Raw genomic sequence first — 72,089 nt, 5'->3', positions numbered from 1 at the left:
CATAGTTTGAACAGTCCATAAAGGTGTTTTCTGTACTAAAATATTACCCCCAAAGATCAGCAACTGATACACTTGTACTGCCCACTAAACAGAGAATGACTGATTAGATATTTGGGATAAATACTAAATGTTGGTGCACCATAAAATATACTGGAAAGCATGTATCCGCTGTGAACAGGACCTGCCTAAGTCATAGTATATCATCATACTTTATATACTTTGGAAAAAGACACATCCATCAAGTCCAACCTTTCCCCTTTACCTGTGATATTTTTGCTATCCAGGCCTCTCTTGAACATGTACATAGAGTCCGCCATAACAACCTCCTGCAGCAGAGAGTTCCATAGTCTCACTGCTCGTACAGTAAAGAATCTCCATCTATGGCGGTGGTAGAACCTCCACAGGCCTAGGTGGAAATAAATCTTTGGAGAGATCCTTGTACTGTCCGTTCAGGTATTTGTACATTGTAATGAGGTCTCCCCTCAGTCGTCTTTTTTCTAAACTGAATAATCCCAAATTTTGTAATATGTCATTGTATTCCACCCCCACCTCCCCCATTCCCCTAATAATTTTGGTTGCTCTCCTCTGCACCCGTTCCAGTTCTACTACTTTTTATACACTGGTGCCCAGACCTGTACACAATATTCCATGTGTGGTCTGACCAGTGATTTGTATAAAGGAACAAATATGTCCTCATCATGAGAATCTATTTCTTTCTTGAAACATCCCATAATTGTATTTGCTTTATTAGCAGATGCCTGGCTCTGGTCACTAAAATTAAGTTTACCATTCACCACTTTATTACAGTTTCAGGATCCATTTAAATCTCACCTTTCCTAAAATAACCTTACAGTTTGAATATAAAATATCTATCCTTATATACAGATTAAAAAATAGGAAACATATTCTTTGTCTTTCACAAAGAAAGATTTTGTAAGCTTAATATTGGTTTGCCAAACCACTGAGCTTATCAAAGGTTTATAATAACCAAGGTAAAGTCATGTAAATAGAAGCAAGTTCTTGATGGATGAATGCTTATATGACGTCAGCAGTGGCCTACTTTCCTAAACTGCCAAGGGTGAACTGACTTAGAAAAAATCATCTTACATAACAGCCTTGATAACCGCTCAGCCTCGTTTTCCAATAATAGAAAGGCCAAAAAGATTTAACTCACATAAAATAAGGAACTGCTGTATCACAGCACTAGAATCTTACTAGATGTACAGCTTATTCAATTCGCCCTGTTCTTAGCAATTTATCTTTAGCTACGAGTTGCATCACACGTAGTTGTCTATAGAATTAGTTAGTAAGTAAAGCTATACAATACAAAATTGTGTAACCAGAGGATTTGAGGATCAGGTTGCCAAACCGTCTCTAATTGGTAATATTATCAAATAAATTCCTCTGTCTAGTGATGTTGACCTTACAATCAAAACACCTCAAAGAGGAGCTAGTAAGTATGTAAGGGCTCATTGAAGTCTAGGAGCTCGTATTCAGATAGCCCTGCCTTGTCTAGAGATACTCAATATCAGTTAAAGGGGCACAGTACACAGTAATCAATGGGGGTTTTCACCAGCTGGATACCCACCACTCAAAACTTCTGGAATGTTGGCAGCCATTAGGAATGAAGAGTGTTCTGCGCATGTGCGGCATCTCTTCATTCAACTCTCTGGCAACACTGAGCATATAGGTCCAGATTTATTAAAACCTGTGTGCCAGTTTTCTCTATGGCTTTTAGTGCAAACTACCTGCACATGTATTTATAAAGTGTCTGAGACACATTTGTGGCGCAAGCGACACACTTGTCACAGCTGACCTATACCATACGCAACACACAATTCTGCACATAAAGTGGCATTCCTATGCAATCAGTCAGGCAGACCATGTGACACATTAATCAAGCAGAGTCCGACAAAATTGTGTTGCACGCCCTATATTAAAGGTGCTCCTAAACAAGTTGGTGCATTTTGATGCAGCAGAAGGCGCCAGATTCATGAAGAACATACGACACAATTCATGAATCTGTCGCACACTAAACATGCAAATTGCAACCCTACAGGCAAGCGGCACATAGTGCCGTTTGTAATGTTTTTGTAAATCTGGGACATCGTTTTACGACACTCCCATAGAGTTGAATGGCCACTCTCCAATGAACCTAGCAGCCGGAAGGGGGTCATGGGAACCCTGTTCCTGATATAGTGTCTGTCTCAGAGGTATCCTCTCAAGTGGATATGTCATAAATAGTGTAGATGGGATAAATGTATAATTTATACATATGCGTAGATAGTTTTAGCATATTTAGTATGAACTATACTTTGATTATAGAATGTTTTTAGTGTCCTAAACTCCCAAATTTATAGTAACTGTAGGTACAAAATAAAAAACAAAATCATGAGCATAGTGATTTTATTCAGTTGTGATGTGTTTAGTTTAGGTTTGTGCCATTGCTCTCTATTATACAATTTGTTAGCATGAGTGCTTTTTTATTTTATTTCTCATATTGCTTTATACTGTACATTGGGCTCTTAAACAGACTATGGACTTGGCGTTACTGTTCAATAAATAAATTAAAAGCTTCAAGTCAACACAACATTTTGTTTGACATAACTAAAGTGATTAAACTAAGGTGATTGCCCTACAGCTTTTGGGCTTGTGTCTTGCGTTGTCACCTTGTTCTTTCAATAAAATCTATTGAGACACCTAATTGTTTCATGTTCATCCCTAAACCCAGAGGCAGCGCCCCTGGGAACACCCAGCTTTCCCAGACAAATAGTCTAATATGTGGCAAAGTATACTTTGGAGCCCAACAGGAACAAGAAGGGGCAACTGTTACATCTTCACCCCCTTGTTCCCCAGTCAGCAATCTAATAGTATCACACACAATTCATATGTTTTCCAGGCTCTCAAGAAGCAAAATGCTAAGATTCTTGTTAGAAACATCTGGTTTAATTAGGACAAAAAAAAGTGAAATACAAAAAAATGAAACCTAAAGGCTTGACATCTACTTAAGGTTTGTAAATTTGTATAGACTCATTTTGCTGATCCCTTTTAGCTACTATAGCTCAATATAAAATGAAATGAATTATTAAAGCTGTGCAAATGCCGGCTTCATATGACAGCATTATGTGGGGCGCCTAGTTTATTGTCTATTTAGAGGGCTGTAGGCAAAAGAAAATAATGTTTTGATATGAACTTTAAATGAGAAAAGTCACCACATCAATATACTTACTGACCTGGAAATGTGACAGCACATTAGCAGATTGCCTCAGTACATGTAATTGTTTCATTTACTGTCATGTATGAGGAGCAGACTTAAAGCAGCAGTTGGCCACAGGCTCTGAGAAAAGAAATGAGAACAGAGAATCTCATTCTGTTGGCATTAAAGTATCTGGGCTGATTTGTATCCATTGGAAAAACAGAGCGTGCGTATGTGTATTAAATGGTCAAGGAAGCTTGTCTCATCCCCCTGAGCTAAACACATGCATTATTTCGGATTTTATTGAAGTACCTTGTGTGGGCTGCACAGAAAATTGCATTAGAGTTTCTCTGAGTTTTACAAACTCATGAATTAGTTGTTGAAATAAGGTAATGAAAGGTTTGTGGTAAGTATCTGTTCTGAGAATTGGAGGCATCGATAGGCGTTATTCTTCGAATGGACAAATTTAGACAAATGTAAGATTCGAATATCCATTTTCATTTCCTGGATAAATTTTATTTATACAGTAAATAAATGTATACATTTAGCTGATCTGCCTCTGTGTACACTGTGGTGTGTTCCTTACTAACAAGAAAATGCTATGTAATCTGCATGTATCATGTTATAGAGGAAAAGTAGCTAATGTATAGATTTTGGGGGAGAATATTCAATACTACCTGTTTTATAGACCTAATTCTGTTTTTTCCCATGCTGTGTAGTCTGGGGTGGTGGCCCTGTCAGTGATCTCTGTACATGGAGGGCTGTCAGTCAGTGATAGGACCACTTCCAGGATTTCCCACCATAGAAAAAGTAAGAATCTTTTTAATGTTATGTTATTATTTCAGGTACTTTTCCTAGCCAATTGTTGCTGCCCTGATATTCTTACCTTTTTCATCCCTCTAGCCCTTACCAGACCCATTTTACATCCATTTTTGGGTGCTAAAATTCAGGTCCCCATTGACTTCAATGGGGTTCATGTTCTGGTCAGAGTTTGGCCCGAAGTCCAAGCTTCAAACAGAATTTTGTAGCAAGATTCAGACGAACCTGTCGTACCCAAATTTTGACCGACTTGCTTCTCTCTACACTAATGCATTTGTGTACATGGGTGTATATATGTATGTAGTTATAAGCATGTATGTGCTTATATGTCTATGTATAAAGTAGGAATGTGTCTGTATTTATGCATGTACAGCTTTAATGATAGCAAAAACATGTCCTATCCCCATCCCAATCATGCCTTGTTATCTACCATCAAAATAAAACATAATAAACCAGAGCACTTACTCATATATATACACAATAGAGCGGGGGCTAAATGATATTCATATGTATATGTTTCTTCCACACATCTGGGAAAATTTAATCCAGAATTTAGAAAGAAAAACACTTGAGTATAAATAGAAAATGCTTTATTTGTTACAACATCATGAAAGAAAAACATTTTAAAACAATTCAGAACCAATTACTCATACCCATCCAGTGTAAAATTACCTACATTTATGGCATAACATCAACTTCTAAAATCAGCTTTAAAATTATGCAAATGAGCCCAAAGGAGTCTGGGGGGCATTACCAGAGCCCCTCCGTGCTGCAGCTTTACAGGCTGTTACACTGTGCAGGAGCACTTCACCCATCCCATTGTGTGAGGTTAAACAGGCAGAAGGAGGAACTGTAGAGGGATCAGGGAGGATGAGACATGCTTATGCCCATGGTAATAGCCTGTGAAAACATAATTGTTGATTTTAGAAGGAAGAAGGCCATGAATAACAAATAAAGGAGATTACCACAGTCATGCTACGTGGATCTATAATAAGTGTCCCATGTTCATCATGCTTCATTTTGATAGTAGATTTCCTTTAAAAAAATGTATATTATAATAATGTGTAAATCTAAAGAAGGTTGAAGACAATCCAACACTGTGTTAAAAAATTCTTCAAGCTTTATTTCTCCAACATGAATTAATGCTTAACACGCAGCACGAATGACTGAAGCGTTTCGAGACCTTAACCCCTTACATTCCTGAACGCCCTGTAGCAGAAGGGGGAGGATGAAGGGGGCTCACAGGTTGAGCCCTCTTCATACTCACCGGGTGTTTGCTGCACAATGCAAGCTGGCGCACTTGGGTGCCGCTATCTTAGCTCGGATCGCCACTCCCCGTGACGTCATCTGTTTCCAAAGTCTCAAGGCTGTCATGTTTTAGGCTATCTATTGCAATGTGCGATTTGTACATTGTAATAGATATTGTGCAAAATCTGTAGTATGGCAGTATGTCGTAGGATCAATCAGACGACCTAGGAGTTGTGAAAAATAGTAAATAAATAAATAAATTTAAAACAAAGTAATACAAATTAAATTGAATTAAAAAAAACCTAAAAATTCAAATCACCCCCTTTGCCTAGAACTGATATAAATGAACTGTAAAAATCATAAACATGTTAGCTATCGCTGCATCCAAAAATGTCCGATCTGTTAAATGCTCAACGCTTATTCCCAGCGCTTAACCCTGTAACGGAAAATAGCACCCAAAGTCTAAAATGCCCCTTTTTTGCCATTTTGCTGAATAAAAGACCAACCCAAAATAGAAGACGAACCCAAAGAATAAAGTAGACTTTTAGTCATTTATGATGCACAGTGAAAGCCATAAAATCCAAGCCCACAACAAAATGGTGCAAATGCATTTTTTCATCATTTTCACTGCATTTGGAATTTTTTCCTGCTTCCCAGTACATGGCATGGAATATTAAACACCATCACTATAAAACAAGCCCTCATACTGCTCTTCACATGGAAAAATAAAAAAGTTATAGATTTTTGAAGCTGGGTAGTGAAAATAAAAACGAAAAAGGGCCTGGTCATTAAGGAGTTAAACATTTAACACGTCAGTCTTGCGTGCTACATGTGCTACATGTTAAGCATTTCTTATACAAAGGGTTGTGTTCACACACTACAGAGTACACTCAAGATGTACACCACCTATAGGAATTAGTCACTTGTTTGGAAAAAAGATAAGGGAAGGGAAAAGTTTTGAGTGTATAAACCAAAATGTAACTTTTATTAATTCATAGAAAATAGTCTCATATTTATTCGTGAGATATGAATGTTGGACAAATAAAACTTTAAGATTTGTTTAACACAGTGCTGGATTGTCTTTGCCCTTCTTTGGATTTACATGTGAATACCCTGGAGTGTTTTATCCCTGCACTGTGTAGTGTTATCTCCTACAAGCACGTGGATTGTAACAATGGGGGAGAGGGGTAAGCTATAGCGTTTTTTTTGTTTTTGAATGGATTACAAATTATAATAATGTCCGTGCTGTAATAGTGACAGCAACTGGAGTGTCCATTTGTTACATATGTCCAATGACTGTTGCCCTGAGTCCAGTGAAGCTCTGTAAATCTCTGTGGCTGTTTTGACATTATAGTCATACATGCAGTAGGCTCAGAACAAGCAGAGCCCACAGTTGTTCCAGAAACTAAAGTGCAGTTGGTCATGGAAATGTTAGAAATGACACCACCCTTTAATAGACATTTCAGTCGAGGGTCACGTGTGCTGGAATTGGCACAGAGCGTTGTGCAGTGATTCTAACCATGGGAGAAGATAGCTTAATATCAGGGTGGACTTTTAACGGACAAGGGGTTTTACTGCATCATAAAGCAGAAAATGTCTATTCACATTAAAGCCCCATTTAGATGGCTGCATTTCAAATGTTAAAGCCTGTGCACCAAGCATATTCAGATGCAGAACAGATGCTTGTATACTGGTATTATGGATCGGGTTCCACCCAAAATAATTCAGAAAAGCAAATCCATGCACATAAGTTGATTCTGGTTGCATGTGCTGTGTGATATTTTATTGGTGGCTTTAGCAGTGTGATGTTTCTGCCACCTATTGCCTTTTGCAAACACCAATTCCACCAGAAGAGAGGATATGTCAATTTGCAAGTCAAGACTGGATAGATACCTAAGTACTCCAGGAAGTGGAGCCCGTCCACCAAAACAAAGTAATAATTGACTTGCATGATTACAGTTCTGTGCTGCTGTTAAAGGGGTTGTCCACTTTCAGCAAAAAATTGATATGGTTTGTGTAAGGAAAAGTTATACAATTTTCCAATCTACTTTCTGTATCAATTCTTCACTGTTTTCTAGATCTCTGTGTGCTGTCATCCTATAGAAAGCTTCTTTGTTTACTTCCAGTGGATAGAAATCTGTCCATGTGGACACGCAGGTGCACAAACCATTATTATCCCAGAGAGTAATAGGAGTTGTGTGATAATAAAGTCTTATGCACCTGCATCACATCACATGGACAGATTTCTATCCACTGGAAGTAAAAATAGAAACTTTTATAGCAGGACAGCAAGCAGAGATGTAGAAAACATTGAGGAATTGATACAAAAAGTATATTGGAAAAGTGTAAGCTTTTATCCAGGTATTTTACTCCAGATTCTGCCTAATATCAACATTTTTAGAAATCACAAACATTTCCATACATGGCCTACGTGGACATGGACATTGACCTTTTATGGGCTCATACACACAGCCGTGGACTCAGTGACCTCGTGTGTGAGCCAACCGCCTGGGCAGGTCCCATTATTGCCGGTATTGAAGCCCGGGCAGCCTTCTTCTGTTGTCATCGGCATGTGACCACTGCTCACCCACTGATGACACACACAGTCACAGGACTTTTGTTGCTTCCCACATAACTGCATGGGACATGTGCATATAGCTTAAACTGTGACCTACTTACAGAGTGAATTGGTAAAATTGGGTTTGTACAAACAATTTGGGTGTCTGCCTAACTGTGCAGTGATAAAGTAAGCAGGACTTGTAGATAATCATCCCCCTTATATGATAACAGTAGCTTTTTTTTTTTTTACATCTGATCTGTTTAATATATTGAAGCGTTTTTTCCACTTGACTCAGACTTATCTGTCTCAACAGACTCATTCCAGAACAAATGCTCAATTGCAAACACATGCTTGAAACTGTGACTTTTTTCACTTACTTTGTCTCACTTTTTCTTTTTCATCTCTTACTCAGGTCCCCTGGAGACTGCACTGAGCTCAGATCATTCCATTGCTTAATTCACACTTCCTGTTACTTATTTACGCTCCCATATAAAGTGTCATAGAAACAGCTGGATTTCTCTGTGTTTTCAAAACTGCAAAACAAAACTTGACATGTCCAGCTAGAACAGGCCTTTTATTATGGTACAAATATTATTATTGCACATAATCTGTTTTATCACTCGGTAAATATACTGCACCTGGCATAACTCAGAGGCAGAAACACCCGCTCATAGTCAAGTCCCTGTTTTACGCAATCAATGGACTATACAGACCTTTAAAATAAACTACTATGCCAGCTCCAGGACATAAAGGCAGCTCTTGTCTCGCTTTCCCTTAAGTCAACTTTACATTAAAGAGTAAGCTTCACCACAGATGTGAATTATCCTTCAAGTTTCCTCCAAAACATACAAACTCACAAATAGATTTTGAAATACTTAAGGTTGCCAGGAAATAAGACCCAACATAAAGAAATGACACACTGCCTATGAAGCAAGTTAACGTGGGTGCAGCTTCCTGTCAGGGTTTCTCTAGGAAGGAACTGAAGCGATATAAAACAGCTTGACTTCAGCAAACGTATATGGAAGCTGCAGTGATACACTGAATTTAAGGTGTTACAGTCTTGATCAAAGGGCCCGTCTTCTCATAGCTTACAATATTGTTCTTTCAGGGTTTATTCTTCAGCCTTCTGTCATCTTACAGGTTAATTTTACTGGACTGATCATGAAATAATTTCCTCCTTTAGTGTGACAGTCTGGATGCTTTCCTTTGCTCCATGCAGCTTTATGGGATTTGATTTGGAAACTTAATGAAAGGAAAACGGAATGGAAACTCCAGCATCATCGTTACAGCAGATGCCTAGATCACTGTATATCTCTTGTTCTCCAAAAACTGTACATTGGTGTAGTTAGTAAATAAATACTTATATATGCAACAGGCTTACAAATATCCAAACTTACAGTCTGTACCTGTACTTTTATAAAGTCTACCAGCTCCCAAATAATCTCACTTATAAAACTTTGTGTGGGGAACTTTATAAGATTCCAACATACATTTTCTGTTACCTAATAATCTGTGGTTTTAGAGAAAATGAATACATGCCAGGTAAGTATACAAGCCAGAGTATCATAAGGGCAACAAGGAAGGTACCTGGAACCTTATGACATACTGAGATTATGCCTTGTAAATCTTATTTCTATTTGCCCTGTTACATGGTTTCGAAGAATATAGACCAATTAAATATTTAACAGTGTGTTTATTATTGTAAATGGCTCGTCTTCTTACAGTAATTGTAGTGAACAGATGGGTATTGCAACTAATTATCTGGACTATCTATCTATATTCTTCATTGCTTTGGCATTGTGAACTATAAGAACGTTTAGTAAGAATAGGAGTTTTGGAAGTTCAGGTCCCATCTCATGTATTAAGTACTAAGAAAAATAACAGTCTGCATATATTTACAACGTAGTATTTTTTTTCTTCTACATTTTTTATGTGTATTAGACCTATCCTGCACTATAAGCATTGACTTAAAAGCACTGAACAGTAAGATCCATGTATACAGAATGCACATTTGGTGTAAGAGAGGTAAGTATACGTTGTTTGTTATTTGCACAACACATGGTTGTGCCCATAAAAATGTTTTCCTCTTCTCCAACGACCTTTTTTAGAATACAAATTCTCTAAGTAAATGTGCATTCCTGTTTACATCTATATCGGTGGGATGTTTCATTAGGTAGATATCTTGCAACCGCTTGTAGACTATCCTAGGAGCTCATTGCATGACACGTTTATCATAGTAGCTTAAACAGCTTGATTATTCTGGCATATAAGGAGTTAATGTTTGCAGTGGAATTGCAACTTTTTAAGTGTGAAGTCGCAAAAATGTTGGCACCACTAAGGGATCAGGGGGGAGGATGAGACAGTGTAAGAGTCTGTAAAGCCATATCACAGAGGGGCTAGGGTAGCCCCTCAGGCTCATTAGTATTGTTTTAAAAGTTGATTTTAGAAGCAGGCCATGGATAACAAATATAAGTGACTGCGTATGGAGTAAACCAGTGTCCCTGGTTTACCATACTTGTTTTTGATGGTAGATTTCCTTTTAGGCATTACATAAATACACATAAAATGTGTTATGTTCTATTTATCACCAGTAGAGACTCAGCGTGTTTGTTTCTCAAATCCATCTGGAGCAGGTTAGCTGTACGCCAATAGATCCAATGGGCATGAGTATTATTAGCCTTGCCTTTGGCTTCACTCTGATCATTTTAATTCTATGTTTCACAACCTGTGAATGTGCTGTAAACGGAGAATCCTTAATATATTCCAATTGTAAAAAGAGGCTCAAATTTAACCTTAAGAGCATTCATCACATCTCTGGAACCGTGTCCCTTTCCAAACGGTGGTGCATTGAAAGAACTGTGCATAAAAAGGGAATCGTAGAATAATATTTCCATTGTATAGAATAAAGCATCTCTCTAAAATGTGATAAGCAGCTGTTGGTTTCATATGCAAAAATCTAAGCATTACTCATAGCAAAATGAGATTTATGTTAAACAGACATGTTTATGTCCCAAAGATTCCTAATATTAGTGCTATTAGTGTCAATTTATTCTCTAATTGTTCCAGTAGACATTATCAGATGTTGTGAAAAATCCCCTCTTCAGTCCACTGGAAAATTAATGGAGCGAGTGATATATTCCCCAGACCTCCTGGGCATTAACATTCTGCTTCATAGTGAGCAGAAATGCCACCAGCATATGCAATATAGAATCCAAATCAGACATTTTACATGCTGAATGTAGAAAGTAAAGTATCTATGAAAACAGCAGTGCAAGTTGCACAATATTTTTATTGGAACAGTGTGACCAAGGAACAAAAAATATTGCCTAGTGTAGAGGTGCATGTAGAATTTGGTAGTTAGCAGTTGCTTGATGATTGCCCCATCATAGACATACAGGAAGCCTGTCCAGATGATAGGTGGATCTTTGCTATGGTTAATATATTCTGCACATGCATCCCTTTCTCCACAATCAGTACAGAATTCTGCTATTCTGAAAAAATACATAAAATGCATAAGTTTTTCACAGTTGTCAGAACTACACAATCAGTTCTTCCTCAAAAGTGTTTTCTAGCCTTCTTTAATACAAAAGACTTATCCATAGAGAGGTCAATAGTAGTTTATTGGGGGAGTAAGACACCTAGTACTCCTGCTGCTCAGCTGCCAGAAGTGATGCCTCTGCACTTCAATCAGGACAGGAAGCAGAAAGCTCTGTCACTGGGATGTGGCCAGATAGTCAACAAGTTACAGGCAGAGCTGTCTACTTGTGGCTTTGGCATCACTGCACATCGCTGTTCCTAGTGTTGCCCCCTCATGATCTCTATAGGTCAACCCAGAAACCCCATAGGTATTATAATACAGTATGTACTTTACTTATTTCACAAGGATTAACCAAGGGTAGGCACCTGCCTGGGGAGCTACTTTGCCCCTAAAGGTAGGGGAAGAGACAGACTTTTTTTGCCACATATCACTGCAAAAATGCAATGTCATCTGCTAGAAGGAACCGTTATGACACTATTTATTTAATCACTGGTCCTTCAACCCAAGATAATATATTATCTTAATATAGAAACAATTTATTCGTTAATCTACATAACCAGAGATTATGTCAGGACCAGAGGAAAACATTGAGATGCAGCCTGCTAAAGAGGGGGTTAAAGGGGTATTCCCGTCTGGGCATTCACATTCTGTTTCATTTATCTGCCATATATAAACATTTCTTCAATTAGATGCTATTAATAAAAAATTACCTGTTAAGACAATTTCTCATAAATGTAGTCATATGGTCCCTAAGAAACAAGGCTCTGTCCCTGGATACGGCCACCTCTGCTGGAGGGATTGCACAAAGACACAAAAGGTTTTTGTATATGAAATGTCCGGGAGTTACTGCACGTCATACAGCTGTCCTGTGCTAATGATTGCAGAATCCTGGTGCTCAGGCAGGGCTCAATAGCGCATGTCTGGCCACTGCTGCCAAAATGTGAGGTGGTCGTATCCGAGGAAGATATCTTGTTTCTAAGGGACAACATGGCTACATTTATAAGAAATTATCTTTACACAGGAACATTTTTTTAATAACATCCAATTGAATAAATGTTTACATATGGCAAATGAATTCAAATAAATGTAAATGCCCAGATGGGAATACCCCTTTAAGGAAGTGAAGACTGGTTAAAAAATGAAACTTGTAAGTGCAGCCTTGACCCAGGAATAAAGGGTGTAGTGTTTGTACTCCCTCCACATCTTTTGTATGACCCACCTACCTGTTTGCTATAAGGTAGTTCCTGCGTAATGGAAAACCTGAACTAATTCTCACTATCCTGTAGTAAACAGGATTCTACTAAGCAGAGCTGGGCTTTAATTTTTTTTTTTAATCTTTTTTATTTTCAAGTTATGATACATATAGTCAAGAGAAAATAAAATAAGATACAAAAAATAGCTTGTATTTCAATATTCCTTAATCATCTAATTAGACCTATTTACTTCCATACTGTTTACTAGTCTACATTTCTTACATTTATCAGTGGAGCCTTTGTAGATGAGGTTCGGTTCCACCATATTTGCCATCGGAATATACTAATTGGCTTTATCATCTGTAATGACCATTCCTATTTCCATTGCTATTATTTTCCTCATCTTTTTTAAACATCCAATAAAGATAACATATTCACCTATGAATAAACTCTTAATTATTCAGCTATGATAATAATTAGCATTTTGATAAGAAATCATCTGTGGGCAACATCACAGATTGAGTCTGTTTTAAATATGTTCTATCTATCTACAGTATTTACATATAGAAAAAATGTCAGCACTCCAACCAACTCAAAGTGAAAAACTAAAGGTGCCCTTATTGCTACATGTCAAGCCACGAGCCGGCTCCTAAGGACTGAAGCCTTTCTCCAGTGCAATTGCTACATTTCATATACAGTATGTGTATATAAAACAATACAGGAAAGCAGCACTCTGTCTCTTTCACATATTTATTCACATATGGATATAACGCAACGTTTCAGCTAACTCCATGAAGCCATTCTCAATCAAGCATTGCTTTATTCCAGAACAAGAACACAGAAAAGACAACAGAACGAGGTAGAAGTCCAATCTGTCCAGGGCCAAGGTAGCTGGTTGGAAAATGTCTGGCAAAGGACGCTTACAGCTCAGTTTCAGTAGCTTTAGGCTGGAGAGGTTTGGAGCTGTTTTAGCAGTAATCGTAGACAGGCCCGGTATATGCAGGCCGCGTCCTGTAGCAAGGACTCTCTGGAAGATCTCATCTTAATCTGGAAGCTTTCAGTCAAATCTGGAACTTTCCAACCACAGGGAATGTCCATACTGAGGAATTAATATATCATTAAAGGCAATGGATATATTATTAAAGGTAATTTCATATAGTAACCACTTACTATTAGGCCATTCTTCACCTACATCTAATAGATGTGTATAGAAGTGTATAAGGTTCATAAGGGAACCGTCCATTACACATCATTAAAATTCATATACAGGATGAATAAAATACATAAGTGGTAACAAATATTATGAAAATACATTAGAATCTCAATGATAATTAGTAGAAGTGAAATGTACATATACACTCACTGGCCACTTTATTAGGTACACCATGCTAGTAACGGGTTGGACCCCTTTTGCCTTCAGAACTGCCTCAATTCTTTGTGGCATAGATTCAACAAGGTGCTGGAAGCATTCCTCAGAGATTTTGGTCCATATTGACATGATGGCATCACACAGTTGCCGCAGATTTGTCGGCTGCACATCCATGATGCGAATCTCCCGTTCCACCACATCCCAAAGATGCTCTATTGGATTGAGATCTGGTGACTGTGGAGGCCATTTGAGTACAGTGAACTCATTGTCATGTTCAAGAAACCAGTCTGAGATGATTCCAGCTTTATGACATGGCGCATTATCCTGCTGAAAGTAGCCATCAGATGTTGGGTACATTGTGGTCATAAAGGGATGGACATGGTCAGCAACAATACTCAGGTAGGCTGTGGCGTTGCAACGATGCTCAATTGATACCATGGGGCCCAAAGAGTGCCAAGAAAATATTCCCCACACCATGACACCACCACCACCAGCCTGAACCGTTGATACAAGGCAGGATGGATCCATGCTTTCATGTTGTTGGCGCCAAATTCTGACCCTACGAATGTCGCAGCAGAAATCGAGACTCATCAGACCAGGCAATGTTTTTCCAATCTTCTACTGTCCAATTTCGATTAGCTGAAAGGAGTGGCACCCGGTGTGGTCTTCTGCTGCTGTAGCCCATCTGCCTCAAAGTTCGATGTACAGTGCGTTCAGAGATGCTGTTCTGCCTACCTTGGTTGTAACGGGTGGCGATTTGAGTCACTGTTGCCTTTCTATCAGCTCAAACCAGTCTGCCCATTCTCCTCTGACCTCTGGCATCAACAAGGCATTTCCGCCCACAGAACTGCCACTCACTGGATGTTTTTTCTTTTTCGGACCATTCTCTGTAAACCCTAGAGATGGTTGTGCGTGAAAATTCCAGTAGATCAGCAGTTTCTGAAATACTCAGACCAGCCCTTCTGGCACCAACAACCATGCCACGTTCAAAGGCACTCAAATCACCTTTCTTCCCCATACTGATGCTCGGTTTGAACTGCAGGAGATTGTCTTGACCCTGTCTACATGCCTAAATACACTGAGTTGCCGCCATGTGATTGGCTGATTAGAAATTAAGTGTTAACGAGCAGTTGGACAGGTGTACCTAATAAAGTGGCCGGTGAGTGTATATACATATTAATCATGTACAAGTACATGATAGTTTCAACAAGTGAATAACATCATTAAGTGCATACAATAAAGTGTTTACTATCTTGGATCAGGCATGCCAATAAACACAATGTGCATGTCCAGAAATATATCCAAACTCACGACCCACAGCATGTCAGAAAAGTAGTGTAGATTAAAATATTGGAAAAAAATCTAACATACTGTTTAGTACTGTTTGCCAGTGTTAGGATGTGTGAAACTATTTCCCCTTCACAATTAACTTACAGTTATTGCCACCCCTTCCTCGCAGTTGCTAAAAAGGACTAGGTATGTTTCTTTTCTGACCCTAGGTTATAAGGGACATGATGCTCCTTCAAATTGGTCTATGATAAGAAAAAATTGGTAAATCCTTAACAGTCTGAATCTTCCTTAGACCTTGTGTCAAAGTGGCCCAGTGTTTGCGGTTTGATATTGGAAATCACATTACTGAAATCGCTATATGTTGAGACAAACGGAATAGGTTTAAAAGAAATACTTCCTCTTGACTGTGTCAAAATAGTTTCCCTATTCTTATCATTGACCTTATCCCTATGTTTTTTAATTTTATGGATAGGGTATCCTCTTTTACAAATTTTATCCTCCATGTCATCTAATTTGGATCCTAGGTTTTCAGTATTGTCCACAATGCTCTTAACCTATTGGTTTTCCATATTCATCTATTTGATGACATGCTGCCCACTCACATAAATGTTGATAATAATGTTGATCAACTAGTACAAATAATAATGTACTGTGTTTTTATGGTGATCTGATATTTCTTTAGGGTACATTAGCATGGAAAATGCATTGGATTTTGTACATTATCTGGATTTGTATTGTATGAACCCAAATCTTCATGGTATTGGGAACATAGAAATGTAACCTTTCCTTCAGGGCACCAGCCGCAGGATGATGATGGCTATACTCTTCCACCTCTACATAACAATCTGCTGTGTGTTATGGAAGGTCTGTTCTATAGCCTATGCAATTACTCCCATACTAATATAGGTTGCTAATGTCTGTAATGATCTCTCAGTGAATAATGCTTGTTCTTGTTCATTGTCACCTTTCTTGTCACTCATATTGCTATATGCATTAGACATTATCTATGATCCTTCCAGTAAGTGAAGCATAATCATCAGATTTCTATTGTTTCACAGAATACTTCAGAAAAGAGAAAAATGAAAAGAAGGGGTATACAATTATTTCAATCATTTCACTTATTTAATGCACTTGAAGAAATAGCAATTCTGTAATGTTATTAGCCAACAAAAAGAATCTTCAAACATAGGAGCTATTTATGTTTTAACATTATGGTGATACACATTGATGCTGCACTTTGTGAAGCTGATAGAGTTGTCAGCTCCTTCTTTTTGAGGGGAACTGAATTATAGGTGTTGCAGATGACATCAGATTTGTTCAAACCTTAGCCGTTACCTTGTCTATTTAGTTGTAGCTTGTACTACACCTCTTTTCTCTGATTGCTTATAGTAATGAGCTCAGCCATATTCCGTTCTTGACCATGACTCTGTTGTCTACATATTTTGCATGTATCCTGTTTAATATCATTCTGATAAACTCATTATCATGGAGCAGGGCCGGCTCCAACGTTGGGCATACCCGGGCAAGTGCCGGGGCCCAGGGCTGCTTGGGGGGGCTCACATAAGGCTGTACATAAGGAACCCATGGGGGTGATGGGGGCTGTGTATAAAATAATGATAAGAGGTGTCATGGGAGCCCCTGCCATCCACGTATCAGATTGCAGGCACACTTGTGCCCCTCTCTGTGGCGGCGCCCCGTCCCTAGCTCACTCACCTCTCCACGTCTCTGCTCCCGTCCCAGCTGGCTAGCGCGCACGTCCCTGCCCTAGGGCGCACATGCATGGGCATTTGCAGATTTAAATGGCCAGCACGCAGCTGAATGGCACTGGTCACTTCCGGGATTCTTGAAAAGCCAGTTGCTCCCAGCAACACCTGCCGGATCTTAGTGGTACAAGCCTATGAGAAAGCTTCCAATTTGCGATTCCTGTACTCTGACCTCCTGTTGTGACCCTGGACCTGACCTTGACTTTGATCCTTCACTGCCAGCCCTGACCTCCTGCTCTGTTCCCGACCTTGCATCCTTGCCGCCTGTATAGAACATCTGCCTGTTCCTGACCATGAGATTGCCCACTGATTCTGTACCTCAACCTTGGCTGCCACCCCGGACAAGTCACGCCTGTGGAACGACCTGGTTGCACCACATCGCAGCAAGACAATCCTGCTTTGTGGCGGGCTCTGGTAAAGACCGGGTGCCACTTACATTCCGGTCCGAGTTGTCAGCTTGTGTTATCATCCGCGGTGGTCCAGGGGTTCACTATCCCAGAAGCCCGACAAGGGGACTGTTTAGGATGATAAACTAGGAAATATTTTAGAGAACAGATGACTGTTTTAGTTTCTGAATTTTTGATGCTTCCACCTCAGTTCACTGCAAAGGGGCCCACTGAGGCTCTGTCGCCCAGGGGCCTACTAAAACCTGGAGCCAACCCTGTCCTGTAGTCTGATGATTCCTAGGTTAGGGTTTCTGAGGCATTTTCACAGTAGGCACTTGAAATCTTGACTTGGTTATTAAACACTTTTTTTTTATCTAAGGCAAAAAATGTTCAGGTACAGTATAACCAGTTATTTCCATCTGTGGCCATTCACATAGCTAAACGCTATTCCTCATTGGTGTGGCGAGAGATAGAAGAGAAATAGCGCTCATAGGATCACAGGGTAGTATCGTTTTGAAAGTGAAAGGCAATTTTTTTTTTTTAAATAGTAGTAATACTTGTTCACCTCCTTAAGTTGTGCCTAATCAGGCACAACTCTAAGTCGAGCAGTTTTCAGTGATCTGGTGCTGCTTGCCTCCTCTTGTATAGGATTGCAGTATCCTCACTGCTTCTGATCAGTGGAATTGTAGGGTAAAATATAGGGAGCAATGGGCGCACACCTCAAATAGTTATTTTAAAAGGGCTTGATCTTATTTAGTTGCCTCTCTATACAACGCATTTTGGGACTCAAGGGTCCCTTTCTCGGAACATGATACCTACCACATGCACATTTAACTCCCTAACTGCTTAATCTTTCTAGCATTTTTGTAAATCATATATATCACAATGGTGGAACTCCGGAGGTCCTGAAAAATTGTCAATTTTAAAGGGGTTTTTACCATAATAGCTAGTTATTATCTATCCAGAGGATAGGTGAATAGATTCTGAACACTGGAGGCTCCACCATTATGACCTCCCCAATCACAAAAACAGGTAATCCATTTCACATTTTTGAACATGAACACAAGATTAAATCTAACTCTTTAATCTCTTCATGATGATTGAAATAGTCAAATATGTCATCTCCCTATGCAGGAAATTGAGTTGGATAAATAATACATTGTTATTGTTGTTATTAAAAGGAACCTGTCAGACACATCTCTGCTCCTAAACTGAAGGTCTTACCTCTTTTATTGTAGTGAGTTGCTCTTCATGATATTGAAATGAGTCAGCGGCTCCTGTGAAATATAAAAGGCCCCCACTCTGCATTGTAATTTTGTGAATTGAGTCAGCCGGGTGTTCCTGAGCTGTCCTGAGTCAGGCTGCAACATCCCCTCCTCCTCTGTCCTCTGGTATACACACCCCCTGCACACTTTTTGTACATACCTTCTGCTAAGCTGCAGTGGGCGTGCAGGAGGCGTGCATAGAACAGAGGACAGAGAACGGGTTACAATGCAGAGTACGGATTTTGTTTTATAAATCACAGTATCTGCTGACTTATTTCAATATCATCATGTAAAGCAACTCATTACAGTAAATGAGGCCGGTCCTTTGGTTCTGGAGTTGTTTGATAGGTTCTCTTTAACCCCTTACCAACATGTGACGTAATACAACATCACATGCCTGGTGCGGGTGCATGGAAAGGGCTCAGCCGGTAAGTCTTTGCTGCATATTGCTGGCACCGGGTGTTTTCCTGCTGATCGTCGCTGGCAGCTTCAAAAAGATGGCGCCCATCTTTCCAACAATCGTTGCTCCCTGTGAAGTCTTCCCAAGACCCGTGGCTACTTCGGGTTAACCTATTCATTACAATGTGCTATCAGCACATTGTAATGAATGGGAGTAAAATCCACATATGCTGCCATACTGTACCCAACCTAGGGTTAAAGTACCCTAGGGAGTCTGAAAAATAGTAAAAATAAAAAAATAATAATAAAAAAAACCTAAAAACTAAAATCACCCCTCCTTTCCCTAGAACTGATATAAATAAACATTAAAAATCATAAACACATTAGGTATCGCTGCATCCGAAAATGCCTGATCTATCAAAATATAATGGCTGTTTTTCACTGCGTTTAACCCCGTAACGTAAAATCGCACCCAAAGTCGAAAATGGCACTTTTTCCCATTTAAAAAAAATAAGAAATTCTATCAAAAGGTTGCACAGTCCTAAAAATGATAACATTGTAAACATCATAAAAATCCGCAAAAAATGGCACCTCCCAAAGCTCCTTATACCAAATTATAAAAAAGTTATTAGTGCCAGAAGATGGCAAAATCACCCCCAATTTTTTTGTACAGGAGGTTTTAATTTTTGTAAATGTATGAAAACATTATAAAACCTATACAAATTTGGTATCCCCGTAACTGTACCGACCCAAAGAATAAAGAAGACATGTCATTTGGGGCATACAGTGAAATGCGTTTTTTTTACCAATTTCACTGCATTTGGAATTTTTTTCCATCTTCCCAGTACACAGCATGGAATATTAAATGCCACCATTTTGAAGTGTAATTTGTTATGCAGAAAATACGCCATAACACAGCTCTGTATATGGAAAAATAAAAAAGTTATAGATTTTTGAAGGTGGGGAATGAAAAATGAAAATGCAAAAACAAAAAAGGGCTGTGGCATTAAGGGGTTAAACCAGATTTACTGGTGGTAGACTGTCCCCCTGTCATATTCGTTACCTTATGCATTATGCATGGTGTCTTATGCATTGGTTTTCTGCTCCTTTGTAAGGTCCGTTTGTCCAAGAAAAGAGTTTTATAAAAATATGGTAATGAGCCGGAGGCACTCGGGCATATGTCAGCCGAGCATCTCCTGGCTCCAGCCGCTAATAAATTATGCAAGCCCCTGTAATAAAAATTCATATAATGTCCCTCTTGCAAGCGCAGCAGACAGCCAGTGAAGTCACCCGGCTGCCTGCAAGTCTTGCGCATGCGTAGTAGCACTTTTCTTGCACAGCCACCTGGAGACCAGCCGGGTTTCCCTGCGCAGCCGCATTGGTGGTCTGGTGGTAAATGTCCTTTAATATCTTATTTTGTTAATTGAAATGACCTTTAAGAGTCTCCAGATAGTGGAACCTTTATTTCTAATTAAGAGTGCTTATGTTTCACTACCTGTAGGTTACCCAGGTGTTAGACTACAGTTACACCTTACAGTTACAAGTTTTGGTACCTTTCACTGGTTATATCAGATACTGGATTCAATGTAGATCAATACTTCCTTTAGAGTACGGTAATATCAGTAAGTTCACAGCTGCATTCAGAAGTTTCCCATCTATGGAAAAATAGTGCAGCTAAATTAGGTGATCTTGTGTAAATTCAAGTCTATGGGGGATGGAATTTACATTTTACATTTTTAGAAAGCCCTGACCCAAGTGTGAACTTGGTGTCGGACTGACCCAATAATGGATTAGCAACCTAGCAAGTGTAGCGGCCCAACTAGAAGATTACTAAGGCCATTTTACTAAGACTAAGACTATATGGAGCATGGGCCCCACATTCATTTCATCTGATGGGACAAAGAGAACATTGTCCGGCACTCCGGCACTGTGTGAACTGGCACTAATCTTATAGACACTACAATCTGTTTAGCCTTATCATGACACAGAGGATTTACTAGTTGATAGGAGTTTATTTACCTACTGTAAATTATTTCTTAAAATTCTGTCATTTAATATATAGATTTACCTTTTATAAAGCAACTTGGCAGATTGTCGTGATTGTTGAGACTCAATTACAACATAAATGCTCAGAACTGTGTGACCTTTGAAAAGAAATAACAATAACTTTGATAATAGAGAAGACTGAATCATCTAGCACGACTTTGGGATACTGGACAATATTACAAAAGACACATTCAGAAAATATAAGAACAACAATAGCAGCAATTACAATCCACTTATTTTTGATTTGTCACGCCAGACTCCCAGAATCCTCAATCTTAATGTATCTATGCTTTAAAAAATAGACTAAGAAAAATATTTTAGGATTATATATTCAGCGTGATATAGTAAATATCAGTATAATGAAAATCGTATAGAAGGACTTTACAGAAATAGCAAGTGCCTTATCAAAAGGTATGCGTAAGGCAGGCCTTGGAAAGAGACAGATGATATAGACAGTGGACCCTGATGATTGGCGCAATTATTCTCCGGACTGGGACTCTGATATCTCAAGAGGATTGTCTGCCCACTTCCCAGTGCTTAACATAAGTCTACCTTGGAGCATTTCTAGACTTTTGTATTTTTTTACCTTTTGAATATTGCTAGTTTTCTGACCATCAATTTGTCCCTTGATTCTGTACTGCATTATTCTCCTGGTCTGTATTTATATGAATATTCTTCTGTGTTTGTTTTGTCCTGTTTTTCATCTCTGGGTTTTCACATTGGTGCAGGAAATAAACTTTGACTAGTTGTCACCTACAATTCAGGGTAAGATGTGTTATAAGGTAGGGACAGCTGGGGGTCTAACTTTAGGGCTCACTGTCAGAGTCTCTCTTACCTTTCTATCTTATTATCTGTTCCCTAATAGCAGCATTACAGTAATCCATTGTTTTGGAGTAAGATCTTAAGAAAGCTAATTTAGTTGTGATGTCAGGTACCCAACTATTACTTGCTGTATAATGTCCTTAGTTTAGATGAATACAATTTCTCAATTTCTTTTATTATTTATGTTTATGTGTTAAGTAAGATTTAAAGACAAATAACCTGAAGCCTTCTACAGCTAAACTTCTGTATTATGCCACATGAAAAATAGAAATGCGCTATGATTGTAGGTCAATGTTGTGTTCTGTGTGCTTGGCCCATTAGCATATTATTTACTGCATGACAAGGCACCAAGTGGCAAAGAAATGACAAGTAGATGCTAAAATGTAATCAAGATAGAAATCATGATCCATTACTTTGATGGAACCTTTTATCCGGTTAGAGGTGAGGAATGATAAATTGCTTCACACAATCCTCCAACTGAAAAGGTCTAGTGCAATGTGCTAGAGATGAGGGCATCAACATAGATCAAGCTTAGGTTCAAAAATCTGCCCCCGCAAGATTAATATCTTCTTCATCCCAACTGATTTTCCATTTGTTATTTATTTTCATGCAGAAGTGAATGCAGAAAAGACTAATTGTATGTTTTTGGCCATAAAACAATATGAAAAGATAAAGGATGTATTCCCTTACTGTAGCAGGTCTTACTGAATAGTAATATTCATGTATTATTTTAAGAATAGGCCATTGATTGCAAATTCCTCACATCTTGACAATCTGACAAGGGGTAACAACATTTTTCATTTTTTTTTTAACTTTCTCTGGACTGTTTTCCACTTCTAACTAAAAAACTAAAAGACGTGTTCCCAGTTCAGCTTTTATTGCAAGTGGTGTTAAGGCTCTGGCCGCTTAATATATCCGGACGTAATCTCCATCATCAGGCCTGTTTAGACTAGGTCTAACCTGTTGGAGATTTCAGCTATAATAAATACTGTGGGTTGAGGCATTCCCGCTCTGTCTGCCCCTCAGCTCGCCCGGCTCTTCACCACTTTGGCCATGACAGAGCAGAAAAACCAGAAGACCTGCAGAGAGGAGGCTTTTTACATGCTGGCAAAGAAGGTATTGTTAATCTCCCTCAATGTGTTAGCTCTGAGAGATTGGGAGAATTCACTAACTTTATGACTCCTAAAGAATACAAGAGAGAAGTGTTGCACATCAGCTTAATCTCCCATTATAAGACCTCTGCAGTCACAGTTCAATAGACCCAAAGTTATGTTACACATCTGTTTTTTCTTACCTTTCCTCATGCCTTATAGAGGACCTGTCACCCCAAAAAAAGAACGCACTAGGAGCTGCATACTAAAGTAGGAACACCGGACCGACGTATTCATGTGGGGAGGGGCTAGGAGGCAGTGACTGCCACATGAAGCCTGACAGTCATCCCGGTCATACGCAGGACCGCTAGGAGCTTGGTTCTGACAAAGCTAGCAGTTTATCACTGCTAAAAATAGGGAAGCGCTAGGAGCGGCTTACTTTAGTAAGCAGCTTCTAGTGCTTTTTTTGGGGGGGGGGAGGGGGGGTTACAGATCCTCTTTAAAGACATTCCAGTAGACAATTTATATTGTTTGTGTAATGAAAAGTTATACAATTTTCCAATATGCTTTCTGTATCAATTCTTCATGTTTTTCTATATCTCTGCTTGCTGTAATGCAACAGGAAGCGTCATCATTTACTTCCTGTAGATAAACACCGGTCCATGGTCATGTGATGTCACACAGGTTCACAACACGTTAAAACACACAGTGTAATTAGAGCTGTGTGGTGGACCCGTGTTTATCTACAGGAAGTAAACAATGAAGCTCCCTGTTGCATTGCAGAAAGAAGACAGCAAGCAGAGATGTAGAAAACCATGAAGAATTGATACAGAAAGTATATCGTAAAATTGTATAACTTTTCATTACACAAACAGTATCAATTATTTGCTAGAATGTACTTAAAGTGCACAACCCCTTTAAGGTATTCTAAAATGATTGGCATAAGATGACCTGCATAGAATAATATTTTGTTTATGGAGTACAAGATTATGTTGATTCTACAAATGTGTATAATATTGATCATACAATAGATGCATGTTTAGTATGTTAACTCACCTATCTAAATGTCACAATTTACACAGGACAGGAATAGTGTAGACTATACAGTGCTTTTCATGCCTATGCATGTCCAATGCCACCATATATATCACACTAGGGTGAAGAAGTTCTCAGGTTGTGGGTGACTCACATTTCTTTGTTTCTGCCCTGGTGAAAGTCAAGAATTCATGAATTACAAAGTGACTAGTAAATATTTAAAAATGTGAATTGTTTAGGAAAGGATAAGCCGCAGAGGCACATCAATTATTAATATCTTTGAAAGGCTTACATGAACAGATTCAGTCTGAGAAGCAATGTCTAGCCAGAAGCCTTGTGTTATCAGCATTCTCAAATACAATTTCATATATGAAGATGTTAAAATGCTGAAATGCAATGTAACTTTACATTAAACCTTTGGCAGAGTTCTAAAAGTTCCAGAACCATGCCTGAAATATCAGCTTTGTATTGTTCCTATTGGAATTAATAATGATGTACTTTCTCCCTGAACAATACAACCAAAAATGTGTGTCTGACATTGCCCATACTATACAGCATATTGGGATAAGTACATCTCTGATCTCACACTTTTCTTCTAGGGCTTCTATTTCATTCTTGGACCCATCCAAAAACAATTTTGTTACAACTCTCTGAATGTGGCTAAAATTTGGATACTTCAGGATTGTAGGTGAAAAGGCCTACAGAACTTTCTTTATTGTGAGGAGGTTGAAGAGAATGTCAAAATATATAGACTAGAAAAACATGCTAGTTGGGAAGTAACAAAGCATACTGTATGAGGAACCTTGCACACTGTTAGTTTTATTGCCCGGCTCCTGTAACAAATTAAACTCAGCTATACAGGCTAAAAACATTCCTTTCTTTTGGTTTTAGGTTACTTGATAGATTGCATACTATTGCTATTTGCTTATTTATTTATGTTTGTTTCTTACATTTTATACACAATTTAGATGAACAGAGTTTTCCAGTGTTGTGCCTAATTTATGTTTGGAATCCAGATGTTAATGTTCGCAAAAGAAATGCCATATGCCACATTTAATGCCCTCTGAGATAAATCAAACAGGGCACCCCCCCCCTCCAAAAAAAAGACAGGCGCAAATTTTCTGGCAAAAGATAAATGACCCCCAAGGCCTTTAGTTATGGCTATACACACACAGGGCAAAGTTTTTTCAACCCCATCCAAGAAATTGCATCACATAATGATAATATTTATTATGCTGTTAATCTCTAAGGTATTTACTGCTGTACAACCTCAAAGGCCAAGTGCTTTCTATATACAATAGGACCTTATAAGATTAAGTATAATATTGGCTATAAACAAGATAGTACCTCGAGTTAGTAAACACAATAAAAATGAATTGTAGGGTGAGCCTTGGTAATACAAAGGAGAACCTAGGTTTGTGTTAAATAAAATATATAAATACAGCATATTTTATGAGCAGCAACAAACTGAAATGTGTACAGGACACAAGAAGAATATCATATTTTCTCTCATTGGCATCTTACTGAATGTCTCTTTCTACATCAACTGTGAGCAGTTGAATAATTATGTTACTTCTAAACCTTTGGATCTGAGAAATTCAGTTAAAATTACTTTTGTAACTTTCCTACCTCCCAACTTTTGGGTTTTTCATAAACCACACCCCTTGTCCCATCCCCAAACATAGTTCATGTCCCTGTCCCCATGGGGCTCACAATCTAATCAACCTACCAGTATGTTTTGGAGTGTGGGAGGAAACCAGAGGAAACCCACACAAATAGTATAATATAGTCCCCTTCCTGTAGCCAACCACACTCCCAAAGGACCCATATAATACTCCCTAATGCAGCTCAGCAACATATAATACTTATAAGATAAGATAAGATAAGATAGTCCTTTATTAGTCCCACAGTGGGGAAATTCACAGCGTTACAGCAGCAGAGAGGGTACAGAGAGTGAAGTACAAACTATGACAACAATAATATTAGGGATAAATGAACATAAAGAAAAGGGGGATAAAAAGACAAAAAAGAGACAAGCAATGATCGGCAGTTTGATGTTTAGTCTGTGGATGGGACCTGCAGGGACTGGTTAGGTGGGGGGCGCAGGTTACTTCTGTTTGGGCCTTGTTTGTTGAACAGCCTTTATATATTTATATATCTTTAATATCTTTAATTTTATCCTCCCTTTACTATTAGTACCCTGTCTTCCATCCTTCCTCAAATTGTGTCCTCCTGTTGTTCACCTCCTTTCATTTTGTGGTCTCCTGCCCTCCATCTCCTTTCATATTGTGGCCTCCTGCCCTCCATCTTTCTTCATATTCGGCCTCCTGTTCTCCATCTCCCCTCATATTGTGGCATCTTATCCTCCATGATCCATGATATTTTGGCCTCCCATCCTCCATCTCTTCATATAGTGGACTTGTGTCTTCCATCCCTCTTATATACTGGCCTCCTGTCCTCCATCCCTCTCATATAGTGGCCTCCTGTCATCCATCCCTCTTATATAGTGACATCCTGTTGTCCATCCTTCTCATATAGTGGCTAATTCTCCTCCATCCCTCTCATATAGTAGGAGGAGGGGCAGAGCCAGGTAGGGGAGGAGCTGTCTCCATACATCTCTTCTATAGAGCACTGTAGAGATGTGTGGTGGCAGCAGGATTTGGTGCCGCTTACTGGTATGGGCTCTGCACCTCTTGTGTGTCGGGGCAATGCAGGACTCCATGGGACATTCTCCCAACCTCCCGTGATGGCGGGACAGTACCCAAAAAATGTAACTGTCCCAGGACAATTTGTTGCTATGTCTACCACATATACTCCGGCCTCCAGAAGCGATCCACCAAGTTAGACCAGTTTAGCCCAATCCTGACCTGGAAGAGATTTCAGCTATAGACTAGCTATCGGTTTTCTGTATAGTAAATGCAGCAGGCCAGGGCAATCGCACCTTCTCTCAAAAAACTGCCAATCCTCCCTCTCAAAAAACTGTCAGAAAGGGGGCTTGTTAAATGCCTTCAGAAAACTGTCAGAGAATGCATTGTAGACCCCCCCCCTAATAAGTTTTACATATGCTTCCTACCAAAGTATGAAGACAAGAATTTAGATGATCCACCCTAACCCATGTTCCAAGTCCCCTCTGCAATGTAGGAGGACACCAGTAACAAGGGTGGCAAATAATAGGTGGGGACTATTACAGATTTATTCCAGGGTTACGTCTCTGATACCAGCCCTCCTATACACATCATATTCTCACATTTCAGGCATCGACTTATTTAAAATAATGAGAAAAAGGTTTTTGTCTGAATTGTACAATAGAATGTCTCATATAGTTTGATAGTTTGGCATTATAATGTTATATAATGTTACACTTGACATTCTAGTCTTATTAATGTAATATTTCCTTTCCTCCAGGGATTGTATTGAATACTGAGAAAAATCAAAATGAATTGTTTTGAGAAGAGGACAATGCCATGGTCATTACACAACTGTGCAGAACTGCAGACACTTAAGGGAACACATGTTTGAAGAGTTTATTATTTTATTCTACCCTTTTAGTTGCTTCTTCCCTCTGACAGTGACATTTCAGAGAGAATACTCTGCCCTAGAAAAACAGGTAGATTTACATAATTTCTTGCTTTAACAAGTTTTTTTTAAGGCCAATCTAGTGATGAATTATGAAATTACTTGAGAGACCATAAGAGAACTAAAAGGTCATTTCAATCCCCATGCCCATGTGTACATACACTACTAAATAAAGTGGTGAATGTTTAACTATCGTCTCTATTATGCACTTGTCCTTGTCCTTCATAACATGATTAAAATGATGACCTTACAAATCCTAAGGTAACCCTATTGTTAGTGGTTATAAATAAGACTCCAACAAGTGAGACTGCAATTTATTAACATGCTCTAACTTATTTTATGCATTTATGCCCAACGCTTGATGTTAACCCCTGTAGTTCGCGCCAGATATACCAAAAAGCCTTTTTGTATATCTAACACATGAATGTGGCCGGATCAAACCTACCCAAACCCTGTCTGACATTTTAATTGTGCTATACCTGTGTCAGAAAGTGGTGTAGGCTATCACGCACTGGCCTGGTCTGGCATAGCCTACTCCACACCCTTCCCCGCCCACTTGGCATGGAGATGGCTTTAGGGATAAATAGAACCAGCAATTGAGACCGTTTCAAGGCTTGTAGGCCAGTACATATGAAGGTTACACTTTATTGAATATAAATTTAAAGTATACGGCTTTGGTCTTTTAACGTCTCTAGTTATAAATTGGTTTGGTTCCCTCAAAACATTGGGGCAAATTTATCTAAAGTGTCATAAGGTAAGATGGTGGAGAGTAAAACTAGACAGCCTTATGCTGCACCAGGATTTTCCCTGTGTCTGATGCTAGATGATAGCAGGTGTAGTGGAACTTTGCACCTGCTATTAGCTTAGTTAACGCCAGAAAAGTGTGCCAAAATTTAGGAGCACATGCTTAATTTTTGGTGCACAGTCTTTATCCAGGAAACCCACACATAGTTCTTAGGAGACCACGCCTGTTTTGTTGCAATAGTAGTAAAAGTGTCTAAATCTGTCTTAAACCAGCATTTATTTTTTTCTGCTACAAAATACAACAGAATACATCTCTGCCTCATTACCTATTAGTCTTCTGTGATTCATTTAAAGTCAAGCATGCTTAACTAGGGGCACTTACTTATAGTTCCAGGCACTTTGATTGTGGTAATCTTCTTATATTTGTTATCTCTAACCTCCTTCATTCTAAGAGCAACTGTTAAACTTATGCTAATGAGGTATGAGGAGCTATACAGTTACACGGTTTCACCCCCCTCCCCACCCCTTGCTCCTTCAGCACTTGTGTAGTGTTCACTCAACTCACAGCACAAACAGGGGAAGGGGTTAAGAAACTGTAACAGTCTGTAAAGCCAGATCACAGAGTTGCTAGGGTAGCCTCTCTGGCTCATGATAGTCACTGTGCCTGGATCTATGAGCAAGTGTTCCTGGCTTATCACGCTTGATTTTTTTTCCAAAAGATTTTATTGAAATAATAACAGGAAATTACAATGTCAATAAAGTTGCAAAACATAAAACATTACATTGTATAACTGTATAACTGACAGTATAACTATAACTGTCATGGGTACAATGACATAACCAACACTCGGTGGTGCCAGAAAAGCTCCACAGTAATTGAAGGGCCTAGAATCAGGTAATTTAAAGTAGTGCAATTTTTTGACATGAGTAGGGTGTTAAAACATTGAACAGAAGTGGGCTAGGGTGATGTTTGATTTTGGTTTTTCAACCTGCCACCCATTTTTATTTTTGTATTTATAACAGCATAAAAATGTGGTCGTGCTTTTAATACATTAATTGATTCCACTAGAGGCAAGACTAAACTCCTGGTCTATTCAGTCAGGTAAATTCTGCTAAATAGGTAAACTCTAATGTCAAATGAAATATGTAATCAGAAGAGATCCTATTGTTATAATCAAGTTTGAAGTCTCAAGTCAACTGTATTTTTTTAAAGAATTTCAGCCTACAAATAACTAAAGGTGACCTGACCCGACAATAATATTCTATTATTTTCCAGAGAATATTGGGGCAGATTTACTTACCCGGTCCATTCGCGATCCAGCGGCGCGTTCTCTGCGGTGGATTCGGGTCCGGCCGGGATTCACTAAGGTAGTTCCTGCGCTGAAGTCCGCCGAGGCATGCCAGAATGCACTGAAGTTCACCGGCCTATTCCTGGTGAAAGTAAGCGCGAGTCCCGCGACCCTTTTTTTTTTTTTTAAATGCGGCGGTTTTTCCGAATCCGTCGGGTTTTCGGTCGGCCACGCCCCCAGATTTCTGTCGCCTGCATGCCAGCGCCGATGCGCCACAATCCGATCGCTTGCGCCTAAATCCCGGGGCAATACAGGGAAAATCGGTACAAATCGGAAATATTCGGGAAACACGTCGGGAAAACGCAAATTGGGCCCTTAGTAAATGACCCCCATTGTGTATTAAACATTGTTCTCCAATAACAATAATTGGATAATAGGAATAGGAAGATTAGTGTGAAGATGATCGCAAGAGATGGAGATATCTAATAAGGCATCCTAATAAGATGTATATAAGATGTAGTTATGTATTCCCCTTAGCTGCACAACAATCTCTGCTCAGCTCACAGAGGACACCTAGACATCTAAACTCTTCAACAGACCTCAATGAATATATATATGTGTCTTTAGTGCCTGTGGCTCATGTGAATGCATAAGCCTATTGCAACGGTCACACAGACGACAGAAGGTACTTGGGAGTACCTGGGAGGAAAGTCTCTATGGGAAGAGTCCGGAAGGAGAAGTCTGTAGCCAGTGGACCCTCTGGACTACCACGGGAGATGGAGAGAGTTCTATCCGGATCCCAGGTGGTCTTCACCAGAGCCCGCCGCAAAGCTGGATGGTCTTGCTGCTGCTGGGTGCCGCCAGGTTGTTCCACGGGATGTAGGACACAGCAGGAGTGCAGCTTGGAAGGATGAGCTGGAACTCACGGCAGGCAAACAAACAGCAGCTGGCACAGGACCCAGGCGGGAAGGAACGGAGAGGTCCTTGGAGGAGAGTTGGTGGCTTGGAGGCGTCAGGGAATGCTTTAACACGGGAGCCACCAGGAGCGTATGGGAACACTGGAGACAGGAAACACGGAGGAGTCTGGAAACGCTGGAGGACAGGAAACACGGAGGCGTCTGGAAACGCTGGAGGACAGGAAAGCGTCTGGAAACGCTAACGGGCTTTCTTCTTTCTTCAGCAGGAACCGCTGTGGGAAGCAAAGTTTGGAAACCTCGGAAGTTCCATGAAGAATGCTGAAGATCTGGCGGGGAGAGAAGGGAGGTGCCGGATTATAAGTGCTGAGCCGGATTAGCCAGCGCCAATCAGGAGGACGGTTTCTGCAATTCCAGCATTGCATACCTTTGGCATTCTAACTGTTAATTGCGCCAAAAACCCAGGGGATTACAGGGAAAATCGGCGCAAATCGGAAATATTCGGGTAACACGTCGGGAAAACGCGAATCGGGCGCTTAGTAAATGACCCCCAATGGGGCTTATTTACTGAGGGTTGTGCTGCTCACTTTCGTCGGACTGTTTGCAATTTCCAGGATATGCGTAGCTTTGACAGGTATTAAACAGGGGTTTGTGCTGGGATTGTGTCGCAGCTGCATTGGCTTTCATGTGACAGAAATCAGGGGGGGGGGGGGCGTAGGATGATCCAACTGATTCAGACTCAGTGTTGCAAGACCATGCACTTACATGCCCCAGGAAGAAGAAGGTGAACTCTGGCGGACCTGAGCGGGGAAGCGCCACATGCAGGATATCAGGCGCACAATCTTAGTGAATCACGGCAGAGTGCATGATCGTTGGACAATGCACTTTCTGTAAACTCCGCGGAGCGGGTAAGTAAATGTGCCCCAATGTACCATTAAACCACTGGAGCGGTGGTTGTTGGAAATGGGCTTATTTACACCTATGTAAATATTGCATTAAAAAAACCAGACGTTTGCAGCTAGACTAGTCATTTACCACATTATCAATATTAATTTTTGATACATTTTATGTTAGCTTCATTGAAAGAGAATGTGCTTTTTTTTTCAAAAATAAGGACATTTATAAGTGACCCCAAACTTTGAGCTTTAGTGTATGACCTGAAAGCAGATAATTTTTGTTTGGGTTTGCTTACTTTTAATTATAGATTACCTTTAAATTAAGCAAATTAGCACTTCTGCTCATTTTCTATGTCTTTATTTCTGTGTTAGGCCTCATGCACATGACTGTGTGTTTTGGCCATGAGCTAGCCGCACAAATGACATCTAACCAACGGCTCCTTTACTTTCTACTGGGCAAGTTCACAGAGCATGCCCCATGCATCATCGTGGCGTGAATCCTATGCACTTTTGCAGGGTAACTGGCAACAATGTCAAATGGGCCACAAGGAGATCCCTGCTTGTGAATGAGGCCTTAGAATCAATTGATCGATCTTGTCTTTAGTGTCCCAACATATGGCTATGTCATCAGTATTACCATGTTAATAACTGATAAAACTCTTTTGGAGTATCAGCTCTTATGTAGACCTCTAAGTAGTCTATGCTGTGCATGAGTTTCTGCAATTTGTTTGCTATGCTATGCTAGGTTTTTCTAGACATAAGTATAGCTTTGTCATTTTATTCTAAAACCCTTTTCCTGTAATAAGACGTGCAGGAACAACATGTAATTACACAGAAAAAGAACATGTGTGATTGTCACACCAATTTCTCGACTGGCTGGAAAGCTGTAAATTAACCGAAATGGACAGTACTCTATCAGTGACCAGCCATGGGGTCAGCAGTAACCTTAGCCTGTGCAAGTCTGCAAATTCACACCCAACAGCTGTTCTCTACCTGACATGTTGATCTGTGATGTGCAGCAGGTGTCCACTCCAGGAACTTTTGTTGGCTTCATGTTTAGTGCCTTGATAATCTGAAAAGCTTTATATTCTCCCAGCTGTGTGCAATATATCAACAGCAATGAAATCCTAATCATTATCAAGCCTGTTGGGGGCCAAACCTCTACGACAAATGTCTTCTCCTTTTTTTCATTTGTTATACTTTGCCTCATACTGGAAATAATAATAAGTCATTTCACAACATCTCCGGCTGCAGGATTGAAAGAATAATACATAAAAATAATTAGTAGTGTGATATTTAATTATACTGCTTTGTATTGCACTGCTTCTGAAGAATGTGGTGGTTATATATGCAGATCAAGCAGATCAAGCATAAAAATGACAATAATACAAAAGAGCGTAAAGGAGGTGATAAGTGAGGTAAGCTTCAAATATACAACAGAAGCTTTACTAACATATCTAAAGGTAGGATTGCAAATGTGAATGATTTGGATATACAGGGGCACATTTACTTACCCACTCCATCGCGATCCCCGAGTTGCATTGTCCGACAAGGATTCGGAGCTGCCGCGATTCACTAAGATTGTGCATCCAATTTCCTGCATGTGTCGCTTCCCCGCTGAAGTCCGCCGGAGTTCACCTTCTTCTTCCCGGTGCATGTAAGTGCATGGCTTGTGACCCAATTTTGAATGTTAAATCCTGTGTGTTGTCCAAATCCATTGGATTGTCCATCGGCCCGCCCCCCGATTTCTGTTGCATGAAAGTCGGCGTTTGTGCCAAAATCCGAACGTGTGCACCACAATCTGCTTTTAAATGCGGTGCAAAACAGTAATCGTTTGAATATCTGTCGTTTGTGCGGTCTGCAGACTCTTAGTAAATGAGCCCCACAGTGTTTTTACTTGGTGTAGTCTACTACCACATGACCGTGGCTGGTCCAACAGATTTCTTGGACTGGCCACAATTTAGCGCTGATGTCTTGTAGGGAAGAAGAGACACCTAGCATTATATATTATTATAATCCAATGTGTGGTTGGTCCGCAGATGCGTGCCTTTGGCGTTAAGCTGGGTTCTCATCTCACCAGGAAAGCTCCTAATGTACATGCTAAGTTTGTTCGTAAAATTACGGAAACACTGGACTAAAAAAGTGTTAAAACGTGGGGGAAATACAACCCACACTTTAAACAGTGTGGTGCACATTAATCTGAAGTTTCCAATAGCATGATATGTCGCATGAATTAAGAGGCACATACATTCATATGCTAGAAAGTCAATTTAAAGGATATCAACCAGTTAAAAAACACCCCCGCTAGTCTTTATGTTTGTCCCGGCCATGTCTGTCTCTAAGCTTGACATTCTGGGATCACCTTGAAAAGAAATTTATAATTAGCAGCACGAAGTACTTGGACAAGATGTCCGACCCTCCAGGCTGCTAATTATGCATGCCCCCGCACCTCCCTCTTCTAAGCCTCTCACATGAGGTCACCTCCAACTTCCAGCTAGGGAGAGGGAGGTGGTAAAGGGTATGCATAATTAGGAGCCCAGAGCAGCAGATATTTTGACCCTGTGCTCCGTGCTGCTAATTATAACTTTCTTTTCTAGGTGATCAAGACTAGGGACAGACAGCGTCATGATCAACATCAAGAGAAGCGGGGGTGAGTATTTGTAGTTTTTAACTGGTTGATTTTCTTTAAGGACAAATGCACTGTGGAATTTGTTTTAATAATAATAATTCCTTTATTTATATAATGCCAGCATATTCCACAGCGCTGCACAGGGCTTGGCAAATCAGTCTGTTTTTCATCATTTTTAGTATGTATGAACCCTGACTTGTGTTTTACTTCATACTTATAGGCTAATTAAATGCAAATCAGCTCTGTCTGGATCAGTATTTCTGAGTGCTTTAGGAATGCTTGCTTAACTTTCATCTGTTGTAGCTTGTAAGACTAAGTTTGCATGCTTTACCATGCATAAATAATGTTGGCCTTTAGTTATGCTCAAAGCTAGTGTGGGCTCATGGTAAAATATAGAAGAGAAATGCAAAAATAATTTATAAGAACAGACCTAGAAAAAAAGGAAGATTTAGGACAAATTATCCTGTATGTTCCAGATGCAGCAGCCTTCTTTATTGTGAAAAACATAATGTGGTATAAAAAAGTGCCTTCTGAGCTTTCCATGTATTTATTATGTCCGTGTAAACCAATTGTATCGCAGTTGCAGTTTTGTAACTTGACACTTTTTAATACTGTGCACTTAAGGGGGTGTGGTAGTGTGTTTTTGTAATTTGCAACACATTTATAACAGAATGAAACCAAGTGTACCAAGAAAAAATAGGTGGCAGTATGGGCCTATCCTGAAAACTGAGCAAAAGAGTCTGCAACACTATTAAATAATGTGGCACAAAGTGCACAAAGAAGTGCAAAATAAAACTAGACACATTGGGGCTTATTTACTAAGGGTCGCGGATTGTACTTCCTTCGGACTTTTCACCGTTTTCGTGATTTGCACGGCTTTGAAAGGTATTTCACAGGTGTCTGCACTGGGATTGTGTCGCACACAATCGGATTTTGGCGAAGCTGCGCTAGCTTCCATGCGTTCAAAATTGGGGAGCATGCCGTCGGATGATCTGACTGATTCGGACTGAGTGCAGGATTTCACTTTTAAATTGTGTCCCAAGACAATGCACTTACATGCACCAAGAAGAAGATGGTGAACTCCATTGGACCTGAGCGGGAAAGCGACACATGCAGGATATTGGGCACATGATCTTAGTGAATCGCATCAGACAATGCACTTTCTGTGATCTCTGCAGACCAGGTAAGTAAATGTGCCCCACTGCACCAGTAATCTTTGGGCCACTGTCTGATGCTGGATGATACTTCTGATAAATGATAAATGTGGTGTACGGTCCGACTATGCACCATAACACCCATTTAAGTTCAGAATTTTGTGTTGCGCGGGTATACTTCAGCAATGACAAAAATGTGTCACAGACACTTTATAAATACATGTTCACATGGAAAAGAATGTGCAAAGTTAAAAAACTGGTGCCAGGGCAAATAAATGTGGACCACTGTCTTTGAAAATACATAACTTTTTTTTTCTTTTTCTGCTTACAGATCTGTAGGAAGGTTTGTTTTCTACCTAACTAACTGTATCTTCTAGAGACAGTATTCAATACCCCATGCCTTGTTACTGTGAAGCTAGAAAGAATTTGTGATGAAATTGTATAAAAAATCCATTGGTACCATCTACTTCTGGACCCAGTTTTCATCGCTTTCACTGTGCGCTCCAAATTACACCTTTACTTTATTCTTTGGGTCGGTACAATTAAAGGGATACCAAAATTTATATCACTGCTACTATTTTGGGGACTGTACAACAATTTGATGACTTTTTATAATATTTTTAAAATGGTGTTGCAAAATGGTGAAAAAATGGTGTTTTGGAGATTTGAGGGGTATTTTCTGTTACGGGGTTCACCGCCGGAAATACATACATGTATGACATAATGTTGTATTGTTTTTTTCATGAATTAATTAAAAAAAAAGAAATATCAATGTCACTATCTACGATAAAAAGTGCTATGTCCAGTAATCATGGACAGAAAATAAATAATATTTATAACCAATGTCCTTCTCTTTCATGGCTGAAAAAGATTGACTTAGCTAATGAACTGAGCAATATCCAATTAAGAACATTTGTTTATTTACTGACAAAGGCGGGAGAGAGAAATATTTCCTGTGTTAAGACCAGTCTGGATGAATAGATGCTGTATAGTTGTGTAGGGTATAGGGTGCAACACCCCCCCCCGGGTACTGCATGAGTTATGTACTGTTATAGGCTGACACTTATTTTAATATTTGAAGTTTCCTTTCCTGTGGGGAAAATATTTGAGTGATTTATTAGAGATGGGGACGCTGTGGATGTTGTATATCTGGACTTTTTCAAGGCATTTGACACCATGCCACATAAAAGGTTAGTACATAAAACGAGACTGCTGGGACTAGGGGAAATCTGTGTATTTGGGTAAGCAATTGGCTTAGTGATAGAAAACAGAGGATCTTCATTAAATGGGTTTTCCCATGAAAGAAATTCAAATCTCAATTCCCTAGTGGTGTTTACACAATAAAAATCATTTTAACCCCTTACTTTACACTTTTACTCAGTGTTATTGCTGTTTTAGCTCCTGTCACTTCCTGGGCTGCTCAGTGCAAAACGGACTCTCTAAGCATGATCCATCTAGTTCTGTGAGCTAACAATGTGGTTAGATTATCAGGGTACAGGTTTATATACACTTTCATCTGGCTTCTGACATTGTACTAACACACTGACACATAGAAAGAGAGATGAGACAGATCAGAGATGATGAGATGCATGAGATGCCTATTACACAGAGGCTGACAGACTTTTACACTTTCAGCACTACTACATCTCTGTTCTCACATATATGTGCCTGCCTCCCCCTTCTCACAGACCCTGTGTTTGTGTGAAACTTATGTTCTTTTAGTTTGTACTTTGCAGCTTCTCTCTACTCACAATTGGGTGCTGGCAGGAAGTGGTGAGTGTCAGTGTAAGCTCTGTGCTAGGACTGCAGGAGAGCGTGGCACACATCCACCGAGCAGAAAGAGACAGAAACTCAGCTCCACACTGTCACACAGGAATCCAAGATGGCGGCCCATCCTAAGTCAGTTACAGCTGTGTGTCTAGGGGCAACTGAAATTGTGTACAGCAGGACTGATAGAGACAGGTTGGATTTATATCTGGGAAATGCTGTATTTTTGTTAATAACAATGAATTAGAGAGTTTGTTATTCTGTTATCCTGAGTACATATAAGAAACTTGTCTTTGTCAGAATACCCCTTTAATAGAACATTCTCAGATTGGGTTGAATAATAATAATCTTTATTTATATAGCGTCATCATATTCCTTAGTGGGTTACAAATTAAAAGTTACTAGTGAAGTGTTACAGGGGTCAGTATTGGACCCCGTTTTTTAAATATTTATATTAATGACCTAATAGAGGATTTGCACAGACAAGTTTCAAACTAAGCTCTGTAAAGTAATTAATACCGGGGCTCATAGTATAACATTACAAAAATGATTTGTTGAAGCTGGAGGAATTGGCAGAGAAATGGTTAATGAGGTTTAATGTAGGTAAATGTAAAGTTATGCACTTGGGCCATGGAAACCAAAAAGTACAATTATGTACTAAACAGTCAATTACTTGGTAAAACTTCAGCTGAAAAAGACTTGTGGGGTATTGGTTGATGGTAAACTTAATTTTAGTGACTAGTGCCAGGCATCTGCTAATAAAGCAAATACAATTACGGGATGTATCAAGAGAGGAATAGATAAGGACATAGTTTTGCAGTTATACAAATACAATTAGGCCACACATGGAATATTGCGGCTGCATTTTTGTTGGTTTTCCAGACTTTTCGGAAATCGTGCCTGGGATTGTGTCCCACATGATCGTTTTGTGTCGCAAATCGCGGCAGCATTCGCGCAACACAAATGGGGTGGGGGGGCATTGGACAATCCGACAGATTCGGACTACGCTTGGGATTGAACATTTAAATTTGTGTCACAAGCCAAGCAGTTACATGCACCAGGAAGAAGAAGGTGAACTCCAGCGGACCTGAGCGGGGAAGCGACACATGTAGGAAATCAGGCACACAATCTTCATGAATCACGGCATAGTTCATCCTCTTCGGACAGTCCGGATCGGGGATCGCACTGGGTAAGTAAGTGTGCCCCTTTGTGTACAGTTTTGTATAAAAAGCACATACTAGAACTGGAAGGGGTGCAGAGGAGAGCAACCAAGATTATTAGGGGAAAGGGGGGATTAGATTACAATGACAGATTACAAAATTTGGGATTATTATCTGTTTAGAAAAAAGACAGCTGAGGGGAGACCTCATTATAATGTACAAATACCTGAATGGACAGTACAAGGATTTCTCCAAAGATCTTTTTTTTACGTAGGCCTGTGACCAGGACAAGGGGGCATCCTCTATACCTAGAGGGGAGGTGACTGTACCATCACCATAGACAAAGGTTCTTTACTGTAAGAGCAGTGAGACTATGGAACTCTCTGCCGCAGGAGTTTGTTATGGCGGACTCTATGTACATGTTCAAGAGAGGCCTGGATGGCTTCCTGGAGAGCAAAAATATCACGGGTTATGGGGAAAAATATTTGTTTAATTCTTAAAGGTTGGACTTGAGTCTTTTTCCTACCTCTTATACTATGTTACTATGATCCTTACATAATTACACTATATCAGTATGTCTTGTAAGCATTTCTGTTTACATTTACTGATGTTTTCATGCTACAGTCTTAATATCCATATATCCTGTTTGGCTACCAGTCTTTTATCTGTATGTAATTTATTACAGCTGATGACTGTAACCTATTATTCTACTTTTACATCTTATTGTCTCCAGCGTTCAGTTGGAAGACAACTTGTGGGAAAAACAAACACAAAGATGTAAATTAGTTAGCTTTTAAGGACCTTGTCAAATGACTCTACCAAACCGGAAATAGACAATGCAGATAGAGGGTGCCTGGATAAACACCTGAGGCAGACCTCCTGGGCATCAGCCTCTTAAGTTGTATGTGTGTTATCATGGAAACAAAAGGAGAAATACTACATACAGAATGTTTAACACAAAAGATTGCAAATGCATGAAACAGAGTATGGAAATCGCAGAGAAAATACACTTACATATGGCTTCTAATGACAACAGAGTCAACTAGAGAGTGAATGGGTCAAAAAGGAAGAAAACAAAGTGCTCAACAGGTGAATATGTCACAAAACAAGGAGTTTCGGGGATTACCAGAGGGTATTGTGCATCAGTCAGACACAACTTCAGGGTTGCCAAATCTTTCTGGTTCACATATAAGCAAGGAAATTTAGAGACATGTAGCGGGTCCAACTAATAAATTGGTATGAAAAAATGAAGAGCCTTGAAAATAACTGAGTAACACCCAGTATAAATCCTAAAACAAAGAGAAAGTACAAGAGGGTACAATTTCATAAGTCTTTATTAAATACGTAAATAACATGATTAAAAACAATTAAAAAGCACTCATGGGGCAAGACAAAAGACAAAACAATAGTCCCGGTATACAAAAAAAAATAATGATATCACCCCTGAGGAAGCCTGCTTGCACAGGCGGAACGCGTGGGGATTCTTTCTTGGTCCCTGGCACTTATGACCAACCAACTTTGATTATGTAGGTAACATTGGTTCCATGACTGTCCTTATACTTATTATGCAACATATACTACTTGAGATGAATTAATGCTTATATTACCTATTTGATCTTAATTTTAGACATACTGTCTATTTTTGCCTTGTAACTGTATCTCTTGACTGATTTTTTATGTACACCGGGACTATTGTTTTGTCTTTTGTCTTATGCACCATGAGTGCTTTTTAATTGTTTTTAATCATGTTATTTACTTATTTAATAAAGACTTATGAAATTGTACCACGGACACCCTCTTGTACTTACTCTTTGTTTTACTAATAAATTGGTAGAGGCAGGGGCACACCTGCCATGAGGCGAGTTGAGATTCTCGCCTCAGGCTGCGCGCCTCCTGCTTGAAACAGGGGGCGGCATCAGGCTCCCGTCGGCACGTGAACCCGCTACATTTACCCGCCATCTGTCCCTTTCCCATGGCCTCCACCCCGGCACACATGTACCTGCCTGGAAAATCTCCGTGACCGTCGGCCGGCACATGTAACTGGACCCTCCCGCCGGCCGGCAACTCCACCCTCCCTCTGTCCCACGCATACTCCTGGACGCCGGCATATGCTCCGGCAGGCTGGCACATCCGGCCACCACATTCACCCGTCTGCATGCCCTCCGGCCGGCACAAGGGATACCTTCCTGCCAGCTGGCACATGCACCTGCCGGCCCCAGCCCAAAGTCCAGAATGAGAGATAAAAACAGATGGTAGAAACACACACGGTAGGTGAAACATTGAAATCACTGCTAGAAGTCACAATGTGTATGAACACCATATGAACACAGGTACCTGCAAAATGTGCTGTCGGGATATAAATACACCTCTATCAATTTGAATAGTCGGACGTTGTGTGCCCCATTTGTCTACATTTGTTTCCTAATCAATTTACCTAGGCACCAAAGTTTTCTAGGTGTTACCAGTTGTAAGCAAGCACATGATAGTAAAGCATGGCTTAGAAGCTCTAGGGGCGGTCACACATTCCAACGCCATGTGTTTTGAAACGCAATGGAATCGGAGTGGCGAGGGCTCGTGCTGATCATATCTGTGTTTCAGAGGACATGTATGCAATGGGTAACTGGCACCACATATTTTGCATGTAAACAATGCAAAAATGGTGCTTGTTACTGATCGCATGCGTTTCCTCTGAAACTCAGATGCGAAATGGCACAAGCCCCTCCCTCTTTCCAATTGCATTAGGTTTCAATGCATTGCCAACGCACCCATAATGGCTAAATTTCTTCTTTAGCTGAAAAGGAGCAGGTAGTATAATGTGAGAAGCACATTACATGAGAATCAACTGAATTAGCAAAAAAAGGGGTGGCTTCACTGATAAATGATGATGACATGTAAGGATCCATCATTATCATAATATAAATATGTTTCCAGTTCAAAATGTAGAAGACATAAGAAGCAATAGTTTAGATGCCAGAGTCATCAATAATAAAAACTCTACTTGTGATGCTATTACAATAATTTAAGATCCAGGAGTGGGTATCAGCAGAGGTTCTATATTTAAAACCCTTACTAATGTTAATTTCTTACATGGCCCAGGATCCCCCATCATGAAAATATTACTTATAGGCCAAGTTTAACTCTGCCATAATAACATTTTGTATTGTATTCTAAAGCACACTGAAACTGCACAAGACAAGAAGTTAACTGTATTGACTGGACTATGTTATTGCTCCACTATTTTACCATGTCAAGTCTAGCTGATATAATTAGTATGGAGAAACCATCACAAATTGCATATTGTAACCCAGTCATTATGTGAAGTCATAGAGCATATGCAGAAGGGGAATCCCACAGTAATAAAGCCATCACAAACTTTAAATAAACACTTATGGGAACAATTGGACTGGAACATAAACCACTAAAGAAAACAGTTCTTTTCAGAATCACAATGCACAATAATCTAATTGTCATGGACCACCACCATGTTCAGTAAGCTTGTCTTTCTTTTTATAGATTGTGGAGAAAGGTTGGGAGGTACATTGAAATGTCAGCTCTAAGTTCAGCTGTTGTGTGAAAGTAGAAAAATTCTGCAAACAGCTGTCTCACTTACCCCCACATCAGGGCTTGACATTAGTCACATCCTGTTTTGACAGTTCAGATGTGTCTGTATTGTGACTGCTTTGTAACCACACATACAAATATATTTACTGTGTGCCTTACCTGGGCTGTCACGTGGAAGCATGCTCAAAACTATTCAATTTGTGACTGATATTTCCTTCTACTGAATCAATTCTTTCTATTCATGATGATATTGCTTGATGGAGCACACCAAACCTAGGCCATTCTCAGGGGCATACTAGGAGAGGGTGCGTTCCATAGCAGATGTCTGCATGGGGTCCCCTTCCCCATAAACATAAATAATACATATTAATACACACATACACACAATTATACAATCACAGAAATTTATGTAGATATAGTTCTACACTCACATTTTTGCACTCAGATACACAAATACACTCACCGGCCACTTTATTAGGTACACCTGTCCAACTGCTCTTTAACACTTAATTTCTAATCAGCCAATCACATGGCGGCAACTCAGTGCATTTAGGCATGTAGACATGGTCAAGACAATCTCCTGCAGTTCAAACCGAGCATCAGTATGGGGAAGAAAGGTGATTTGAGTGCCTTTGAACGTGGCATGGTTGTTGGTGCCAGAAGGGCTGGTCTGAGTATTTCAGAAACTGCTGATCTACTGGGATTTTCACGCACAACCATCTCTAGGGTTTACAGAGAATGGTCTGAAAAAGAAAAAACATCCAGTGAGCGGCAGTTCTGTGGGCGGAAATGTCTTGTTGATGCCAGAGGTCAGAGGAGAATAGGCAGACTGGTTCGAGCTGATAGAAAGGCAACAGTGACTCAAATCACCACCCGTTACAACCAAGGTAGGCAGAAGAGCATCTCTGAACGCACAGTACGTCGAACTTTGAGGCAGATGGGCTACAGCAGCAGAAGACCACACCGGGTGCCACTCCTTTCAGCTAAGAACAGGAAACTGAGGCTACAATTTGCACGAGCTCACTGTCGAAATTGGACAGTAGAAGATTGGAAAAACGTTGCCTGGTCTGATGAGTCTCGATTTCTGCTGTGACTTTCGGATGGTAGGGTCAGAATTTGGCGTCAACAACATGAAAGCATGAATCCATCCTGCCTTGTATCAACGGTTCAGGCTGGTAGTGATGGTGTCATGGTGTGGGAGTATTTTCTTGGCACTCTTTGGGCCCCTTGGAACCAATTGAGCATCGTTGAAACGCCACAGCCTACCTGAGTATTGTTGCTGACCATGTCCATACCTTTATGACCACAATGTACCCAACATCTGATAGCTACTTTCAGCAAGATAATGCGCCATGTCATAAAGCTGGAATAATCTCAGACTGGTTTCTTGAACATGACAATGAGTTCACTGTACTCAAATGTCCTCCACAGTCACCAGATCTCAATCCAATAGAGCATCTTTGGGATGTGGTGGAATGGGAAATTCGCATCATGGATGTGCAGCCGACAAATCTGCGGCAACTGTGTGATGCCATCATGTCAATATGGACCAAAATCTCTGAGGAATGCTTCCAGCACCTTGTTGAATCTATGCCACGAAGAATTGAGGCAGTTCTGAAGGCAAAAGGGGGTCAAACCCGTTACTAGCATGGTGTACCTAATAAAGTGGCCGGTGAGTGTACATACAGTATATACACATCATATACATGAGCATAAAGTATATACGGACACTTTATAAATTCATGTGCAAGCGGTTTGCATGTTCTTTAGCAAACACTTTAATAAATGTGAGCCAATGTATAAACATATATAGTAAATACATATTGTAATGAACAAGGGATATCAAGCCACCCATATCCCTTACTTCCCCCAGCCTCAGCTTAATTAGCCTTATTCCACAGCTGCATTGACTCCTCGGATGTGTCTATGGATCTCAATCCATTTCTTAAACAGGAGACAATGGGGCACATTTACTTACCCGTCCCGTCGCGATCCCCACCGTGCGTTGTCCAACGATGAATCATGTCTGCAGCGATTCACTAAGATCGTGCTGAGGTCCCCGCGGAGTTCACCTTCTTCTTCCCAGTGCAGGTGAGTGCTGATCTAACGACACAATTTGCTTTTTAAATTCCTCGTTTTGTCCGACGCCCACGCCCCCTGATTTGTGTCGCATGCAAGCCGGCGCCAATGCGTCACAATCCAATTGCGTGCGCCAAAAACCCAGGGCAATTCAGCGCAAAACGGAAAAAAATCTCGAAACCCTACGAAAATGCAGCGTTGTGACCCTGTGAGTCATAAAACTTTCAGACCAATATGGAGTTGTGATCCATCTTCTGCCCATGGGGACCTACATTTTTGGATTTGTTATTGCCAGGGGATCACAGTGCCTCAATTCCCAAGGCTCTAGCACCCTCGGGTCCAGAGATATAGATATCTTGGTATTAGACCACAGCAAGTGGGTTTGGTATCAATGTGATCCAGGAATTCATCCGGATCTAATGATACTAGAACCCTGACCCTGCGACTTCCCCTTGAGAAGCTATGACTTCTCCAAGGTTCTGGATTTAATACCAGGTAGGCGGGTCCTATATAACCCCGTTACAGACCGGGCTTATATTAAAGGAGAACTGTTGGCAGCTGAATTGGGTTGATAAGGTTCTGTTTCACTGAGGCTAGTAAAAGGGGTGTTATAGCCATTAAGCGTTGGTATTTATTGTTGTGCCATATCCGGAAGTTGTGTGGACAACTTTATATCACTCCCTGCGCCTCTCAGAACCCATGCGTTCAGGGAGTGTCTAAAAAAGATAACTTAGTGACCTTGCGTACCCTTGAGGGGTCTGAAACGTCACGGTTGTCTTCACACATATGAAATACACATACAGTATATACACAGCATAAACAAACACAGTAAATGCATAGAATATACACACATGACATACATATACTTACAGCACAAACACTCATATCTACACATATACACCCCATATATACACACAAAGAATATACACTGAAAAACACATGCAAGCATTATATATACTCATATAATGACATACACATACATTTATGCTCACATATTTATCTACTCACAATATGGCAGTCTTATAATTACAGGGGGAGGTGAGAGGCCAGACCTAAGAATACAGCCCAGTAGCTGAAACCACATACAGGAAGTAGACTCCAGGTTCTGATGTCCCCTCCCCCATGTGTTGCATAATATGTGATGTTGCACATACTATAGTGTCTTGATCAGGTTGTATGGCTGATCCCCTTGACTACGGTCACTACGGCTGCTACCCTGTCAGTTACGCCCCGTGGTCACTCTGACAGTAGTATCAAAATCACAAGCAATCATGGTACACTTGTCCAGTTTTTGCAAATAAATGTTATTACTTTATCATGAAAAATGTTTCAAAAATACTTTCTGTATCAGTTCCTCAATGTTTTCTAGATCTCTGCTTGCTGTAATTCTATAAAACGCTTCTATGTTTGCATCCAGTGGATAGAAATCTGTCATGTGATATCGCACGGGTGCACAACTCGTTGGAATGAATGGATGGATACAAGTGTGGTCACTTCAAATGTTATCAAATGTATTAGATATCTTGAAATTTTGATTTGTTGTTTGTGATAAACTTAAAATGTATTTTATCATCTCCTAACCCTTACATGACTCAGCCCTTTTTCATTTTATCATTTGTTTTTTATTCCCCTCCTAACAAAAGCCAAACATTTTTTATTTCTTTCTATTTACAGAGATGTATGGGGGCTTATTGTCTGCAGGTCAAATTGTATTTTTTAGTGGCATCAATTAATATCCATGCAATGTGGTGGAAAGCTGCATGAAAGTTGAAAGCTGAATACTTATGTCAATGCAATATTTGGGTTTTTACATTTGAAAAAAATTGCAAAAGTTTCTATTCTGTGTTTCCTTTCTTTCTGTGTCATTATGGGGTACTAATTACAGGTTGATGAGGGGCAACAAGGCTGCAACATAACAACCTTTTTTAAAAGTGAAAGTGGGGACCAAAATTCCAAACTTATAGCTAAAGCTATTAATTAGTTGTTGTGGTGATAAAAATAGGGAGACATCAAAATTAGAAATAAAAGTAGGTACCCCTCCCTTGAAACTCCTCTAATAGTCTCAAACGAGACCAGGATGCTTGGAGTATAAAACCACTATGTCCAAGAACCATATCCTATCATAAAAATTAATTGTCCGATGATGAGGTTCTCTAAACCTGTATTACAGAGGTCAGCTAAAAGTGATGTTTTATATATCTGAGGACACATTTAGCAACCCCCATCTTTCCATATACATCAAAGAAATAAGGGGCATAATTCATATTTCTGCCACATGCTTCTCCCTAATAACCAGATCTCTGCTTTTACTGTGTCAAAGGCCATGGGATGGCTTCTTAGCAACAGGGAGCAATTAAATAACTCCCAAAATATTAATATGGTTATAATCATGATTAGTGCAGGTGCAGAAAAGGTGGAAGTAAGGCCAAGTTTGTAGGATATCATCAAGGTTCTGAGGCACATAGGGTCATAAAAGGACATCAGCATACTCCTAACCATCCTCATGTCATCACAGGCAGGGGGTCTATGGGACAGATGGACTTCTACTTAGATGGAAGTATTCCATAAAGCAATAGTCTTTCTTTTGGGGATCTCTAGTGGGTTGATTGCGTATTTCTGCCTCCTCAGGCACCAAACTTATAACATCATGTAATGTATTAAGTTCTGTTTTTATCTTTTTATTTTATCAAGCTTTGTTTGTAAGCATTGTCCTTTTGGATATTAAAACTTCACTTTAATTGTGCATGGTATGTATATGTTGTAAATGTATATATGTAATTGTATAGCTGTCAGATCTATATGTTTATTTGTGCATGATATGTATTTGTCTGTTTATCGTATGTTACCCTTTTGTATGACAACCCCTTTTCTTGTAAACACTGTCCTTTTTGATATTAAAACTTCACTTTAATTTTGCATGGTATGTAAATGTTGTATATGTAAATGTATAGCAGTTAATTGTATATCTTTATTTTTGCATGGTATGTATATGTTTCTTGTATGATAATGCTTTTGCTTGTAAGTATTGTCCTGTTTGATAATAAAACTTCGCTTTAATAAGAGCCTTCTTGTGTTTTAACATTTCCATTAACTCAGGAGAGATGTTACCCAAATTAATTGCTTAACTAGTGAGTGTAATACTGTATTTGGGCATTGGTCTATTTAAGATAACTTATCAGTTTTATTTATGACAAGTGGTGGCAGCTAAAATCACTTAAACTTTGGAAGGTAGTGGATTGTTCAGTGTTCAGTTTATTGCTAAACCTAAGTCTGTAATCCTGACTGCTTTCAACTGTTAAAGGTCTAAAGGTCAAATGTCAAGTATAAGTTTTGCAAGATCCCATTTATGTCTTACAATAGAAAAGCTGTGATCGCCCACAGAGGTATGATATTTCTCCAAATAATGAATATTGGTGTTTATAAAAGACACATATGGAAACTGTGTTGTGTAAGGTTTTAGCCATGGCCCTTTATATCAAGAAAAAATCTGGATTGCCAGCAGAAGCCATTAATAGTTGCAGAAAGGATAGCATATCCCAGGACTCAGCTTTGTGTTCCTGTAATGTGGTTCTTTATTCCAGTTCTCTCTAACATGTGGAATTGCTCTGAATGGAAAGGATTGTTTCTTTGCTTCTGGTACTTTCTAAAACGTTCTCAAGTATAAGAGCTATTTTCATCTAACAAAGAGAAAAGGTAATTTTGCATTTCTATAAGCATGAAAATGAAATGTCTAAAAGAGAGTTCATAGAGAAATGGGAATAGATGAAATGTACTTATTTTGGGAGGTGAAGTCATTATACTTGGAGTTCGAAATTACTAACTAGACTCTTAGGATTTTAAGCTACTTTGTTTCCTTGGCCTTTAGCTAAATGCATATCTTTTGTAATGGCTTCATTTGATGTCCTGTATACTCCGTAGTGAATAGTGAATGCAATAAATGGTAAAAATAGACTTCTGCATAAAAGGAAAGTGAAGATGAATTGTTTCTTCATCTCTTTTTCATCTCTTATTTTTCTATTTTCTCTATTGCTGATTAATATGTATTGGCCTAGTTTCTTTCTGTTCCTTTACAACTTATTTTTCAAGGTTTTTCTGATGTAATTATGCATGGTGACATTATTATGGCAACACTTTCCCTAAGGGAAATGGGAGAATTGGTGTAAGGCCATCACCTCAATCCATAGCTCATGTGACTGTAGGAAGGTGCTAATTGAATTCTTAGAATGTGACTGCACCGGTGTCAGTTTTCCATAATAAATTGCATATTTATTCCTTTCTGTATGATTATGTTTTGATAAAATGTTAATTATAAATCTGTATACTTCTTTTTCTACCTTTCTTGTATACTGTCCTTGTGTCCTTTGGTAATGTAGATAAGAATAGCATTGTTAAACTAGACAATTGTTTAACTGTTCTGCTCATCTCATTACTAGATTACCCCATAATCTGCAGAAGATGGTTTAAGATTTATTATAATAATAATTATTATTATATTATTATCTGAATGTGGCTAAACATGCCCATATACCATTGGATGTCCCTGCATATCTCACGTAGTGAAGTAAATAAAAATCATAAACCCCTTTCTTTATCATAAGTAAGAGAAACATGGAGCTGGGAAGCTACTGACTGTTGAGCTTTGCATGTCGAACTATTATGTGTACTGTAGGAGTATCAGAGAGGTAGAATGAGACTACACTAGGAAATAGGTGATTGAGGACCAATAAGAAGGAGGTACACACAAGGAATTATGAGGCTTGTAGGACACTGTCATTAAGTGTAAATCCCTGGACACCTCCTACTTTCTCTAGTGTTTAAAGGAGTTGTTGATTTTTTTTGTAGACCCCAGGTGAAGGAAAATTAAAAAGAGTGTATACTTACCCCTGTCCTTACTTCTAGTCCGGCGGGGCTCTCCCATCACTGCTGGACACTGTTGTTATGCAGAGGCTCTTGCGGTGAAGTCACATCCACAGTCAATGTGACAACACGGTCGAACCATTGTATCCCAAAAGAGGCCAGCAGTAATGGGAGGAGCTGGCCTGGATTGGAGGAGGTAAAAAATGTATACCACATATACCACATTGCCAATAATAAAAAATGTAATCATTCAGAGCTAAATGATCAAGCAATATATTCCCAAGAGTTATTCATCAACCTCCTTTTCTTATCTCTATGGTGTTTTACAGGACTTCAGCTGTACTGCTCATTGCAGGAGAAAAAAGGAGCAGAAAAAAAGGCACAGAGATGCAGTTTTCCTTGAAGAAGTACATGTCAAAGTTTACTATGGTCGCTTGCTCTATTAATTTGTACAATAAAAAAGCTTCAAATGTTTTTTTTCTCTTTAACAAAAGGCTTCCATAGGCAGGTCAACAAAGCCTTTGGAAATCTGAGACCACATACTCAAAATCAAGAGGAACATCCAAATTTTACTGAATGTAAACTTGATATCTAATATTTAAAAAAAACTAATTCAGAGGATGCTGGAAAAAATGACATCATACCTGAGAAGGAAGTCTATGGCCATCTGGTATTACACAGTGCTCTTATATTTTTTATTCTCAGCATAACATCCCATGAAGTTACTGTGTATACAGGACATACTGTAGCACATTATTTCACGATTTCCCATAAAAATAATGCTTCAACATGAGCACTGCATAATCCAGAAGATTTAATTCCAACTCTACAGACTCTACTCAGGAGTAAGCTCTGTTTCTGGAAGATGTCCAGTTCAATTTGAGCTTATGAGGCACATCTGTTGTATTTGCCGAGCTGATGTTATATTTGCACTAAACATATTCAACTGTGTCATTGGTCCCAGTGTCTGTACATAATCAACCACCTTCAATTAAAGGGACACGTGGCCCCTTCCAGCTGTAGACTACTGGCAGCAGGTGTCGGGAAGCAGCAATAGCTACATTTCAAGTAGGGGAAACATGTTTGTTACCTGGTATATATGCCTACATTAATTATTCTAGCTAGCATAGGTGGTTTTTTACCAATCACACAATAAAGCAGGAGGGCTAATGGTCATGAGAAATCAGAAAGTGATGGAAAAGTCTCTGCTTCATGTGAATTCTGCTGGTGAACTAGTGACTAGTTTACAATATTCATCATTAAACTGCAAAGTTCCTAAAACTGATAAAGCTTTTCTGAAGGGCTTTTAGCTTGTGTAATCCTTTTTTCACATTTTCTTCTTATAGTGCTCGCTTTAGAAGGGTTCCATGAAATTGCTCTCTTTTAGAAATCAATAGTACTTGAACTTTCAACAGTGAATAATAAAATTTCAATCTCTACACAATAGAAGAGACATCCTTTCTGCTCATGTATTGAAGAAAGAATAGCAACTGCCCAGTATATGAACAATACAATCACTTCCCGGCTCTACTTGATTGGCCGCCTCTGAAAACCAATGCTTCAAACTAATCCCTGGACATCCCCTGGGTGACATTTCTCATTTCTTATCATTTTTACAGCACACAACCCAAGCTTGATAAGACGGCTGGAGGGTTTGCGGACGGCTGTTATTAAAGCAGCTTTTACTGGTGCTGGAAAAGAGGACTTAACATTTACAATAACATATAATGATTGTTTGTATCCTATGAAATATGGATTTATTGTAGCTTAAAATCAAACTAATTACACAGTCAAGAATTTAATTGTTAACTAGACATGATGGATGAATTATAATAATAATAAGGAATCAGTGAAACAATTTAATATGAAAATGAGGAGAACTCTGTGATGATCTACACCATTTAGGTCAGTAAGGTATTTGTAATGTGCCTAGGTATGTAAGGGCAACTTATTTTCATTTTTACAGACACCTCCTGGACACACCGGCTCAAGGGGTCACAGGAAATGAGAGAAAATGGTCCATGCGATCTCCAGTGTCGCACAACATTTGCTCACAACCCTGAGTTTGGGCTGGGAGACCTCTTTCACTAGACCTAGTGAAACGGAGCACTCAGCACAATAGTTTTGCCAGCAGCTTCTTGTTAGATACAAGCCCAGTTCCTAACAGGACACCAGCTGAGGTATTGTATACGTTAGACAAGAAACACAGATTTGGGGATTAGTGGATCAAGATGCATCTCATAGAAAGTGCATCTCAGTGTTGTGCCATCTCACAACCCATCAATATGAGCATATTTAACCTGTAATGTGCCACTACATGTACCACACTAATCTGTCCTTTTACCATGGTGTTGATTCAGTTGATCATTGGGGGTCCTGAGTCTGGACCTCCACGAAAAAGTTATTGTTGATCTATCCTATGAATAAGTAAGAAATTTAACCAACCTGTAAAATCTTCTAAAGCGCAAAATACTTGATTTATACCTTTCAGGAAAAATTTTTAAGAATTAGAAAAGTGGGGCAATTTTTTACAAACAGATATTTTCTCTATGAAAGGCGAGATATAAAAATAATTGTCAGGATTCGGGATCAGTGAATCCTCTGAACCACCGCGGGAGGTGGTACTAGCTGACATCTGGGACCAGAATCTAAGTGGCCCCTGGTCTTCACCAGAGCCCGCTGCAAAGCAGGATGGTCTTGTTGCGGCAGGGTACCACCAGGTCATTCCACAGGTGCGACTAGTCTACAGTGGCAGTCGGGGTTGAGGTACCTTAGCAGAAGACGCAAGGTCAAGTCCAATCCATGGTCAGCAGTGGGAGGTCCAGGCAGATGGGAATGGGAACACAGGAACGAACAGGAACACACAGGACCGCAGGAGCGCAGAAACACGGTAACTCAGGAGCAAGAAGACACAGGAATGCAGGAATATTGCAGGAGAGCTTTCTCTAAGGTGTAGACACAAAGATCAGGCAGGGTGTGATGGGAGAGGCAGGTTTAAGAGCCTTCTGGGAAAATGGCCAGCGCGAATTAATGGTGCGCTGGCCCTTTAAATTTCCTGAAGGAGACGGGGGACGCGCGTGCACAGAGCGAGGGCGGTAATCAGGAGCGGGGACAGGTAACACATGCCAGCACTGCGCCCACGGGACCGAGGATCACGGGTGAGCCCGCAACCCGCAATATGGGTCACAGGAGCACCAGTGGCAACAATTTAAAGGAGTATAAGAGAAACATTTATTTCCTGTACATACCAAATATATGGGATATATGTTGACCTACTATGGTATCTTTTTCAGCTCTCTGAAAGCAAATGTATCTGGTTTAAGTTTATGTGCTTTTAAAGTAACTTCACATAACTGCAGAATTAAATTTAAGGCTGTAGGTTCCTGCAAATGGGGGTATGTAATATAGCCATACCTGTAATTTCTGTTTAGAGAATTCTTATAGCCTGGGTCAGATTTAATATGGTAAAGAAATTGAAGAGCAAGATACAAGCTACACAGACAGAAACAGAACAATCAACCATTTATTCTAAATGTGATCTGCTGAATAGGTTTTTATTGTAGAAATTACTCTGTTTTTGGAACTAATTATCCTTACTTACCAAATTGCCAGGATACTGGGTCAGTGCCTGTATGAGCCATTAGATGTGATTGGTAACATTCAGAGATAAAGGAACAGTCAAAAGATGCTATTATTTCTGATTAGTCATGGCTTCAATATGAGAACATTAACAGATATATTACATAGAAATAAGGTTACTATTTCAGAATAAGGAGGTTGGAAAAATGGTGATGTAATAGTCTGTAGAAATAATCATGATGGAAATTCATCTGTTTTATTTAACTGATAATTAATATCAAACCGTATGACAGAAAGCAGCGCTTACAGACCAGGCAACCCCATTACTTGAGCAAAAAAGGAATGAACTGCTAGAGTTTTGAATTACAGACATCCTTGTATTATATTGCTGGGCCGGTAGAAAGGGATAACATGCACCTAACAAGCAATGCAAAACAAGTTCTCCAAGATGTTGCAACAAATACTGTTGTTACAAACTACTCCTTAAAAACATATACGTACAATAAACCAAACTTTAAAATACATAAACAGATATAACACAGTAAGACATTGCAACCTGTACAATCAAGTCATCAGGATTAATATTCTACCCTTTTAAATCTGTGAAATAACTGCGATGATGGCGCTCTTCGCTGGTTCCAGCAGCTGAAAAAATTACCTACCGAACTCCTTCCACCTGATGTACCTTCTGCATGCCATAAATGCTCAGTTCCCAGTGGATCAATTGGTAGATAATCACTTCCCCATCCCTCTCAATCTCCTACAGGCCCCAAGTAAAGCCCTTATTTTTCATCTATACGGTGAACTTTTATCTACCTACATTAAACAAACATGTGTCCCGGCAAGAGCATGCTGCTGGATTGAGCTTGGTACCCTGATAGATGAGGAGTAGGACATTGCTCTATCTATGTCTAAAATGGTTTCCCCTAACCTGGGAGGTAGTTTGTCTTAATTCTACATACTTCACCAGGCATATCTAACAACTGCCACAGTTAGTAAATTTCGTACTGGCTTTCCAGGCCTGTGCCCTAAGTGCTCTTTCCTACACCTACTATGGCCCTGCCCAGTGTTTAGGGGTACTGGGAGCAAGTTCATAAATTTCTTTTTGACTAATGGGTGTAACGGTCCATGTGGACCCTAAGTTATCCCTACTCCTGGTGGACCCAGAACTGTTCCATTTTACCACAGACCGTTCTCTTCTTATTAAGCCCTGGATGCCAGGAAAATGTTGGGGATTGAATGGCTGCCAATCCCCAACCATCTGTGACTGGATTTAGTAAATTGATGCCGCTCCTCCCCTCAAGAAGTGAATATATATCCACAGTAAAAGGTGGACTAATGCTTGAATCGCCATTTACCCCTCAAATTCCTAGTCACACAGTTAAATCTCAATTGTAGTCTCAGTCATCTCTATTGAATGCTATTGTTGGATCTGGATCCCAAGGTGACGTTGTGATGCAGGTGCATGGTGGCGTAATCTGTTTGTTTTTCTTTTCCTCATAACATTGCTTGTAATGTTTATTTTGTTTCAATGTACAGTCTGAAAGATACAGGTTTTTTTCGCTGTCAAATTTGAGAACTTTTACACCTACAGTCATGTGGTGATGACTTTCTGTTTGCAACGGCCTCTGTATGCTTATCTTGGACTCATGCTCCTTTTTGGTGCCTCTACATTGAGTCCTGCAAAACCAATCCTCATATGCTTTATTCAATGTGTATCTTGTCTCTCCATGTTCTCCATAATAAAGTTCATTGCTGATTTTAAAAAAAAACGATTTAAATCAAAGATTATTAATTGTCGGGTGTTATTACCTTCACCCTTAATCCAGTTTTCCAAAATCCACCTCTAATACCTTCAGTGTCTACTACCGAGGAATCCATGCAGGTGGATAGAGATTGGCTATCCTCCCAAGAGCGATTCAGGCGACAATAGGGCAACCTCTGCCTCTATTGTGCCAGCTCAGAGCATTTTCTTCTGCCTTGTCCAGTCTGTCCTCAGCGTCCAGGAAATGCACACACCTAGGGTTCTTCGGAGAAGTGTCCCTAGAGGAGAGCAAAGCTTCTCCACCCCTTAACATACCTGTTCTACTCATCTCCAGGACAGGTCCTCAGTTTCCTGGATTCCAGCATGGTTACTGTGAAGCTTTACTTATAGACAATGCCCCTACATTTGGAAAGGCGCCATACACTAATGAGTTAAGTTATGTATAAGAATAATTTAGAAACATGATAATTAATGAAACAATGAATGCTTTGCTGGTTCAAAGGATCTCTTTCCTCCGCAACTTGTTCTGCAGTGCTTCAGGCAACAGAAGACAGACATTTACCCAAACTCACCAGGGGAAAAGATGTCACACTGGGATTCTTGCTGGGTACATCTGCTTCAAAGGCTGCAAATCTCAGTGATTAATATGTCCCTTTTATCAATGTTTGAGGCCCCTTCGTATAACAAGAAAAAATTGGATGGTGAAGCAAGACTTTACATTAAAGCAAAAATCCAAGTTGAAGCAATGGTGCTGGCCAGATACTGCTGTACTTTATCTTTTCTCATTGAATAAGTGAATGTGTCCTGTGTATACCCCAAGAAGAGGTTAGTGCTTTACCAATGCTTATCTACGTATATTTCTCCTTCACTAAGACTCAGACCATACCTACACCATGATCAGATGTGTCCATATGTGGGAAATTGCCCTCATTGTCCACCAAATTTGATGGTTTTAGTAAGCAGCATGGTTAATGAAGATTAAAGGAATTCTATTCATTCGGGGCTAAAGTATGGATTATTGAAAGCGCCTTTGTCTTTTATTTTCCATTCCTTTGTTTCTTCTCTTTGTTTTTATAAAGCCAGATATTCATATAAAGAGACAGAAATATTTATTTTCATTGTTGCTAGCCCTTTGTGATATCTGCATACTTGTATGCAGCCATGAGCAAGTAATGCATGGAATCATATTTATGTAAGTAAATAAGGATCAAGAATACATTTTCACAAATAACATGTTTTAACATTGAAACTCAAAGAAAAAAGAAGTGTGTTACTAGGACCAAAGCGTACAATCAAACAATCGCATATTAAACAACATATTAAAATCAATTAAAAAACACAAAGAACACAGGGTAGAGGGAGTATAATGACCCCACTCTATCCACCTCCCCTAACCGCAATATGCTAGCCTATAAATCACATCAAATAATCAGGGTAAAATACCCGGGTAATAACCTGTGTGTGGCCACATGAAATACAATAAACATGCAAAAATACACCATAGATGGAACGAATAATTATATAAGACCTTACATGCCAAAAAGTGCCCAGTGCTTGCAGTAAACAGGACTGGATGGGTAAACCTGATGCAAAGTAAAGTGCCAGTGCCAAAAACAATCCTCAGTCTCCCTGCACCTCAAAGGCAAACTGGGCACAACCGGGTACGCCAATCACCCGGAGTTCGGCGCTAGAAGGCAAAAGAACCACAACACATGTAGCAATTGGCGGTAGGGGTGGAAGGAATGTTTTAACATTGTATAATTTATTGAAAAACTATATAACCAGCAATATATAACAATTTATTGCTATCCATGATAAATGTTTTATTTTATTATGCCAAAATATTTTCCTAAATTTACCAGATGCCACAATATAGGCATTCATATTGCCCGTCACCTAAAGACTCCCATGGTAAAAAATCACTTATAGTGTAAGGCAGTCTGCAATATTTACAGCAGTTTAACATTTACGGGTAAAAAGAAATACACATGAGAAATTGGGGTCAGAAATATGCGTCACTTAGGTTCATCTACGTGGAGAAGAGGTTTTTATGTACAAGGTTTCACCTTTTTAACACAGGCTTTTCCATTTTTGTAAGAGCTTTTGTTAGGTGGAACAAATTGTACTTAGTGGCAACATTTCATAATCCATGCAGTGCATTGGAAAGATGGAAAAGATTGACAAACAATCCTAATAGTGCCCTTTTTGTATAGGCTTTGTTTTTACAGCAGTCAGTGTGTGGTAGGAATGACTCATTGCCTGGGTTCAGTACCAGCATGAAGATACCAAATCCATACAGTTCCATTTAGTTCCACAATATTCTGACACTGATTACTATATTAAACTACAATAAAGCTGTGTTACAACTTGTAATTTGTTTTGATACCATTTTGAGAACTGTACAACTTTTTATGAGTGGCGCTATGGTGACAAGTGATGATTTAAAAAAAAAATTTTTTCAGACAATTTTTATTTGTTTTTAATACCTACAAAATGATTTCCACAAACAATAAATGTCCATATACTACCTTAACACCTTAGCGCTCTGCGCCGTAGCTGTACTGCGCTGAGTCCCGCGATTAGCGCTCAGCGCAGTACAGCTACGGTGCAGAGACGATGCCGATTCAGCGCTGTATAGCAGCCGAACCGGCATCGTTAGCCGCGGGATTTCAGCGGTAATCTACCGCTGACATCCCCGGCTAACACCCACGGTCGGAGTGGGCTCCGATCGCGGGTGTTTAACCCGTTAAATGCCGCGGTCAACGCGACCGCGGCATTTAACATGCCTTCTGGGGGTCTTTACCCCACGATCGCCCCCCCCCCCGCACTGTTTTCGGGGGGGGGGCGATCGCTGTTTTGGCTCCTCTGGGGTCCGATCGGGACCCCAGAGAAGCCTGGAGGGTTTACCTTTAAGATGGCGTCTGTGACGTCATCTTAAAGGCAAAGTGTCAGCCTATGCATCTGCATAGGCTGGCACTGATAATACCCTGCAATACATTAGTATTGCAGAGTATTATCAAGAACAAGCAATCAGATGATTGCTTGTTCATATCCCATGGTGGATCATGTAAAAAATGTACAAAATAATGTTTTTCAATAAAAAATTACTTTAGAAATCACTAAAAATGCCCATAAGCCCCAAAACATAGAAAGAGACATATAACGCTCAAAAAAGTCTAAATCATAACACAAACCCCACATATATAGTATCACCACATCCGTAACAATCCATATAATAAAACTAAATAACTATTGAACCCATATGATGAACGCCGTAAAAAAAAAACGTCAAAAACCCGCCAAAAATTATGATTTTTACCTATTATATCCCACTAAAAATGCAATAAAAAGTGATCAACAAAACATATGTACTCCAGAATGATATTGTTGCAAAGAACAACATGTCCCGCAAAAAACAAGCCATCAACTAGCTCTGTAGCCAAAAACATAACAATGTTATGCCACTTGGAAGACAGCGATGCAAAAATGATAGATTTTTCCCCACATTAGGATTTTATTTGGCAAATTTAGTAAAACATAAGAAAAAATATTCATGTCTGGTATCCCCGTAATTGTATCGACCCATAGAATAAAGATAACAGGATTATTAGGATATACGGTGAACACGAAAAAAAAAAAAAGTAAAAAATCCAGTACAGAATTGATGCTTTTCTACTCATGACCTCAAAAAAAGTTCCAAAATTTTCAACAATAGGTGATACCAACCCCAAAATGGTAACACTGGAAAAAGCATATAGCCTTCAAAAGGGGGCAACCAGAAAACTAAAATCCTGGCAGCTGCAGGGTGCTCCTTCCCTTCTGCGCCTCGCTGTGCCCCCATAACACAAGTAACGGCCACGTGTGGGGGGTCGCTGCACTCAGGAGAAATTGTAGAACAAATTTTATGGTGAGTTTTCTCTTTTTATCTTTTGGAAATGTGTAAATTTTGGGGCTAAATGAACGTATAACTGACAAAATTTGACCATTCTAAATTTCACCGCCATTTTGATTCAATTACTATGAAGATCTCAAGGGGTTAACAATCTTTGTAAATGCTGTTTCTGATAGTTTGAGGGGTGCAGATTTGAAAATGGGTTGGTTATATAGGGGGTTTTGTTGCTAAATATGTAAAATTTGATTTCAAACTTATTTATCCCCAAAATAGTCAATTCCGAAAATACGGAAAATCGCTATTCGATTTGTAGGCCGTGTGACGTCAAAATAAATTATCCAAACAATTCAAAAATTATGAAAATGTAAAGTAGACAAATGGGAAATGTTATTCTGCAAGTTATTTAGGTGGTAAATCTATCTGCCTGAAAACGCGGTGATTTAGAATTTCGAAAATGGCAAATTTTTCTAAAAATTCATCATTTTTTTCTTTTTTTTGTAAATAAATGCAAAACTTATCAGCCAAAATGTACCACTAAAATGAAGTACAAAATGTGGGGAAAAAACAATCTCAGAATCGCTTTGATAAGTAACAGTGTTCAAAAGTTATTACCACAGGAAGAGACACTGGTCAAATTTCAAAAAAAAGTTGAGAGCCTTAACCTGCAAACAGGCTGCGTCCTTAAGGGGTTAATTAACCAAAAAAGTACATATACAAGTATATTCAGGACCGTATACACAATAATAAACCAAGTGATATTTAATAACAAAAATGTTTGGATCTTTATTTCAATATATAAAATACAACTGGTCACTAAAATTTTATAAAACGTGTATTAGTAAAGAAACCTGAAAATTTTAGGTGCAAAATAAGCCCACTATAGACATCTACATGTGTCCAAAAAGAGTATATCATAGACACTGACCTGGTGTTGTGTTATACAGTATATTCCCATGTTGAGTACATCACGTGCGCAGGTATTGCGCACGTCATCATTACCATCAACGTAGCCTTCAACATCACTTCAATATCTGAGCCCATAAATACTCTATCCTCTAAGGATGTCTTATTTAACCACATGAATGTTCTTCCTTTAACTAGCTGAAGACACGGGACTAAATAGAACATTCTAAATGGCGGCCTGTTGCCGCATTTGGACGATCTATTTCGTCCATCAGATCACACTGACACTGCTAGTGTGCCAGCGGAATCTGCAGAAGGAGATCTCTCCTTGCCTGGCAGTTTAACGATCAAGCACAATTTCAGTAGCTAAGGAGAGAGACAGAAGGAACAGTGTTCTCTCTGTCTCTGACCAAGACTTCTATGTCTGCCATGTACGGTGACCTATTAGCCCCAGGCTAAGACTGGGTCTAATAGGTAAACTGTCATTAAAACACTGACAGATAAAATACATTCCAGTACAGATATACTGCAATGTATTGTATGAGGGATCAAGATATCCCCCGTGTAAAATGTAAAAAAATTAAATAAATAAAAGATTTAAAAAAACGACAAAAATCACTGATTCCCTATGTATAATTCTTTTTTGCGTTAATTCTGTGTCCTGAAGGCTATTAGTTCTGTGTCCTGAAGGCTATTTTAGGCCATGTCCTTAAAGTGGTATTCCCACAGAGACAAGTTTCTTAAATGTACTCAGGATACCAAAATAAACATTGATTGTTATTAACAAAAATCCAGTATTTCACAGATATAAGTCCAACCTGTCTCTATCAGTCCTGGTGTACACAATTTTGGTTGCCCCTAGACACGACCTTGGATCTTATGATTTTAGGGTTGTGGGAAGACATCTTGCTTTTCTGTGTGACGCTCTCTGCTCCCTGCCTCTAGCCCCCACCCTTGCATTCCAGGACGAGCTCAGACACACACATTCACTTCCTGCTGGCTAGCTCAGGAGGAGAGTAAAGATCTGCAAACAGACTAGGGCTCATTGACTAAGGATCGCACACGCACTTTTGTTGGACTGCACACCATTTTTGGGGCTAGAACGACCCACGCAATCCTTTTTGTGGCGCAGCTGCGCTGGCTTCCATGTGGGTCTGCCATTGGAGAGTCTGACTGATTCGGACTGAGCTCAGGATTTAACTTTAACTAATTTTGTCACAAGCCCAAGCACTTAGATGCACCACTAAAAGGATGGTGAACTCTGTTGGACATGAGCGGGGAAGCAACACATTCATGACTTCTGGCGCACGATCTCAGTTAATTGTGGCATGGTGCATTATAGTCGGACAATGCCCTTTCTGTGAACTCCGGTGACCCTGTAAGTAAATGTCCCCCTATGTGTTAAAGGTGAGATATAGCAGAGCTATGTATGTTATTATGTCTGTGATAGCATAGAGTCACATGTAATATGCATTTCATGGATCTAATCTCTCATCTCTGATCTGTCTCATCCCTCTTTCAGATACGAGTACAATGGGGCACATTTACTCACCCGTCCTCTGGAGTTCATTAAAAGTTCATTGTCCGACGAGAATGCACTGTGACGCGATTCACTAAAATGGTGCGATCGATATCCTGCATATGTCGCTTCCCCTCTCAGGTCCGACAGAGTTCACCTTCTTCTTCCTGGTGCATGTAAGAGCTTGATCTTGCGACACAATTTGAATGTTAAATCCTGCGCTCAGTCCGAATCAGTCGGATCGTCAGACAGCGTGCCCCCTGATTTCTGTTGCATTCCGGCGAAAGTGCGGCCGTGGACCCTTAGTAAATAAGCCCCAATGTTCAGAAGCTAAATGAAAGTGTATATAAACCTTGTAACCTGGTAATCTAACCACATCTTCAGCACACAGAGTTAAATGGATCATAATGTGTCTGGCTTGACAGTCCCCGCCCACACCCTGACCATCACAGAGTCATAGGAGCTAAAATCGCAATTAAACTGAGGAAAATTGTAAAGTAAGGGGGTTAAAAATTATCTTTATTGTGTAAACATAACTAGGGGTTTAAAATTTGAGAATTTTCTTTCCTGGGCAAACTCCTTTAAGGTTTTAAGCATGTCTTTTGAATTCTGCTAAGTTTCCACCAATCCTTTCTGAAACCACATATTGGTCCTGGCCACTGTTGTGATCACACCCTCTGTGCACATTACATCCCTACAGACAAGCTGAAGTTGATAGTTGTCGAATGGGCCCTCTGTCTTAAGATAAATGTGGATTAAAATTGACACTGATTTTCTAATAATTATCAACAAAAATACACTCACTGATTTAATCTAAAACCTGTTAATTTGTTAAATATTCAAGCTGGAAGACATGACGGAAATAATCTTAGAGACATATTCTGAAAATTCTGCTCAGACAGAAAGAAATCAAAGAGAAACAGACAGTTCCCCTTTTTTTCTCACCAAAATTGTTAATGAAATTCTATGTAAATCACAAGAAGTAACTCCATTATATCATATTGATATTCAAAGCAAAGCTCCATAGACCCTGCTAATTACTTCTCTTCTTTGTGTCAATGCGTGTATATGCTCATGTTGTTATTTGCATACATACTGCTTATTTCCCCAAAGTGCTATCAATTGAATTTGTGTTTATGAAATGATGTCGTGAAACTCGAAGGCTTATTGTGAGAAAAGTGTGCCTGCCATCCAGCGATTGTTACTTTATTGTAACCCACTCCAGAATTACATGTGTTCTCCTGATGTATTTAGCTTTTAAAATGTCTTTCCAAACAATAGGAGAAGTTAAAAGCAATAACTTCTTATTATAGAACAAATTGTGGAGATTCTCCCCATACAGTTATCCTACTAATGCATCCCAAGTTTCTACACATCTCCTTAGAGCCTCTATTGTACCACAGCATAGAGAATACAGTATGAAGATCAATACATTAAAAAGCACTGCTCATATTGATTTGTTAATGCACCATTAATCTTCTTGTGTAGTTTACAGAAAATTAGATTTCTGACTCATTATACTCATGGGAAAATGTATTTTTCCTGGTCATATCTCGATAAATGTGTGTATTTGTATTAAACTGTGTAAATATATTTTTGTTTAGCTTGTGCAATCCCTCTTAATAAAAAGTCACGTGTGAATAACTTATTTTGACACCATAAGACCCACTGCAGGAGACATCACAGTATGTAATGTCACCATGTCACTACAGTGTAGAAATATACAGATCAAATCAGGATACAGGCTGTCCCCTGCGTAAGAGCGACTTATAGACGACCCCTAGTTTCAAACGGACCTCTGGATGTTGGTAATTTACTGTACTTTAGCCTTATGCTACAATAAAGAGTTATAATAGCTATTAAAGGTGTCTGCAATGAAGATTTATTGTTAATCCTGGTTCTTATGACAACCCAACATTTTTAAAATCCAGTTGTCCCAAAGACCAAAAAAAAATTGTTTGGGGTTACAATTATAAAATATACAGTTTCTACTTACATACAAATTCAACTTAAGAACAAACCTACAGAACCTATCTTGTATGTCCCACTGTGGGACTAATAAAGGATTATATTATTTTATGTAATCCGGGGACTGCCTGTATAGTATATGACTAGATTTCATAAATGATTCCAAAATTATGTATTATACCTGTATTATCTAGTATAGAACGTTCACCGGCTAAAAATAATTAGTAAATTACAGTAATATTTATGCTATAGTGTCTAGTACCAGTGGCGTTCAGTTCCAGTGAATAAGCAATTGATCACAGACTAAGTGCAAAGACTAGGGTACATCTGGGGTCATTTGTTCAGGATGCTACTTAGAGCATCTTAGGGAACCACATAGAAAGTCACTTGCTATTAATATAGTCCCCTGAACTTAAAGGGAACCTACCACCACAGATCTACCTATGAAGGTAGATCCGGTGGAAGGTTCCCTTATGTAGAGTAGTATAGCCCTGTTTAGGGCTAAAGCATTTGTGGGCCAGAACTTTTATACATTTTAATTTCCCTAATATGTGCATTTTTTAAAGAAGCTACTGGGACACAGAGTAGCCGAAGATGATGGTACACGGTGCGACAACTCCACGCCTCAGTAGCCTCTTGCGTTCCGCCTACCAATGCATCTTCAACGCGCAGCTACAAGAAGCCGGGTTCTGCGCATGAGCAGTGGCTACGTCTTCGGATCCGAGACTGTGCAGCTGGTGGTCTGCTCTCTGCGCATGCGCAGAACCCAGCTACCAATGCATCTTCAGAAGCAGTGCTCACTCATCTGCGAAGCTGGGTTCTGCACATGAGCAGTAGCTACGTATTCGGAGCCGAGACCGCGCAGCTGGCGGCCTGCTCGCTGCGCATGCGCTGAACCCGACATCGCAGCCAAGTGCATACAATAACTCAAACATGTATCTACTTTCTGTAGCTTAGGGTTGTCTGAGTATAGTGAGGAGGCCCAATCCTGCAGGTGACCTTTAGCAAAGTCATTATCATTCCTACCCACTTGGATTCAGTACCTGAGGACTGGGGTTTCAGCCAGAAGCATAACCTGACTTATGATTGCCTGTGAAAACATCAGGTAAGTGGACCTTGGGTTTTCTCTCCTCCTGCCTTGTCAAACACATGAAATAAAAATTGGAAGACGGAGCCCTTGTCTTTTTTCTATTGTATGATGGTATGATTTTCTTGAAAGGATATGACAACCACCACCTAAGGCTACATTCACACGATGTATGCCCGCCGTACCGTATCACGGGAAAAGATAGGACATGTTCTATCTTTTCCCGTGCTACGGAGCGGTACGGTGCCGTACAGGGCCGTGAGCCCATAGAAGTGTACGGGGGACGTATATCGGCCGTATATACGTCGGCCGTATATACGTCCCCCATACATGTGTGTGAATGTAGCCTAAGATTGTCTTTAAACCCCATCACTAGTTGAAAGCTACGCTGTTCTCTTTTGAAGACTTTGGATCTGTGGATTTGTTTACTGTAAACATTAGGGGCTGTTTTCCATGACATCCATACATTCTATGAAGGCATTCAGCCAGGAGCTGTAAACAATGCGTAGAAAAGAGTAACGGCACTCACCTGCTAGATAGTAAATTGTAGCTTCCTTTATTTAAGCAAAAAAACACATGCAGAGAGAAGCAGGCGTTGGCAATGGGGCAATTTTGCGCTCAGTAGCGCTTTCTGAAGCCGAGCTGAGCCAGGAGCTGACTGTCTGTTTTCTGCAGCAGACCCAGCAGATTAGGTCACAGACAACAACCTCTACAATTCTGTGGTCAAATGTGACCAAGGCATTTAAGAGATTTGTTTTTATTTTGTTAGTTTCCGGCAGAGTGAGATCACAGAAATGGCAGCTGGGAGATCACTGAAGGCTCTCAGGTCTTCCAGTGTCAGATTACTATTAGGCCCTTCATAGTTGTGTCATTGTTCTACATACAGAACAATCCTGAAATATTAAAACACTAATACGTGTTATATCTATTTGATGACTCATCCCACTATTTGCATACAGTTACGTAAGGTACGCACATAAGGATACCATACCTATTAACTGTCAATGCACAACAACATAAGTCATTATGACACTACTCACAGTCAGCAGTGAGGTGTGTTACTGCAAGTCCAAAAGTCTGACAAATAATTCCATCATTATTAGAGTCTTAATAATATTTTGTAGCTTTGTACTATAAGTACATGTAGAAACATATAAAACATGTAAGAGTATTTTAGCCTACTTTAATAAATCTTGGTTCTTTGTAGATAGACAGTCTGTCATGGCTTTCATTGTTTTCTGTGTAAGAAACTGTACTTCCTAGTGACAACATTTCATATTCCATGCCGGTTACTGGGAAGCTGGAAAAAAATTTCAAAGGCAATTAAATTGTAGAAAAATCACATTTGTGCCTTATTCTTATGGACACAGTTTTTACAGATTTCCCTGTGTTCAAAATGACAACTTTACTTTATTCCTTGGGTTGGCACGATCATGGGGATACCAAATTTATATAGGTTTTAGCATCTTTTAATAGATTTTTAAAAATTTTAATCTTTTGTACAAAAAAATGTTTTCTTCATTTTGCCCTATTCTGACGCTAATAACATTTTCATATTTCAATATACAGTGCTGTCTATAATATTATTTTTTTGTGGGACATGACATTTGCATTGCTACTATTGTGGGGACAGTTTGATCACTTTTTATAAAAAATATTGGGGCTCATTTACTAAGGGTCCAAACACCGCACTTTCGTCGGGTTTCCTGAATATTTCCGTTTTGCGCCGAATTGCCCCAGGATTTTGGCGCACGCGAGATCAGATTTTGGCACATCGGCGCCGCCTTGCACGCAACAGAAATCGGGGGTGTGGCCATCAGACAACCCTACAGATTTGAACAAACCGCACAATTTAAAAAAGGATTTGTGTCGCAAGATCAAGCAGTTACATGCACCAGGAAGAAGCAGGTGAACTCCGGCGGACCTCGGCGCAGCAGCGACACAGGAAGGGACTCGGAAGCATGATGTTAGTGAATAGCGCTGGACTTCATCCACATCGGACAACGCACCGCGGGATCGCGACGGGAGTAATTCTGCCCCATTATGTGCAAAATGGAAAAAAAGGTGTTTTGGACAAAAAACGAGGATGCACTGGTAGGCGGTATTGGCTGAGGATACTGGGGCGTGGAGTAGGCGTTCGTGGAGCTGCAGCCAATAATTTACATAAGTAAAAGATGAGTTTTCCTCTGCTTATACTAAAGGCTTAGACAGGGGCATAACTTGAGGGGGTGCAGAGGTTGAAGTCGCCCCCGGATCCAAGAGGTTAAGGGGGCCCTTATGGTGTCACTTTCCCAAATGATAAGACTATTACTATAAACTATACATTATATTCGGGGGCCTGGCACAGTCTTTGCACTGGGACCCATCAGCTTCTAGTTACGCCACTATTAAATATACAAAATAACACATTCTCTAATTTAATGTTATTAACAAAAATACAGCATTTCACAGATATAATTCCAACTTGTCAGTCCTGGTAAACACTACTTTGGTTTGCCCTGGATCCAACCCTGACCCTGGTCTCCTGTCTGACCCTGCACTGAGCAGCTCTCTGCCTCTAGCCCTCACCCATGCATTCCAGGATAAGCTCACACAGAGACTTCCTGATGGCAAACAGCAGCAGCATGAGGACAGTAAAGCTACAAGCTACAGACAGATAAGGTCTTTATCCAGTAGAGAGGGGGTATTACTGATAATACTGATGGTGTATGTTATGGCTGTTATAGCAGGGCTGAAAATGTCTGATCTCTCTTTCTATGTGTAAGATAGATACTAGTACAATGTTCAGAAGGTAAATGAATGTGTATATAAACTTGTACCCTGATAATCTTACCACATTAGCAGCACACAGCATTTCACAAAGCACTAGAGGCATCCTAATGTGTCTGCTTAGGGAGTCCCACCCACACTGACCATCAATGTGTAATAGCAGCTAACACAGCAGTAAAATTGTAAAGTAAGTGGGATAAGAATGGCCAAACCTCTTAGGGAAATAATAGAAACCTTATTAGGTAGATTCGTGATGGTAGGTTTGATTTAACCATTCTCTTCCCTTTAGGGTGTTCAGTTATATATTTTTTTCTCTATATATTTCAAAATCATATGTTTCTAAACAACATTTACAACAAAAATTAATTATACAGGACGAGGTCATGTGACAGAGCTCTCTGTGTATATGTAGCAGTGCTGGACTTGTATGGCATAGTCCAAAATGCGTCACCATTGCCTGCGTATTTTTGTTTCCTGTGTCTTGTGTCTCCATGTCCCCTGTCTCCACGATGCATTTATACATTTTTTAAGAAGATGAATTAAAGATAAATTTTTAACAGATTGAATACTTCGTTTACCTGAGCTGGACTCCACTTGCCTTCTTTTATGTGAAACGCCAATAACTACTATAATACTGCCCCTTATGTACAAGAACATAACTATTATAATACTGCCCCATATGTACAAGCATATTATTACTATAACACTGCCTCCATGTAGATGAATATAACTACTATAATATTGCCTCCTATGTACAAGAATATAACTACTATAATACTGCGCCCTATGTACAGGAATATAGCTACTATAATACTGGCCCTATGTACAAGAATTTAACTACTATAATACTGCCCCTATGTACAAGAATATAACTACTATAATACGGCCTCATATGTACAAGAATATAACTACTAAAATATTGCTCCTTACATACAAGAATATAACTACTATGATACTGCTCCCTATGTACAAGAGTATAACTACTATAATACTGCCCCCTATGTACAAGAATATAACTACTATAATACTGCTCCGTATGTACAAGTTTATAACTACTATGATACTGCCCCCCATGTACAAGAATTTAACTACTACAAAGCTGCTCTCCCCCCTCCACAGACAGTTAGCCCCCCCACCAAGTCTTGTCTCTCTCCTCACTCTGGCAGCCCCCTCCATATCTGCTACCCCCTTCTCACACAGCAAACTCCCCCAGTTCTCACATAGCAAGCCCCTGGATTTAGTCTTGCATATATCCACAGAATCCCCCCCCCCCCCCGAGTCTATTCCTCCCTCTGCAAAAAGAATCCCACCCTAGGTCTGCCCCCCTCCTCCTCACACAGAATCACTCTACCCCCCAGGTGTGGGTCTCACGACATGTCCAGCAGTATATAGGTAGCCCCCAGAAATGCCCCAGTAGTATATAGGTAGCCCTCACACATGTCCCAGCAGTATATAGGAAGCCCCCACACAAGCCCAAGGTATATAAGTAGCCCCCCACATGCCCCAGCAGCATATAGTACCTCCACACACACCCCAATAGTATATAGTAGCCCCACACATGCCTCAGCAGTATATAATAGCCCCCACACATGCCCCAGCAGTATATGGTAGCAGCCGCACATACTCAGCAGTATATAGAAAGCCCCCACACATGCCCCAGCAGTATATAGGTAGCCCCCACACATGCCTCAGCAGTATATAGTAGGCCCCGCATATGCACCAGCAGTATACAGTAGCCCCCACACATGTCCCAGCAGTATATATTAGCCCCCACAATGCCCCAGCAGTATATAGTAGACCCCACACATACCCCAGCAGTATATAGGTAACCCCCACACATGCCCCAGCAGTATATATGCAACAGAGCCAAATTTAAAAAAATGAATACTCAGCTGCCTGCACTCCCTGTAGCCGCCTCCTCCGCGCTCCCGAGATCTTCTTCTCCAGGCTCCAACGTTGTTGCTTAGATCAGTGATTTTCAACCTTTTTTGAGCCGCGGCACACTTTTTATACTTAGAAAATCCTGGGGCACACCAATAACCAAAATAGCACAAAATGACACTAAAACAGTCATAAAAGGCCTCCCTTTACTAATAAAAAACCCTTAGCGGCCTCCCTTTACTAATAAAAAACCCCTAGCGGCCTCCCTTTACTAATAAAAAACCCCTAGCGGCCTCCCTTTACTAATAAAAAAACCCCTAGCGGCCTCCCTTTACTAATAAAAAACCCCTACTGGCCTCCCTTTACTAATTAAAAGACCTTAGCGGCCTCCCTTTACTAATTAAAAGACCCTAGCGGCCTCCCTTTACTAATTAAAAGACCCTAGCGGCCTCCCTTTACTAATTAAAAGACCCTAGCGGCCTCCCTTTACTAATTAAAAGACTCTAGGGGCCTCCATTTACTAATTAAAAGCCCCTAGCGGCCTCCCTTTACTAATTAAGAGCCCCTAGCGGCCTCCCTTTACTAATTAAGAGCCCCTAGCGGCCTCCCTTTACTAATTAAGAGCCCCTAGCGGCCTCCCTTTACTAATTAAAAGACCCTAGGGGCCTCCCTTTACTAATTAAAAGACCCTAGCGGCCTCCCTTTACTAATTAAGAGGCCCTAGAGGCCTCCCTTTACTAATTAAAAGGCCCTAGAGCCCCCCCTTTACTAATTAAAAGGCCCTAGAGGCCTCCCTATACTAAATAAAAGGCCCTAGAGGCCACCCTTTACTAATTAAAAGGCCCTAGAGGCCTCCCTTTACTGATAAAAAGCCCCAGCCTGCCTTTACTGATAAAATAAAAAAAAAGACCCTAGCTTCCTTCCCTATACAAATAATAACCCTATATACTTACCCTTGATGTCTTCTTCCGCGTACCTTCACTCCTAATGGCGATCCGCCCACCTTATATAGCTCCTGCACCGCGCGCCTCTGGTCACGTGACTTACGCGACCTGACGTCAGGTCTCGTCAGTCACGTGACATAGGCCGCGCGGTGCAGGAGCTACAGAAGATGGGCGGATCGCCGACGTGGGGCTTCTAGGTAAGTATGGGGGCAGAAACACATGGGCGCGGCGGCACAGCTACACAGGGGCACCATAGTGCGGGGATCTTTCCCTGCGGCACACAGGTTAAAAATCACTGGCTTAGATGACAGTGCCTGAGTCATAGAGATTCACACTGCATTAATGATAGTATTAAATAAATGAAGTGTTCCTGTATGTAAGGTACTAGATAGCATTAATGTCTGACACACACACTGACGGAATAGTGTGTGTGTGAGACAGCATCAATATGTGTAGTGTCAGTTATTTGTAATCTTGTCATCATTTTCTCAGGGTGTGGCACTTTTTAAAGTTTTGTCTATAAATTCAGCAGGCTGAATATAACAAGGAATCAGGCGTATTCTGCTGGGGGGGGGGGGGGCAGCATTTAAGTTTTCACCTCAGACACAAAACTATCTGTATAACAATGCATATGAAATACAAAATGCATGTGTAACAATTCTTATCATATAAAATTCAGAAACAACGTGACTACAACATCTTGGTGCCGGTGTGTTTTAGGTCAAATTAAATGTTTATTATGTGTACAAAGAAAAAGAAATATGTTTGTTGTGTACATTGTGAAAGTGAAATAATGTCTCATTATCTTGTATTTTTGGAAAGATTCCCTCAACAAGACACAGCAAGTTCCTGTATTCAAGCTGCTACAAAAACATAAGTCACCGGGCCTGCTGAGCTGTGATTTATTCCCCCGTGGCAGTAACAGCTGACCTACATGGACACAATAAGTTAACAATGAATTTTCGGATGTAAAATGTCTCAATTGAAAAATAGACGTGTTTCCTTGTTTTATAAGGTAGTTCATTGTTTGCTAAGTCACAGGAAACTCAAACACAATACTGGCATTAGAATGTCTCAAACACATGACCATCCCAAATGAAAATAGGATATAGGAAAATAGGATTCCTGGATATTTCACTAAATCAAGGATTTGGGTACACCTGTCATATGACAGGTTTACATATACATTCTGCCGGGATGTTGGATCTACACACTGTACATCGTACAGCAGTAAGGGCTGTCTACAGAGGGCTCAAAGGGTATCCGCTGTAGTACAAAATATAAAAAGTATTATTTCCTGGAGGTGAACCCCATAATGGAAAAAAGCGCCTGAATATTAAGATTGACACTTTTTCGTCATTTTGCAATACATTAATGTATTTAATAAAAAGGGATCAAAAGTTTGTACAGTTCCAAAAATAGTATAAATGAAAATGTCCGCTTGTCCTGCAAAATTTTTTTAAATTCTTATACAGCTCCATATATGAAGTATGAAAGTTTTTGGCGTCAGAATATGGCAAAACTAAGAATTTAAGAGATTTTGATTTTTTTTTACTATTAAAACATAAAACCTATATAAATCTCGTATCTCTCTGATCGTACGACTCAATGAATAATGGTGAGCCGTTATTTGGACTACACAAGATAAGATGTAAGGAAAATGGCCCCCAGGCATATGGCGCACCTGTGTTTTCTTTTTTGCAATTCTAACACATTTTTTCCAGCTTCCCTGTACAATAAACAAAATATATAGGGGCACATTTACTTACCCATCTGAGTCACGATCCCCGATCCGGACTCTCCGATGACAATGCACTGTGCTGCAATCCACGTAGATCCTGCGCCCAATATCCTGCATGTGTCGCTCCCCGCTCAGGTAAGCCAGAGTTCACCTTCTTCTTCTAGTATACAGCCAGTCCCCTGCCAAGCGCATAAAATATAAAAAAACGTAATACTCACCCTCCGGTGTCCAGATCGCTGGCGCGGGTCCTGATCTTCAGCGGGAGGCTCCCGATCTTCGGTGGGGGTCCTGGCGGCTCCTCTTCTCTCTTCTTTCTTCTGTAGCCGGCAGATCGCGTCCATGCGATCTGCCGGCGGACGCGCACTATGATGCCGTGGTGTCGCTGCTGACTCGTGTATAAGCCGAGGTGAGTTTTTTCAGCACATTTTTTGTACTCGGCTTATACACGAGTATATATGGTACTTTAGGAATGATACAAAAATAAATTATGCTCCAGTGAAGGGTTGATGGATGCTCAGAGTATTAAAATTGTGCATGCCACCTTTATTAACAACAACTGCTCTCCCTTATTGCCCCGGTCACATTGTCCCCAACACAGTAGGCATGGCACAGTGTTCCCCCACACAATAGCCAAATCTTAGTAACCCCCCCCCCATAATAGCCCCAAGTCATAGTGTCCCCCACACTGTAGTCAAATCATAGTGTCCCCCTCATAGTAGCCAGTCACATTGTCTCCTTCCCAGACCCAAGTTATAGTGTTCTCCACAGTACCCCTATGTCACATTGTCCCCCACACAGTATCCAAGTCAAAGCGTACCCCACAGTAGCCCCAGGTTACATTGTCTCCAACACAGTAGGCAAGTCACAGTGTTCCCCACACATTGTCCTGAGTCACATTTTCTCCAACACAATAGCTAAGTCACTGTGTGCCCTACAGAATCCTAAAATCATAGTGTCCTTCACAGTACCCCCATGTCCCGGTGTCCCCCACAGTAGTCCAAAGTCACAGTATCCCCCACACAGTAACCAAGTCACAGTACACCCCACAATAGCCCCATGTCACATTGTCCCCAACACAGTAGCCCCAAGTCATAGTGTCTCCCTACAGTAGCCAAAATTCACAGTGTCACCCACACAGTAGCCAAATTTATGTGTCCCTCACACTGAAGCCAAGTCACATTGTCTACCAAAAAATAGCCAAACCTCAGTGTACTCCACAGTAGCTGCAAGTCACAGTGTTCCTTACACAGTAGCCGAGTTACAAGGTCCCTCACACAGTAGCATACCATACAGGGGCTTTAGTTGTGGGCCCAGCCAAAGTAGAGGTCCCATGACTCAGAGACCCACTATTGCCTACCCCTGTGTTGATTAATGGTACAAGGGTTAGGATCTGAC

At 40.0% G+C, this 72,089-nt stretch overlaps 1 long non-coding RNA gene across 1 annotated transcript; it reads right to left on the bottom strand.

The window, feature by feature from the left end:
* Positions 1-20,585: 20,585 nt before the first annotated feature.
* Positions 20,586-37,107, bottom strand: LOC140129026 (uncharacterized). Its single transcript, XR_011855255.1, has 5 exons — positions 36,974-37,107; positions 24,042-24,191; positions 21,659-21,825; positions 21,095-21,170; positions 20,586-20,681 (listed from the first exon to the last, which is right to left on the bottom strand). It is a non-coding gene; the product is annotated as an uncharacterized lncRNA (long non-coding RNA).
* Positions 37,108-72,089: the final 34,982 nt, after the last annotated feature.

This window comes from Engystomops pustulosus, chromosome 4 (genome assembly GCF_040894005.1).
Source record: "Engystomops pustulosus chromosome 4, aEngPut4.maternal, whole genome shotgun sequence".
Lineage (NCBI taxonomy): Eukaryota > Metazoa > Chordata > Amphibia > Anura > Leptodactylidae > Engystomops > Engystomops pustulosus.
The sequence above is the reverse complement of the archived record's forward strand: the minus strand, read 5'-3'. Positions and strand labels throughout refer to the sequence as shown.